Source organism: Nyctereutes procyonoides, unplaced genomic scaffold (genome assembly GCF_905146905.1).
Source record: "Nyctereutes procyonoides isolate TBG_1078 unplaced genomic scaffold, NYPRO_anot_genome, whole genome shotgun sequence".
Taxonomy (NCBI): domain Eukaryota; kingdom Metazoa; phylum Chordata; class Mammalia; order Carnivora; family Canidae; genus Nyctereutes; species Nyctereutes procyonoides.
Window position 1 is genome coordinate 44199690 of NW_026575030.1, and position 71631 is coordinate 44271320.

General features: G+C 40.5%; 4 protein-coding genes across 10 annotated transcripts in view; 1 reads left to right on the forward strand and 3 right to left on the reverse strand.

The window, feature by feature from the left end:
- Positions 1-18460: 18460 nt before the first annotated feature.
- Positions 18461-28085, reverse strand: GPR15 (G protein-coupled receptor 15). 2 transcript variants are annotated; one of them, XM_055316261.1, is made up of 3 exons: positions 27092-28085; positions 26425-26530; positions 18461-20089 (listed from the first exon to the last, which is right to left on the reverse strand). In XM_055316261.1, the coding sequence occupies exon 3, from the start codon at positions 20048-20050 to the stop codon at positions 18968-18970; it is 1083 nt and encodes a 360-aa protein (XP_055172236.1). In that variant the 5' UTR covers positions 20051-20089; positions 26425-26530; positions 27092-28085; the 3' UTR covers positions 18461-18967. The 2 variants fall into 2 exon arrangements, with proteins under 2 accessions (XP_055172236.1, XP_055172237.1); XM_055316262.1 differs by lacking the exons at positions 26425-26530; positions 27092-28085 and adding an exon at positions 22627-22648.
- A 472-nt stretch (positions 28086-28557) lies between these two features.
- Positions 28558-35109, forward strand: CLDND1 (claudin domain containing 1). Of its 6 annotated transcripts, none has more exons than XM_055316515.1 (6): positions 28600-28649; positions 29472-29522; positions 29746-30055; positions 32257-32364; positions 34306-34443; positions 34584-35109. In XM_055316515.1, the coding sequence occupies exons 3-6, from the start codon at positions 29764-29766 to the stop codon at positions 34802-34804; spliced, it is 759 nt and encodes a 252-aa protein (XP_055172490.1). In that variant the 5' UTR covers positions 28600-28649; positions 29472-29522; positions 29746-29763; the 3' UTR covers positions 34805-35109. The 6 variants fall into 6 exon arrangements, with proteins under 6 accessions (XP_055172487.1, XP_055172488.1, XP_055172490.1 ...); XM_055316511.1 differs by having other exon boundaries at positions 28606-28649; positions 29479-29522; XM_055316514.1 differs by having other exon boundaries at positions 28612-28649; positions 29457-29522.
- Positions 35110-56647: 21538 nt separating this feature from the next.
- Positions 56648-57450, reverse strand: LOC129503888 (glutathione S-transferase A4-like). Its single transcript, XM_055316355.1, has one exon. The coding sequence runs from the start codon at positions 57399-57401 to the stop codon at positions 56733-56735; it is 669 nt and encodes a 222-aa protein (XP_055172330.1). The 5' UTR covers positions 57402-57450; the 3' UTR covers positions 56648-56732.
- A 13904-nt stretch (positions 57451-71354) lies between these two features.
- LOC129503733 (olfactory receptor 5K1) overlaps positions 71355-71631 on the reverse strand; it is a 969-nt gene continuing 692 nt past the window's right edge. Inside the window, exon 1 of the mRNA XM_055316041.1 lies at positions 71355-71631. This exon is cut by the window's right edge and continues 692 nt beyond it. Coding sequence (XP_055172016.1) covers positions 71355-71631 — 277 coding nt within the window.

The window sequence follows — 71631 nt, forward strand, 5'->3', positions numbered from 1 at the left end:
GAGGCCAACAGGTGGGACTCCAACACCTTTTTTGGGGGAGGGAGCTCATCCCACACAATGCAGTGTGCCACAAGTGTGAATGTGCAAGCCACTGAGGCTCCTGTGCCCCTCAGAACCGGACGTCCTGACACCCTGCTGGGTGTGCTCCTCACCGCCACTTCGGTGCAGCCACGCGTCTACAGCTGGGCTTGGGGTGTGGGCGTGCTGGGCTGGCTCTTTGGGGTTTTTGCTCTGCCCTTTCTGCGGTTCACCTGCGAGGAAGACTTGGCTGAGATGCGATGCCAGCGGCGTGCTTGGCTGCTGGGGGCGCTCCGGGCAGAGCTGCGGGGGATGAAAAAGTCTCAGGGCAGCAATGCTTGCAGACTGTTAGGGATCCGGTTATGAAGGAGGCCACTCTGTGTTCTTATTCTTACCCAAAGTTGCTGGGGATGTTCCTTTTCTTTCAGATCAAGCTCTTTCCTTGCTCTAAAAAACTACCTGATGATAACACGGGAGGCAATTCCTGATTATATAATCTTCTAACTCCGGGAGAATGATGTTCAACATTTGCAAAAAAATATTGCATCTCTAGACAAGAGGGGATTCAAAAATGATAGCGTTATTTAAAGGACGCCTGGGGCATTCTGATTCGCTTGGCCCTACTCAACGGCACGGAAACGTTTGCTTTTCAGATGTGCAAAAGTAGAAACACGTGGATTTGCAAAATGACACAGTGTCTCGATGTGTTTGAAAAGCTGCCATTTGGTAATGATCACCCAGGCAGCCCCACGACCACTACTTTTACTGCCACCAATGCCGTTGTTACTGATAGCAGCTGATGTTTATTGAGCACATGTTCTGTGCCAGACACTGTTCCCAGTGCTTTGCCGTGGTTTTTGACTAATTTCTCTTCCACCACAACTCAGTGAGGTAGATCCCATTCTCTGTAATGAAGGAAAGAAACTGAGGCACGGAGTCCAAAGTTACACACTGAGCGTCAGAACTGGAATTCAAATCTGGACTCAGACTTCTTAATCTTGCTCTCAAACATCAAAAAAAAAAATTCTAGGGCAATACATTCCAAATTCTGTGCCACAGAACACCAATTTTATTCAAATCTCCTGAAAAAAAAAAGTTTATGTAATTAAATACATTTGGGAACTACTGCAAACTACCACCCCTTCGTGTAGACTCATAATGTATGCTATATTAAAAGTTGTGAGAATTTTCCCAGAAAAGAAACCTATATAACAGCATGTAAAATTGAAATTTCAACTAGGCATCAAGATAAAATAAAGGCTAAGTTCCTAAGTGAGTTGCTAAGTCACCATGTGCAGATGCTATCAGCATAATATCTGGGGACCTATTCCACAATTCTTGGATCCTTTCGGAGAATAGAGGTTTTGTGAGATTTTCTTAGGAAAGACTAGTAGCTGTGCAATGAGGCCCCCATCTTTCACCCTTGGGAGATTGGCTGCCTCCTACACCAAGCCCAGTGGCTCCAGTGGGACGGTTACAGAGATTAATGTGTGTTCCCATATGTCAGGGACACTGCAGACTGAGGCTGAGTCTCTCCTTGGAAATGTAGGTGCAGAAGTTGGCTCCTTAGCCTTCTGGTGGCCACTCTAGGAGCTTGCTGCTGTGGGGGGTGGGTGGGTGCAAAGATGTCTCACTCCTTCCCATAAGACGATGCAGAGGGTGGTACCCATGGGGGGGGCGCCTGAGGCTGGTGGACTAGGGCCTAAACGGGGGTGGACATCCTGAGGGAATGAGGAGTGCCCCTCAAGACTTGACAGTTGATGCTCGAGGGGTCTCCCAGGATGGAATGTCCGAAGAACTCCAAATTGGCACGTACGAGTCACCTTCACCATCTGCTGTGCCCAAGGAACGTGAAGTCACTCAGGAAAGTAAGAACTCCGAACCCCCTCCCCGATTTTCCCAGTGCTCACCTAGGGCTGCCGGATGAAATACAGCATGATCCACAAATTGTGAATTTCTGATGAGTGATGAACAATTTTTATTATAGGTATATCCTATGCAACATTTGGGACATACTTATATTAAAGATTATTTGTTATTCATCTGAAATTCAAATTAACTAGGCGCCCTGTATTTTTATCTACAAAATCTGGCAAACTTACCCCTACCCCACCTTTCCCCTAGCAGCTGGTGAGTAGGTGAATGGTGAAGGGAAGGAAAGAACAGAAGTTGCTCTGTTTTCTGAATTAATGCTATTTAAAGAGATTTAAAGATCTTCCCAAAGAATAAGTAGAAAAGTCGATAGACTTGCCAAGGTCCTCAGGCATGGGCAGGGAATCATTGCCCTACTGAATAGATTTGAAAAGAATTGAATGAGGATAAATAAAAATAAATTATATTTCGAATATAGCACAAATCCTCTTTGTAGATGATCCAGGTTTATCTACTTGACTTTGTCTATTGAGCTGTTCCTCTCTAGGACCATAACTACCAACTTCTCTTGAAAGTTGTGCTCTTCAGAACACAATTTTTTTATCATCGTATTTTACTTTAGTTTATTTCATCGTGATAATGTACTCTTTAACCTCCATCCCTTTTTTCTCCCATTCCCCCCACCACCCAGCTCCCCTCTGATAACCAGCAGTTTGTTCTCTGTAGTTAAAAATCTGTTTCGTGGTTTGTCCCTCTTTTTTTTCTTTGCTTGTTTGTTTCTTAAATTCCACATATGAGTAATATCATATGGTATTTGTCTTTCTTTGACTGACTTATTTTGCTCAGTATAATACTCTCTAGTTCCATCTATGTCAATACAAATGGCAAGATGTCATCCTTTTTAATGGCTGAGTACTATTCTATTATATGTACACACACATCTGCCACATCTCCTTTATCTAATTCATCTGTTTTTTTAATTTAAATTTTATTTTTCTTTTCATTTTTTAAAAAGATCTCATTTATTTATTCATGAGAGACACAGAGAGAGGCAGAGACACAGGCAGAAGGAGAAGCAGGCTCCCTGCAGGCAGTCGGATGCGGGACTCGATCCCAGGACCCCGGGATCATCCCCTAAGTCAAAGGCAGACGCTCAACCACTGAGCCACCCAGGTGTCCCTCTATTCATCTGTTGATCAACACTTGTGCTGCTTCCATGGTTTGCTATAAAAAATAATGTTGCTACCAACATAGGGGTGCATGTATCCCTTTGGTTTTTTTTTAATAAATTAATTTTTATTGGTGTTCAGTTTACCAATATACAGAATAACACCCAGTGCTCATCTCGTCAAGTGTCCCCCTCGGTGCCCGTCACCCATTCACCCCCACCCCCCGCCCTCCTCCCCCGCATGTATCCCTTTGAATTTGTGTTTCTGCATTTTGGGGCTGAATACCTACAACGTAATTGCTAAATCATTGAGTAGTTCTATTTTTTAATTTTTTGAGGAACCTCTGTACAGTTTTCCATGGTGGCTGCACCAATTTGCATTCCCACCAACAGAGCAAGAGGGTTCTTTTTCTCCACATCCTCGCCAACACTTGTTTCTTGTCTTTTTTTTTTTTTTAATTTTAGCCATTCTTTAGAACACATTTTGAGAAATTCTGCTTTGTTTTATAACTTTGTGGTATAATTCACTGAGGATTTCGTACTGGAGGATTTTGGCTAGTTTTGGCTGAGAGACCTCTGTATTAATATAGGTGGTCCCATAAACTTTCAAGTAAAAGAAAACCCGACTCAGGAGGGCTTAAATAACAAAAGAAATGCTTAGGTTCAGGTGACTGAAAAGTCCAAATTAGGGAGGACTTCAGGATTGGTTGATCCAGTGACTCAGCTCTACAAGTAAGGACCCAGGTTATTTTGTTCTAATTTGTGTTGTTTTGTTTTTCTTCTTCTTCTTATTTTTTTTTTTACTGTCAACAATGTTAATTTTATTCCAAGACTGGGTCCCTTGCTCTTACTAAGGTGGGTGCAAATTTCAGCAGGACACCTGGGTGGGGGGAGAGAGCAATGTTGTCCTGGCATTCTGGATAGCGGTGGCTTGCTCACCCTGCAGGGCCTGTGGCCAGAGGCTGGAGGGTATCCTGAGGATCTGAAGTATATGAGGCTTCTCCATGGGGCTGAGAGTGGGTTCAAGTTTGATCAAGATACAGGAGCTGTGTGGGAAAGAGCAGATAGATGATTGCCGGGGGGTGGGGGCAGAGTGTGAGAATGGATGCTGGGAAATATCAAGGAGGGAGACAGAACATGAGAGACTCCTAACTCTGGGAAACGAACTAGGGGTGGTGGAAGGGGAGGTGGGCGGGGGTGCGGTGGGGGTGACTGGGTGAGGGGCACTGAGGGGGGCACTTGATGGGATGAGCACTGGGTGTTATTCTATATGTTGGCAAATTGAACACCAATAAAAAATAAATTTATTAAAAAAAAAAAGAATGGATGCTGGGTCCCCCACCTGATGGCCAGTACAGCTGGGAATTTATGTTGCCCACAGGGACCGCAAGCAGGGGTGGGAGTACTCAAGACTGTCAGCAGCTGCATCCTTTAGGGCTGCAGTCACTCTCCTGGGCAGGAGCCTGGCTCCCCCAAAGGCCTCTTGCTGGCAAAGCGTTAACCCTTTAGTTGCCTGATGTTGAAGGTGACAGAGGCTATGACAGGTGGGCACTCGGGGCAGGAGCAATTTACCCGCTGAAAGACAAATACATCATTGTCTTAATTTAACAGCACTTGTAATTGTAGCCATGTGGACTAGCTCGATGATTTGTTTGAAAATATGAAATTTTTTTCTGCTTCTGAATAAGACTCTTCACTTAATTCCTCATTTGAAAACTGGGTTACATTAGATGATTTTACAACTCTTCTGACAGCAATGTTTGTGCTGTCTTCTATAAAAATTGATATAAATAAGCCTTTAATTTTATCTATCACGCACATTGTGATACGCCTGCATTAAATAGAATATAGTAAACAGTTATGCGTCTGAAATGCAGAGAACCAAATTTTCATTTAAAACTTGGCACATAAACTTAACTGAATTAAGTCTGAATTTAACTCGAACTTTATGTTGAAATTTTCAAATGCAGTGTTTCTAGAGACCACGAGGGTTTTTTTTTGTTGTTGTTGTTTCTCACTTTCTGTGTTTTACAGTAAAACAAGATTGGGGGGCGGGAGGAGAACAGCCATTTCGCATGCTAACAACCATTAATGCTGTTTTGACCTTAATAAAAAACAGAGAAGCGCAAAAACAGAAATGGCTAAAGAAACATTAGAGTTAGAATGGAAGCCAGTGCATTCAGCTGAAGATGGTTGGGGGGCTGAAGTAATTCATTCGTGGCTGCCGTTGGTAGGGTCACCCAAGGGTGGAGGAGCCGAGGGGGGAGCAGCCGTGGGTCATTTCCTCTCCCACTGGGTCAGGGCCCTCAGGGGCAGAGCTGATGTGTGGTTTGAGAGCAAGAGTCTTCTTGAGAGCTTGGCCTGCCTGCTGTGTCCCTTCCTGAGAAGCTTTCCTGGCCTCCCAGGTCCTCATCTGGCCAGTCTTCTCAGATTAAAACGAAACAAAACAAAACAAAAAAACCGACAAGGAAATAATTTTTTTTCCTAAAATAAAGGGAAAAAGTAACAGCCCTTCTTCCCATTTCTCATCCTCTTCCTTGTCCCTTCTGCTTCCCCACCCAGGCCCTTGCCCCCAAACAGACTTAATTATTCCAGAGGGCAGTGTTGTTTGTAGGCACCAGTTACAGGTGGGAAGAAATTACATCTGTTTCCTATTTCTTTTTCCTATAAAGAGACAGGCGTAAAATGTTTGTGATATCTTGAAGTTTTAGTCTGTCTGAGGAGCATCTAAAATATTTGCAGATCTATTTTTGTAGATTTTTTTTTTTTACTTTGAGTCATCATCAAAATGTCAAAGCCAAGAAAGGTTTTGACTCAAAGAGAGAACTTTTTGACCATAGCCAATATTTTCTCCTATTTTCAGAGCCAAAAGCTATTCTGATTTGGTAGATCCTTAGGTCCCTCTCTCCTTCTTTATACATAATTTCTGATAGAGTTATAGGTATACACACATCTGCATTAGTTAATCCAGCTGAAAAATCTTACAGAGACCTCTAAGAAAATGCACAGAGTCACAGGGATAAGGACTAATCATCTTACCCCTTTAAAGGTGCTTTCTGTTACTGCACTAATGAGCTAAATAATAAATGTACTATAATGCTTTGAATAAACTAGCTCTCAAATATAATTTATAAGATTCGCCACCCAAAGGCCACAATAAATGTATTGATCATGAATGAGGATCCTGTTTTTGGGGCCTGCATGTTTGGTATGCATACAGCCTGCCTAATATTTAATATTATATATAGTTGACATATACTCCAACAGCAACTTGATAAATCTTAAGTCTCCACAATTAAATTATTTTAAATTAACATTTTTTAAGGCATATATGCAACTGTGCTTGTGCATCCAGGATTCATACAGAATTTAAAAACAGAACCAACGTTACTCTTACCACCCACATAAATCTACTCTTTTACTTCTCAGCAACTCAAAGAAACACGTTACTCACATTTCACAGGTGAGAAAACAGAGACAGAGAATGTCAATAACTTGTCCAAGATCACACAGACTTCATTAGTGGTTTGTTGTTGTGGTTTCCAACTCATAGCTTGCTGATTCTAAAGCCTTTATGTTTTTCACTACATCTCACTATGTTTTTTTTACTCCATCATTTGAAGGCGTTGTTCATTTTACTTTTCTAGGGATGTGGGTGAAAGGTTGGAAAGAGTAGAAAGGTGCAAATTGGTGAACTCTAATGATAACTACAATAGTAGCCATCGCTATAGTGCTGGGAATTATTACCTATCACCTGAGGTGTCATCAAGGACTTCCCTTAAGGCAGCAGCTAATCAAGATACTTGTCAGAGGCACACTTCAATCCTCTGCTTACCATATGACTTCAGCAGTATGAAAATGCACAAAGTGCTTGTTATTCCCATGGATAGCCTGCTCCATCTCTGACACATCCGAAAGAAAATGTTTTCCAAAAGCGTTCTTTAACCCAGGAAAATTTACATTCTCTCAGAATTTTTCCTTTCCTTTATGTGTTAGTTCAAGTTTGTGGACAAGCAGACCACAGCAGAGGAGTAGGAAAGACATTTATTGAGAGAAGAAGCTAGAGATGCTGGGGAGAAAGTTTCAGGATGAAAAGAAGGTCTGACCACTGTGGAAAAAGAGACAAAAGGAAGGTGGGCTGGACAGGTTTCCTCACAGGTTGGTTTATGGATTAAATCAAGTGTGATAACATATGTGAACCATTTAACAGTTCCTTGGTACTAAATGAATACTCCATAAACATAGATCTCATTCTTAATCTTCATTTTTAAAAATCATTGCAATGAGAACTGTGGATACCTGGTACAAGCCATCTGCCCCGTGCATTTTTCTTGGTAACAGAGCTCTACCGTTACAATGGAAAATTGGTGTCAGGCCAGTGGTTCTCCTTCCTTCAGTCCTTAGTGAACAATGTTTAGACATCCTGAAAGCTAAAAAGGTTTCTAGGTAAATCCAAGTGACAGAGAAAAACGTTAAAAGTCAACCGTCTTCCTTGTCTGATTGCTCAAATAAAAAAAAAATTGTTAGTTTTATTTTAGAAATCTTTCCCTTGGAAATATTTGCACTTTTTGAGAAATGTGTTGTTTGCAAATATTTTAAAACAGAGCATTTGGAATAAATGGTAAAACTCAGAGCTAACTCTTAACGAACCAGTCCTAATTTGCACCTAATTGAAAAGCTGAAATATTTTAAAATAAGATGAAAAAACTGCATCTATACACACAGACTAGCCTGACCTTTGACTTAATGGACAAGCCAATTTAGTAAAAGTAAATTGGAAGCTTTGAATGAAACGATGACTTGCTGCATTTGATATGAGAGCAAATATGATTTGGTTGAGTTTTATTAAGGCTTTGTCCAAAGTTAAATAATCCCAAAGTTTTGGAAATTAAATTTAAACATGAACATGACATTTAAAAAAATCTTATTTTGAATTTAGAGGAAGAGGCAAAATTGTGCTGAAATATTAATGCATGCTTTATGCCACATGTGACATTTATCTCAGCATCCTTTATTTTAAAGTTTAAGAAAGAAATACATATTCATTAGGAAAAATGTAAAAAATCCAGAAAGATATTTAAAATTAAAAATTGATTTACCCTTGGTTCTACTACCTAAAACAACTCTTGTTAACATTTTAATAAAATTCCAAAATAAAGCAAGCAGAGGTAATTATTTTTAAAAAATATATGCATTTATAAAATAAATATCAGGTTTAGTACTTGAATACTATGCTCTCTTCTTCTTTTTTTCAAGATTTTACTTATTTACTCATGAGAGACACAGAGAGAGAGAGGCAGAGACACAGGCAGGGGGAGAAGCAGGCTCCCTGCAGGGAGCCCGATGCGGGACTCGATCCTAGGACCCCGGGATCACAACCTGAGCCCAAAGCAGATGCTCAGCCGCTAACCACCTGGGTGCCCCTGTGCTCTCTTATTCCTAAAAATTATGTTTCCTTTTCTCCTTAATTGTAGTCATTCGATTATTGACCTTATTGTCATCTTACTTCAGAACATTCTTAACTGCTGCTCCTGAAAATGCTGTATAGAAAATATGATTTCTCATTTAAAGTAAATTTAAATCAAGCTTTTATGTGTTTCAGGCAGTTTATAATGTTCCTCATTTGAAAAACCCCTATTTTTTAAATCTCCATTTGGAAATCCTTATTAATATTAGGGAGTCATTTATACAAAATCATACATACACTTTCTGAAAAGCATAAAGGAGGTTCCTGGAGGACAAGAGTGCTGTCTATTGAAATTCTTCTGCAGGTAGACCAGTGGGTGCAGCTTCTGGTCATAATAAAATGCATTTAATAAGAAAGATGATGAAACTTTAAGTATTTGATACCAGTTTTGGTGGCACAGCCCATAGGCACACAGTCTATAGGGGGAGCTTTGGCACTGGATTTATCTTTTCTTCTTGCCATAGGAATGTCGTGAGCAATCCAGGATTAGAAAAAAATTGAGACATAAAGAAAATGAGGCTATAATTCTTAACTAGTATGTATGTGCTCTGTAAAAAAAAAAATGTTTTCCTGTGAGGTCACTGTCATAGATGCTACTGTCTTTTAATGTGGGGTTGGTGTGAGAGGGAATGAAAGAGAGAGCCGTCCATTTCCTACATGCAGCATACATCTGATTGTCTATATAAGATTTTTAGTGACCACTGGAAAGGATACAAAGTGTCATTTCTGGAGGGTCACAATTAGGGGATCACATCACAGGGAAACTTGTGTTAGAAGAAAATACTATTCTTTTGAGATTGTATTTTCAATAAAGTGGACTTCCTCTTCCCTTGAGCAACATCTTCATTGTGTTAGCCACAAACAGACGAAGGGTTTGGTGATATGAGATATTTGTATCAGAAAAATTAAGAAATAGAGTTTGACCTTGGAAAGTAATTAGAGATAGAAAGGATAAACTAAAGCACAGGAAGGTTATGGTGTTAACAGAATCTGTTAAAGAATCTGGGGGGAACGCCTGGGTGGCTCAGTGGCTGGGCGTCTGCCTTTGGCTCAGGGTGTGATCCCGGGGTCCCGGGATTGAGTCTTGCATCAGGCTCTCCACAGGGAGCCTGCTTCTCCCTCTGCCTGTGTGTGTCTCTGCCTCTCTCTTTGTGTCTCTCATGAATAAATACATAGAATCTTAAAACAAAAAAAATAATCTGGAGATCAGAGGGAAAAAATGTGAAGTGGACAGAGCATGAGCTTTGGGATCCCATAGGCAAGCATGAGTTTCACTGAAATCAAAGTTTCATTTTTTGGTCCAGTTCATTAAGAATTATGTGAAATCTGATTTCTTTGAATCCTGTTTCCTTTATCTATAAAATAGAATTGTCATTCATCAAGCTCTTAATGTGAACCAGATACTGTGCCAAATTCTTTACATTCTCTCTTTAATTAATTGGAGCTGATGTGATCTAAGGCAAGTATAACTGTCCCCATTTTTGGAGAGAAATAGACTCAGGAATATTAGGAAACTTGCTCGCTGGGGACGCCTGGGTGGCTCAGTGGTTGGGCGTCTGCCTTCGGCTCAGGGTGTGATCCCGGGGTCCTGGGATCAAGTCCCACATCGGGCTCCCTGTATGGAGCCTGCTTCTCCCTCTGCCTGTGTCTCTGCCTCTCTCGGTGTCTCTCATGAATAAATAAATAAAATCTAAAAAAATAAATAAATAAACAGGCTCACCTTTCACAGATAACAGATGGCAATTTGGATCTGTGTTCTTTAGCCACAATGCTATACTACCCTCCCTATGGTAGTAGCTATATCAAAATGAATATTATAAGCTAATGATTTAAAGGCCTATATCATGGTATTTGAGTTAGCTCTGCTCTTTCCAGGTAGTGCTGGAAACAGACTATTAACTGCTATGGCATTTTTCCTTAGTGTTTAAGGAGTTTATCTCCCAATTTCTTGACCCATAATACTGTTCTCATTTCCTCTCAGAAGTGCAGAGTCATATGCATTATTTACTGTCTAATATGGAATATGGGCTTGGAGTTTGTGAAAAGGCTTACAGTGTCCTGGCAATAGCTGGAGGAACTCTGGAGTATCACATGATTATAACTGTGAATTGCTCTTTTTAAAATTACAAACTGTATTGGGTTTGCACTAAGAAAAGTCTTCCGTTTCGATAGGAAATAAATGTCAACAGAGAGAAAGCACTGACTAGGAAACCAGTAAAAGTTGCTATACCACTTATTTCTCTAATCATGATACAACTAGAATGACCTAAAAATGTTAGCTGAGAGGGGCAAGATGCATGTTCCTAAATGAAGTGTGACTGGTAGGGGCTTCGAGTTACAGTTACAACATATTAGAAGCAAAAGAAGCAAAACTTAAAAATTGGAATATTCAGCATTTGTAAAAATTCTTCATTTTAATTTTAGCTGAAGGTGTGATGTTTCTAGAATGTTCAGTTTAGTTCCACAGTCATGAGTACCTGATTTGGAACAAGGATGTAGATACAGAGAAATGAAGATACGGCTCTCCCCCTCTCCCTGGGTGGGGGGAACTGTCTCCCCAGTGTGGGGACACACTGCCAATGACTCCATAAGCAGATGGTAATGCTGCTGTGCTATGGGGGGGCAGGGTCCTGGAAAATGGGGAATGAATGCTGGAGTGGTCAACACTTCGTCACCATTTAAAATTTTTAAATGGGTAGCAGCTCTGAAATTGTTGCTCTTAAGGAATAAGGTGCTTGTACAGGTAACAGAAAGGCCCCCCTGAAAAGAATCATCAGAATATTAGGGAAGGTGTCAAGGCCAATGTAGGGGTTATACTCACTCAGAAACCAGAAATCTAGTGAATGAAGAACTGGAGAGCCTGTGATGCCGAATTGATGTTTTTAAGTTCAGCTTTTTTTTTCCCTTACCACAAAATTAATGCGTATTCTTTTTGGAAAATATAAGGAGTAACAAAAATAAAAATCACCTGTTACCTCACCGCATAATGAGGAATAAAGTTAACATTTTGTGTATAGTGATCTGGAATTCCTATATTCTGATATAAATGAAATAGTCACAGATAGGATCATTCTATAGATACTGTTTTGTAGCTTGCTTTTTGTTGTTGTTACTTAATTTCACTTAATTTATTATGAAGGTTTTTTAAGTCAGTACATCGTACAGTACTTCTAAAGGCTATATAGTCCTCCACTGTAAGGATGGATAGGAACCTTAATTTATTCAGTCAGTTCTCTGTCAGTGGACATTTAGGTTATTTTCATTTTTTTTACTTTTGCAAACAATAAAAATGCATGCACATATATCTTTGCACAGGGCCGCAATTACATCCACAATTACATTCCACGATTACGTTAAGATCCTAGAGGCAGAATTGCTTTTCATTAGATGTTTCTGAATTTTTTCTAGCTTAATCAACTGGGACTCAGTCGACAGTCCAGGAAGTCTTGCCCACACCTTACACCTCCAGTTCTGGTCAATCTCAGTATTTAACGTTTTAATCTTTGCCAATTTAATAAGTAAAAATCATATTTTGTGATTTTCATGTAGCTGTCTTTAATTGTCATGCTAAATATTTTCGTAAGTTTATTGGTTGTAATTTTTCTGTTTGAATTACAAGATTGAAGTTACTGTTACTTAAAATCCTAAGTACCATATACGTTATGCGGTTCTGCATTTACTTTTTTCTCTTTACTCATTTTCTGATTTTAAACTATTTTTATTAATGCACATGAGTCAAGTCTGCACCACATGACATCTTTTTCATTAAAATAGAGTAGCCATCTCCATCAATCTGTAACTGGTCTGAGTTTTTTTCTCTTTTTTTCTGTTTTCTTTTACTTTATTTTATTTTATTTTTTTTCTTTTACTTTAAACATGAAACCATGGGCCAGGTTTCATTTCTCAGTTGCCACTTCTCCACCTGAGTTGTCAGTTTTGCTTTTGGTCTACAGGAAGGTTAAGTGAGAGGGCATCTTATTAAATCACTGTCTTTGGGCAAGATGTGTATAGAGCTATCTATTTTTCATATCTTATTTTAGTTTATTTGAAAATAAATTTAAACCTAATACTATTTGATATGCATTCTCGTGTTTAAAACAATCAACACCCGGGCAGCTCCTGTGGCTCAGCGGTTTAGCGCCGCCTTCAGCCGGGGGCGTGATCCTGGAGACCAGGGATCGAGTCCTGCATCGGGCTCCCCCGCACGGGGCCTGCTTCTCCCTCTGCCTGTGTCTCTAATAAATAAATAAAATCTTTTAAAAAATAAAACAATCACACCTGAGAATCTTTATAAACAATGAAGTTATTTTTTCTTTGGGGATGCCAAAATGAACATTTCTTTAAGGAAATATGACAATATTTAGGAAACGACCCTATCAAGATGGCAGTTACATGAAGTGACTTGTATGAGGACTGCTGAGGGGCCTTTTCCTAAATATTGGAAAAGATCAAAGAAAGCGATTTGTCTTGCAATTTTAAAAATTAAATCTAACAAGCTCTTCTGGGGCATTAGTTCTTCATTCTTTGGTTCAAAATAGAAGTAACTACAGGGGATTATAGATTCCATGAAGAAACAAGTCCTCCTTCTACCTCTTTAAATCCTGCAGAGTCTATTAGTGCTGTATATACACAGTGGATGCCTGGGAGCAGGCTATTTGTTCAGTCTTTTAATAGGGAATTATAATCCATTTATATTTTTGTTGTGATCGTTGTATATTTACATATGGCTTTTTATTTTGTATTTCCTCTTTACTATGTGTTTTCTCTGCCTAATTTTCTTCTTTCTTGCACTCTGTCAAGTACTTTAGACTGAATGTCAGCAACAAGATTCATTTTGTGTGTGTGTGTGTGTGTGTGTGTGTGTGTGTGTGTATAAAAGAGAGGGAGAAGTCTTTTAGTGACCGCAATGTGCCTGTTTTGGAATCTCTCAGTTATGAAACAAATTTTCGCCTATCATCGTGCATTGTGTACAATAGACACTTTGCATCAAAAGTTTGATTTTTGAATTATTGACTATTTTCAAAGAATTCCACAAGTCTATGGCATAAAAGGCATAGATTTAAACCACTGACCTACGATGTGATGATCCATAAATGACCTGTTGGGTGAGGTCAAACATGCAGAATTGACCTTTCAATTCTGCTTTTTTTTTTTCTACACAGCACGCAGTAGCTCTGAACAGGTTATGCTGTATGAAGTTTATATGAAGTAAATGATATACTGTTCTAGAATTTGAAAATTTAGAGATTTGTTAAAGATTTGCAATACAAAGTTCTTAAATATTTGCTGTACGCTACAAAGACCAAAGTTGTTTGTTGAAGACTCTGCCTCAGAAAATTTTTTGGAAATTGAAAAGTCTTTAATCACATATATTTTTGGATGCATACTATTTTATTTGATCTAAGAACATCACAAGAATATTTATATCTTCTGCCTTGTATATAATTAAGAGCAAATAGAAGAGTGGATTTGTACAGTATAGATCATGAAGTGTTCTAGCAGGGAGAGTCGTTTATGTCTCATTGAACTTAAGAGTAATATGGAAATGAAATCTTTCTAATCAGAATTGGTAGGAGCTAGCAGATAAAAATGTTTTGTTCCATCAGAGTTGACATCATGGAGTACTCACAGATGAACCCTAACACTTATAAACACAACGGCAATAGGAAACTAGCTAATATCTTCCTAGGTAGCAAATAAGAAAGCACCAAATGATGTCAGGTTGATGATTACTTTTACTGGGTCTGCAGAGCATTATAAAAATATTACAAACTTTGTATCATAAATTCTCTAAATGGGCGACTTGCTTAAGTTAACTCTAACTTAATCACATGTGGTCAACTTTAAAAAGCTCCACCATAATTTCAAACTACCTTTGGATTTTAGAAATTTGTTACTCACATACTTAAATCAATAACTTTTTAGTTTAATAAAAATGTCTGTCAACTAACAGAATACTTCCCTCCTCCACTTTTAGACTAGTAAATGGACAGCTCGTGTGAGTATATATTTTACTATGACTTGACTTACCATAAGAGCCTTCACTTCATTACTAATTTGACACATTGGATATTTATTTATTTATTTATTATTTATTATTTATTTATTTGTTTATTTATTTATTCGACACATTGGATATTTAAAGTGGGTTTTTTTTTCTTTTTAATGTTGCAGGATGCAGTCTTAAGATGCATTTTTAAAATACATTTAAGAAGTGTTAACTCTATTGAGGAGATGGTAAAGACAACAAGAAGTGACAAGAGTAATTGATTCTAAAATGGATTTTTGTATCTGCAGTATAAAATCAGGTCATTGTTTTTCCCTGTACACACATGTAAAGTCTAGTCATAATTGTTAACTCAATTAGACTTGATTAATTGTTCACTCAATAGACTTGATAAAAACAAAAAGTATTAACTGGGAGAAAATCACTTAAAGCAAGAACTGGCATTTGCAAAGGACAGTCCAATCCATACCAGTCTCTGGGGAGAGCAAAATCCAATAACCATTTGCAAAAATTCTGATGGCTGGAATTATTCACCTGCTTTTTCTCCCTCTCACGGTGCTGGAGGCCATCATCTTGCTAGCTGGCTATACCAGTGGCTCTTTTACAGGTAAATTTGTCACTCTTTTCACATTGCTTAACTTCTTTGAATGAGCTCTGCAGGAAAACAGGCTTACTGCTGTTTGTGGCACCCACACCTGACAAGTCATTTCTCACTTTTGAGATTGCCAGGGGGTATAAAGGATGATTGGAAGAGTCAAGATGAATCATAGGAGAAGACTTTTTTCACTCAGCTCACCATCATACTTGCATTTCTGCATCTATTTAAACATTAACTTGTGACGCCTAGTAACATTCTACCCTCAGTCACGCACATAGATTTCCTTTAGGACAGCTATTCTCACTAGCATTAGTCTTACTCAGAGGTGACCTGGACTCATTAGAATGGACAATTTACAGGACTCCCAGAACCATCGGGTTAGTTTTAGCCTTTCAGCATAGCCCCAGTGGAGTGAATGTGTGTTTGCGACTATGTGCACCTCAAGAACATTGACTTGAAAATTAATTCTAAGTTATTTGATGACATCTTACGCAGACTTTCTTGGAGAGCCTTTCTGTGGTAAGTTCAAGAAAAATTGCTTGAGAAATGTTTGGAGAGATGATAATCCTTTTATGTTTGTCATTAAAAACCTGGCAACAGCTTTGGACCATGTAGACAAATGACCACAAATAAATTTAATCAGCAGTGATTTCCTCATTTATTTAAGTTTTATTTTGTTTTTCTAGCTTTAGATATAACTGGTAAGGCATGATTGTTAGGATGTCGGATTAATTTTCTAGAAATTCAGGGCAATGTGTGTTGACTTGTTTTAATAATAACATGAAATTACCACCAAGTAGCCCTTAGAGTAGTCTGAGGTAATTAAATCTCGATAAGCTATGTTTCTGCATGTATTTGTATGTATATATGTATATAAATACATTTGTTTATATTAAAATGTGAAAATATTATAGTTTAAAAATATGTAAAATGAGACCTAACCATATAATTTATTAAACCTTTTGATGCTATTATAATGTAAATTACATTTTTATACCAGAGGAATCCATATATGACATACCAACCTGAATCAAGTTTCGAACGTTTTACTGTCAGAGTTATTCTATCTGTAAAATTATGTCTATTTATCCTTCCATCAATAGAGCATTAAGAATATACAATATGCTAAGATTTTCTAACGCACAAAATTAGCATATCTACTTAAGGTATTAAAAAGTACAACAATATACTTTTCTTCGATGTTATTTTACATATTCTCAGCAAAAACGAAAGGGATGAAACAGAAGTAAGACAGATTCTCAATATTTGTTAAATGAGAGTGATTGTCACTTGATATTCCAGTTTGGATATTTTATTTTAAAGATTTTATTTATTTATTTGAGAGTGAGAAAGAGAGAGAATGCACACAGGAGAAGGTAGAGGGAAGGGCAGGCTCCCCACTGAGCAGGGAGCCCCAATGCAGGGCTTCATCCCAGGACCCCTAGACCAGGATCTGAGCCGAAGGCAGACACTCAACCAACTGAGCCACCCAGGTGCCCTTCTAGTTTGGAAATTTTAAAACAACACACAATAATTAATAATAGAAACCCAATAGCGTTTAACTAAAAATTTAAAAAAAACTTTATGAGTCCTATAATATCCTTGAGAATTCTATAGACATAGATATTGCCAAATACTCTTAGGTATGAAAGATTAAAATGATTTGGGCAATGGCCGTATATAAAGATGAAGCTGAACCTAATAACCCAATTTTTTTTTTCATTTCCGAACAAATGCTTTACTTGATTGATTGAGCTATTTTTTTTTAAAGTAGCATTTCTCAAGGACACTTATTTTCCTGATTAGTAATAGTGCTTTTGCAGATTTGTTTTTAAAAGGAGGTGTCTTCTACTTTCTATATTTTGTTTAACCTTTGGAGACCTATTTAATTGTTTTGAATTCAGTTTTGAAGTTTTCCAAGAAAACCTTTTTCATATGATTTATAGTCCTTTTTTCTATATCTATGACAAAGTATTAAAAGGCTGTTAATATCAATATCAATATCGATGTGTCGATAGCAATACAACATAAAATACCTAAATAATAAAATATTATTTAATAGAAGTTTAAGAGATTAACTGACTAAATTAACTGATTAACTGGTTAAATTAACTGACTTATAAAACCAAAAACTGGGATGCCTGGGTGGCTCAGCGGTTGAGCATCTGCCTTTGGCCCAGAGCATGATCCTGGAGTTCTGAAATCGAGTCCCACATTGGGCTTCTGCATGGAGCCTGCTTCTCTCTCTGCCTGTGTCTCTGCCTCTCTCTCTCTCTCTCTCATGAATAAATAAAATATTTTTAAAAAACCCAAAAACTATATTTTTAACTTCTAAATAGATTATAAGAATATACCCAATATTTGAGATTTCTCTTAATCTGATAGATACATGGGATGACCTTGAATTACTTAGCCTTTGAAAATATTCTAAGCCTTCTCTGATTTCCAGACCTAATATTTAGAAGTAAAGTAGTAATTCATTTGAGTCAACACTGACGGTCAAAACATAACCCACTTTCTCTTGAATCAAAAGATGTTTACAATAGTATGTTTTCTGCAGCAAAGCCTTTTGTGGTTGCTGCTAACTACATGTATTTCACTTCAAAGTCTTTAACGGGAATATAGGTATAAGTAGACTCAGTAAATATTTATTAGGTGAAAGAATTCAGGAAAGTCTCTGGGGTTGGAAAATGTGCATAAAACACCAATGACACCTTCATTATGGATTTTTAACTTCAGCTGAACACAGAGCATCCTGTCTTTCTATACTACTGAATCAGGTCTTGAAATTATATATAGCAAGCAAATAATGCTACAGGGAATGTGTAGCACTAACATTTTAATTAAAATACAAAATGATAACCCACATGATGGTGTAGCTAAGCATTTGATGCCCTCCAATTATGTTAGTACTAACATTTTCATTTGATAACTGAATAACTGGGTAATTAAAACCATGTAATTAAAGCAAAGTCATATCCTAATTTATTAAGTCAATGAAAACAAAAGAACGTAGTAAAACCCTATTGAAAAATAGTTACTGTACTATTATAATGAGATACATGTTTACCAATGTATCTTACAAGGAAACTTTGTCCTATGCCCTCTGGTGAAAATACTCTAGAAGACCAGACCATAAAGTAAGTCCTGAATCATAAACAGAATACAAAGTGATTTTATTCCCATGAGGTTTTTTTTTTTTTTTTTTTTTTTTTTTTTTTTTTTTTTTTTTTGCCAGTCCAGAGTTATTGTGAATGACACAGGGTGAAAGATGACACTAGGAGACAGTAAGGAATCAATAAACACACTTTTAAAGATTAAGGCCAGACTCTTACTTTGTTACTCAGTAACAATTCACTACAGGCCACAGGTACAGTTTTTGCTACCTGCGTTGTCACCACAATTCTCATCAGATGAAAATCGGGAGAATCTTTCAGATGTAGTCCAATAGGAGCCTGATGTGAAGGGTGGAGTGGATCAAGGTACCATGGTTCTTGGGAGAGGAAAAGGCCTGAATGTGCACAGGCAATTGTGAAGAAAGGAGTTTTCGGCCAGAACTCAAGGACCCTAGGAGTCGTATTTTACGTGTATTTTACGATTGACGAGAGTCAAAGAAGGCCGCTCTAAAAAAAACCCCAAACAAACAAAAACCCCAAACCAGCATATGATCCAATTATATCCATGAACGCAGGGCTTTTCAGTCATTGCTTTAAAAATGAACCCTTCCCTGTGTTTACCAGGCAACATGAGTAGCATCAGCAATACTTCCCCCTTTCTTTGTTGCCGATACGAATTAACTGTCCAATCCACCAACAGAGCTTAAATTGTCACAGTCAGCTAGAGTGACACAGACCTCTTCCTCCTTCTGGTAAAATCCTCTACGTGAATGAAGTTGGAGAGAGCCTTAGTGAGGTGACTGTCTAATGTCTCACTGCTGCTCCCAAAGTCATAGTTCTTGACGCAAGGGCACAGGCAGCGCACGATGGCCCGACGGATGTAGCTGTCAAAGACATAGTAAATGACAGGGTTGACACAGCTGTTGGCAAACGCCAAAGGCCCACTCACCTCCATGCCCAGCTGGAGAAAAGCTGAGGAAAAGTAGACTTCCTGCTGCAAGCCAGACACGATGGCCAGGAGCTTGAAAGTATTGAAGGGCAGCCAGGAGAGCACAAAGGCCGCCACGACAATGAAGATGATCTTTATGGATTTCCTCAGCTTTTTGTTGTGCTTTCCCGACTGCTGGTAATGGGCACACAGCTTCCTCACGATGCAACAGTAGCAGGTGACAATGCTCACCAGGGGGACAAAGAAGGTCAAAACTAGGGCCACCAGGGCCCAGGTCAGTTTCGTGGAAGTGGCCCTCTTCTCTGCACAGTATGGCTTTTCTTCGATCAGGGTGAGTTCCCTGGACAGGACGGTGGGCAAGGCCAGCAGGCAGGAGGCCAGCCACACAAGGGCGCAGGCGGCGTGCGCGCAGTCTCTCCGCCGGAGCTTCCTGGACGTGGCGGGCCGCACGATGGCCAGGTAGCGGTCGAGGCTCATGCAGGTGAGCAGGAAGACGCTGCAGTGCATGTTCACGGAGATGGTGTAGGAGCTGCCTTTGCACAGGAAGGCGCCTGTCCTCCACAGCCCGAAGGATGCTTCCTTATCCACCCACAGGGGCAACGTGACAAGGAAGACGAAGTCCGACACCGCCAGGTTGGTGATGAAGATGTCAATCAGTCTTCGGCTGCCCCGCTTGAAGTGCAGGGCAGCGATGAGCACGAGGTTCCCCAGCACTCCGGCCACGAACACGGCCGTGTAGAAGATGGGAAGGAAGACAGACGTGTAAGGACTGTGCGAGTGGGCGGCCTCGACATCAGGATTGTCGCTTGTAGCCTCGAAATAATCCAAATAGACTGGCGTCGCTTCTGGGTCCATCACCAGATAGCAGCAGCCCCAGATCTGCTATTTTCTTATCTAGGGAGTTTTTGTACAATTTTAGAAGAAATCTCAAGGCGGCTTCTTTTTTATACAGTGGCTGCCTCTTCCCCATCACCCTGGCCACCCCACCCCTTAAGAGATCTTGGGACAAGCGTGAAAACAGACATGAAAAAAATGCAGTTTCTACCAATCCTCAGAAGGCGCCTACAAGGAACACCACCCTGATTGGTGTTTGGTGGTTGTGGTGTGGTTTTCCTTATTTGCATTTGCCCTGGAGACTGGGGTGCTTTTTGACTTCTGTCTTGAAGGTATTGTTTGTTTCTTTAAATCCAGAAATCAAAAAACAAATTAAATTTTTTTCCCCCTGTACCTACTTTGAAGACATCCTTCCTTCTTTTTTCTTTTTGACACTGAAGATCCTTTTGATCTAACTTTCTGTTACACATACAAGACACCACTTTCTTTCAGAATTTTAAGGTAACGATGACATCAAAGTGAGGAAAATAGTCTTCGCTGCCGAAAGAGTGAACTAATAATTTCCCAAATCACACCAGTCAATGTCTGGAGCATACATAATGATTTCAATTAGGGTATGAGATTCTTGCCACTTCTTTGGCTTTTTTTTTTTCAGTTCACAAACAATTCTGTTTCATTCAATGAGTTTTAAAAAAATCCTCCAGAGACTGGGAACGAACGTGTCTCGTGCTGTTGTTGTCTGTAACAATTTCCCACTGTCATTAGCACAGTAACCTGCACATGGTAGGTGCTTTGGAAATGCTAGTTTATTTGAATTAATTAGGAAAACTCTTGGTTTTGTGATCCTGTGTAATTAGCAAGTGTGTATTCGTTGAGGTTCAGCTGTAGGCATTTTTGTTATTTGTGTAGCTTATAGGCACAGGTTTAAAATTACTATTTTTACACTCTGACCTGCTATTGTAATTCAATCAGTGAGGTTCCCTTTGGTGAGGCAACATCCTTGATTAGGAGATTTTCTCCCTACTAATCCTCCAGTAACTATCCTTCAGCCGACTCTAGGTCCCCTCTGATCTCTTCAGCACACCTCGCCACTGCAGCAGTGATTTTTTAGCTTTTGAGCTACTAGGTTTTTTTTTTAAGTACCTCCACACATCAGTGAACTTCACTTTGGGGATTACTGACCTAGCAAGAGACAGACCTCTAGGAAGTGACATTATAATGCAGTTGCTGGTACAGGCGAGATAGAAGAAATATCTTGGGTACCTTCAAAACACTTAAGACCCAGGCCAACATCAGAAGGACCCTATCCTATTTTTCTCTCACCTATTCTTTTTCCTATTAGGAAAATGACAATGAAAATCTGAAACTGACTCCATCTCCTTCCATCTTTCTTTCTATAAGGCATGCCAGTGGATTAAAAACACGATTGTTAAACATGTAAAACTGTTACATATAAACACGTAAACTGAATTTTTATTTCTCCCACGATTCATATGTTGAAAACAGTGATCCCGCTCTTTTTTTTTTCCTGATGTGTTCTAAGGTTATCACAGGCTCAGGTGCGTGTGGTCTAGGGCAGGGAATAATGAGGGTTCCCCAGCTCTGGGGCAGCCCAAGCAAGTCACTTGGAATTTGATTCATGACTTGGCTCTGCCTCCTTTTGTGTCCCTGGCAGCTCTGTGTTGTTCGTGAGGGGGCGTATCCTTCCCTAAGTATAGGCTGCAGATGAGAGAAACTAATTAATGCTTTGACATTTCTGGGATAGGAATCTTTCCCACTGAGTAAGCCTTAAATATTTAATAGAATAATTCATTTTGTCAAATACTTTGAAGTAGGACAATATTTACATGACAAGGATTGATAGGGTCAACATAGAATATTTAAATACCATATCTACATATGTCTCTAAATATCTGTATCTATTTTTCTCGTGTCTCAAGAATTCCCCACACCAGTGTTTAAAATGGAAAAAAGTTCATGTTCATACTGTAGAGGAAAACATCTGATCTACATTTATTCTGCAGGCCTTCAATTTTCTTTCAGCATTCAAACGTTGTTGACTTATTGATGTAAACTATCACAAATGAATCTGACTTCCTCACTAAACTTTGAAGCAGCTGTAGACCAAATGTTTTGCTTTACCATAATACAGTCACTCTGGATTATTATGCTATGTTGCAATACGAGAATATCTACCATGTATCACAACTATCCTGGGACCCAAGTCAGAAAACAAATGAAGTGTGTTGAGGCAAAAAAGGGAACAAATAGCCTACTCCTGGGCTTTTAATAACTCAGAGTGCAAAGCTATTATAGGACAGAACCCACAATAAAAACCAACAAGATAAAGTAGGGGAAGTCATCATTCTAAATAAGCTTGGTGCAACGGTCATTTTTGGAACTTTGAATGCTCTCTGACATAAACATGAGGATACTAACAACAAATAATCAGCTACACATAGACCAAAACTCAGAAACCACAACCAGATATCATAAGCCTGTGAAAAGGCAGCAAGAACAAGGTGATGACCAAAAAAAAAAAAAAAAAAAAAAAGAGTAAGGTGTAAATATTTATAACTGAATGACAACACACACACCCACTTTTAAGAATTGTTTTTACAGAAAAAAAATGCTCAACTATCCTTTATTTTATATACAAGAATATAAATAGACTTTATATTCTATTTTATATGTTATGCTTTCCATCCCTGGCAGGGATAATTGCTTCCACCTTTGTGTTCTCTAAGTACTTTTTACAATACTGCTTATTAAGTCCTTATTAGCTTATTTTACATGGTTAGTTGTTTTGGTGTCTGACCTCTCGAGCTGATCATGAGCAACTTGAAGGGAGAGACCATCTATTACCTCTTCACTGTCTCTAGCACATGGGAGTTACCCAACTGAAGTCTTTTTTGGACTCCCAGAGCCATTGTTTTGAACCAGTAGTGCCAGGCCACATTTCCCCATTAGAGTCATCAGGGATGACTCCTAAATTGTAGTTTTCTGAACCTTGTCCCAGCTCTACTGAGTCAGAATAATTTGGAGTGGACTCCAGCATATTATATTTAACAAGCCTTCAAGGTGATACTTACACACACCAAAGTTTAGAATCACTGTTCTAATTTATGTATGTCAACCAACTTCATATGTCATGCTTTGTTATTATTTTGGCTAACTTTTTTTTTTTTTCTCAAATCACCTCTACACTTGAACTTCTTTGCAATTTTCTAGCCTGGAGGTTGCAAAACTTTCAGAATTAACTTAGATGTCTGGGCCCTCCTTATTCTGCATCTCAATTCCTGACATATGTTCAGAATCGGGTCAAATGTCAAAGATGGGGAGAGTGTAAGGTGAGATACCTGCTGAAGTGAATGTATTACCGCACGTCGCAGGTCGGCTAAGGTTTTGTGTAAGTACAGCCACCCTAACAGGCATTATTGCATGTTACTTCTGTTTTTCCCATCAATCACTCTGATCCCTCCTATTAAGTAGGGATCAATCAGATGATGCAGCAAATAGCACAGCAGAAAGAAAGGATTCATATGCTCTACTAATGTGTTCCTGAATAAGTGACAAAGATTATGAAGCAAAGTGTTTTGTTCTTCATTAATCTTCTCGGTCAGAGTGATTCATTTGTTCATTTGTTTGAAATACTCTCTTGTCCATTTCTTTCTTAAAGGTTTTATTTATTTATTCATAAGAGACACACATAGTGAGGCAGAGACACAGGCAGAGGGAGAAGCAGGCTCCACGCAGTGAGTCCAATGTGGGACTCGATTCCAGGACTCCAGGATCATGCCCTGGGCCGAAGGCAGGATCTTAACCGCTGAGCCACCCAGGCGTCCCTCTCTCGTCCATTTCTTGCTTAAGTATCATAAAGTGTATGGCCATTTAAAACAGGCCAGTTTAAGAGATCTGTTTATGTTCTAAGAGTCAGTGATTTTTTTTTCTTTGGACAATTACTTGGAGAGTGTAGTATAATGTAATGTAACATATCATGCCAAGTTAAGCGGCACATATTTGCTGTTAACCAGGGTCCTCCCCTCGTTCCCTCACTAGATTATTTCCTTTGGTCCCCCATATTGACATAAACAAAAGTGAAGTTCCTATGTTAGGCACATATACTTCAGGCTTCTTCATAATAGTTGGTTTAATCTGGATTTAGCGGGATGTCTGGGTGGCTCAGAGGTTGAGCGTCTGCCTTTGGCCCAGGGCGTGATCTTAGAGTCCTGGGATTAAGTCCCATATCAGGCTCCCTGCATGGAGCCTGCTTCTCCCTCTGCCTGTGTCTCTGCCTCTCTCTGTGTGTCTCTCATGAGTAAATAAATAAAGTCTTAAAAAAAAAATCTGGATTTAGGTTGTGCATAACAAAAATGGCATTTATTTATATTGGTGTCCTTGGTACCCAGCACAGTGTCTGGCATACGACAGAGAGTCAATATTTGTAGCTCTGGAATGAATCATGCTTGAATTTTGAATTATTCCCAATGAATACGGACTTTTCACAAACTTTTTAGACAACTTTTGTTTTCCATGATTATTGTTGATCATTGAAACAGCAAAGGCCTGTGTGGCTGTATCTTTTCTAATCAGAAGCATAGGCCCTTCCTCTTTTCCTTTATCCATCTGCATTTCCCACAATCTCTGTCTTCTTGTACATCGCTGGAGGTGTAGATACACGAATCTCCCAATGAAACTTTAACATGTAGCTCCATGACAATGATATTTTGGAGTTATGTTATTCTTCTACCAGCAGAATTATGAATCATAAAATTTTAGGGCTTCAAGTAATTATTACTGATCATCCAGTATATCTATTTTATGAATGAGAACCCTAGGACTCAGAAAGGATCACTTACCAGGACGCCTGGGTGGCTCAGCAGTTGAGCATCTGCCTTTGGCTCAGGGTGTGATCCTGGGGTCTGGGATCGAGTCCTGCATCAGGCTCCCTGCGAGGAGCCTGCTTCTCCCTCTGCCTGTGTCTCTGTCTCTCTCTGTGTGTCTCTCATGAATAAATAAATAAAATCTTTTTTTCTTAAAAGAAAGGATGACATACTAAAGACTCACATTGATTATATTAAAATAGAGAATAATTTAAATTTAAACTTCTCACCTGCATTTGATCCATTCACTGTCCTTCGGAAGCATGGAGATCTAAACAACTATTGTTGTCTGTGTAGTATTTGACAGAAATTGCTAAAATGAAGGGAATTTTTTTTTTTTAATGAAGGGAATTTTTGATGCATTTTTCTTTCTGCTTTGTCCTTGGTTAATTTTGCCATTGTCCTATAATGAATTGGTCCAAGGAAATGCAAAGATTGATACATTTTTCTGAGGAAGGCTGTTGACTAGAACCCCACCACTTGCATATATTTCTATTTTTCTGCTTTTCTGCATTCCAAAGTTTATAAGGAAAACAACCAGGACAAAATCATATGCAAAAAAACATAATGTAGGAGTATCTTTCTTAAGATAATTTTTAGTTTCAAAAATGTGTGATTAAAAATAATATTTAAGTGTATTAGAGAATTTGGTATTGAAGGGAATTCTCACATAAGGAGTCATGACATAAACCAATAATGTAAATAAGTTATAATATCTGCATATCTAGATTTTCAGTTATTGGATTTATTTAAAATATAGTGTAACCAGAACACCTTCCTGCTGAAACTAGAACCATCATTAACAAATTAAGCCAGAGGTCTAGTTCAACTTTATTCTTAGTTACTTATTTATTTTTTAAGAGATTTTATTTATTTATTTGAGAGACAGAGTAAGCAGGGCAAGGGGAAGAGAGAGAGGGAGAGGGAGGGAGAAGAAAAGAATCTCAGGCAGACTCCATGCTGAGCACTAAGCCTTCCTCAGGGCTTGATCCCACAACGGTGAGATCATGACCTGAGTGGAAACCAAGAGTCTGACGCTCAACCAACGGAGCCACTCAGGTGCCCCTCAACTTTATTTTTAAACCTAAATATCATAATCTGTACCTGGTTACACTAAATCATCCTTAACATTTGTGTAAATATGTCAGGCCAGCCACTGTTTCCCAAAGAGCAGAGTAAGGAATGGAAGCAGAAATTTAATGAACTCCATTAATTTTTAGGGATTTATTTTGCCTAGCCACATAACAAGCAAGCACCTGAAACAGAAAACAGAAAACACCCAAGAGGCAGAGAGAAATGAGAAATATGGTTATGGGCTTGGTGGTAATAGTGTCACGAGGCAGTTCAAGTCCTCTGTGCCGAGTGGGCAGGATGGTTGCAACTTCAAACTCACAGACACTTGCAGGTCCATATTAAGTTGTGAGTGAAATATGTCCTTGTTCTCTACACATTCTGCAAACTTGATGGATGAAAGCGGCATCTTCCTTTACAGGTTTCCCCAGAAACACCTACCTCCTGAATCATGAAGAGTTATGTGTGCTATGAGCCCAGCCCGGGAATCTGGTCGTGGCAAGTCTTTCCTAGTCAACTGCAGTTAGTCCAGAGGTTCAAAAACCTGCTGAAGTGAGCAGAACATGTACCTCTATTAATGGCTTATTTCCAGCTTCTAGAGAGAATCAGAGGCTTTTAGATGCTGTTTATAATGACTCTAACCAAACATTATAAATAGTCAACAAATATTTGCAAACACCAAGAATTTAATGATTGTTAACTATGCCCCAGGCCCTGGGTTTGGATATTTTATATGCATTTTTTCATTTAATCCTCACCATGGTCACTTGGGAAAGGGGGTATCATCAGCACTCATATTTTGGAGAAAAGAAAACTGAGATTTAAGAGGTTATCTAAGTTGTCTAATGTCACAAACCTAGTCAGTGCACCTCATCATTCAAGTCGGTTATTCACCCTGGGCTCAGCTTCCCTGACTATGAATCGAGGTGTTGTCTTCCTCTTCCTCTTTCAGACTTCCCTTTTACCTGGGTTTATTTACCATGTGATTTCACCAGAGAGATAGTTCTGAAGGTAGGGGATTTCTAATGGAGGCCAATGGACGAAGATATTTCCTGGTATTTAAACAAATTTGGGAATCAAATTGCACATAAACACTTTGCCTACGTACCTCCACCACTTTCTCTAGTTGGTGCGTCTGACAAAGTTCTCCTTTGATCAGGCATTCTACGTGAAAATCCAGTTATATTTTAATATTGTATTGGCTATTACCTTATTTTATTTATGACCTGGATACGAGTATCAGTTGGCCAACTCAGGCAAAAGAAATATAACTCCAGAGGAACAGATACCATCTGTCAGGATGGTAGGAATTTAATATCAACTTTGAGATGAATTGCAAGGCATTTGGGGATGGCTCGGGTCTGAGAGCTTTTCTGGTCCTTGCGTTAGCGGTCTCTGTAGGTATCTGTTGAGAAATGCATCATTTACATGCCCTCGGTCATGTTCAGGGGTCCACACACACTATGGCGAAGAAGTCTCTGCTTTCTGTCAACGAATTTCTGTGCAATACTTGGAGGCTTAGAGTCATTCTGTTACTGCCGCGAACGCATGGCCATCTGCAAATTCTGAGGCTGTCCGTGACCTTTTTTGCTTAAGGCCACATTCCCCCAAATTCAGTCTTTTTCACACTACCTAAACAATTTCTCAACTTCAGGTATTTTTTGACATATCTGGCATCGTCAGTATTATAACTTAACACTTGAATTTCACTGGAATTGGTTTTAAAATGAAACTTTACTACCTTGAATAGAAAAACCAGTATCACTCGCCATGAAGAGAAGGCAGCCACTGACGTAAGCCAGGCGAAACCCAAACAGTGTCGTTCCATTCTAGACGGGCCCGTCAAGTCACATCCCTCCCAGTCTACACTTCAGCAGTAAAACCAGAAAGACTATCTGCCTCAACGGGGAGAGAACATAAATAGGCTAATATTTCAAGAGTGCAATCTTCTTGCTGTTGACACGGTTAGAGGTAGGGTGTGTGACAAGGGAGAGCACAGGACTGGGAAACCTGTTTTGTCAGTGGCACGCAGTGACTGGCGGTGGTCAGGGACAGGTCGTCTCGGTCGGCGCAGCTGTGTTCCTTCCTTCCTAGAAAATACGGTGCCAGGGACGCCCGGGGGGGCGGGGGGGGGGCGGGGACGCCCGGGGAGGGGGGACTCGGCGGTGGAGCGCAGCGCCAGCCTTCGGCCCGGGGCGTGACCCTGCAGACCCGGGATCGAGTCCCACGTCGGGCTCCCCGCATGGAGCCTGCTTGCTTCTCCCTCCGCCTGTGTCTCTGCCTCTCTCTCTCTCTCTCTCTCTTTCTCTCTCCATTAATAATAAAAATAAACAAATAAAAAGAAAACATACGATTCCACCCGCGCTGCGGCGCGCTCCGGGGCACCCGCCTTCCCTCCGCAGGGGACTACAACCCCCACAGTGCACCGCGCGGCGCCAGCCATGCGGGCCGCCGCCTCCCACAGCTCTGCGTCCGTCCCTCCTACAACTCCCACAAGCCCCCTGGGCCGCGGGGCCAGGCCCGGCGTCGGGTGGAGGCGGAGGCGGAGGCGCGGGAGTTATGGAGGGGGCGGGATCTGCAGGGAAGTGCGTCAGAGAAGGCGCGGGGAGAGTAGGGCGCTGTGGTCGGAGCCGGAGGGGGAAGCTGGCGGGGCCCGAGGATGGGCGGTGAGTGAGCGGGGTCGGCGGCCGGCGGGCGTTGGCGGCGCTCTGAGGAGGGGCGGGTCCCGCGCCGCGGCGGGCTTTCCCCCGAGGGGCCTGGCGCCCCGGGCCCTGGCCGCGACCTGGCCGCGACCTGCCGTGACCCGGCCGCGACCCGGCCGCGACCTGCGCGGAGACGGCGCCGGGTGTCCGGCCCGGGCCCGGGCAGCCGGCCGCCCTGGGCGCCGGCACCTCCGGGGGGTCACCGAGGGCCCCGGGATGGACGGGGCCGGGCCGGGGGCGGGAGAACCCGGAGCAACTTCGGGAGCGGAGGCCCCGCCGCCTGCGAGCCCCGCGAGCGCTGCGGCCGCAGGGGCGAGGCGGCCCGTGCGCCCCGAGCGCGCTCCTTTTGCCGGATTCAGTTTTCTTTCCGGCTGAGGAGGGATCTTTCAGTTTGCGGGTGCGGAGATGCGAGAGTGTGTGTGGGGTGGGGGGGGGGTGGGGGGGCGAGGGGCGGAGACCCGGAGACCCGGAGACCCGGCGGCGCCCCGGGAGCTGCAGGCGGCCCAGCCTTGCCCGCAGCCCCGCAGCCCTCAGCTCCCCGCCGGACCGCTCCAGACTCGCCACCTCCACCTCGTCGGAGGTTTTCCTCCTCGGAGGCATCTGGGAGGAGCCAGTGTCTCTGCTTCCCCGCACTCCACGGCCCGAGAACCCCCCTCAGTGCTCTGCAGCTTGAATGAAAATTGAGACTGTCGCGAAGACTTGGTGTCCGGCGCCCCGCTGACCCCGAGCATGTGTGTCGTTCGTACCTGTGATGTGTATGTCCGTTTTCAGTGTTGTCTGTTTCAGTGTGCAGGTGATAGACTAGAGAGCAAGACCTCGGTCTCCGTAGCATCCTGGGTATGTGAGCATCGAATAAGTACCTTCGTGATCATGAGTTTTTATTTTGAACTTAAGAACACGCTTGCCCTTATTTGTTTTTATCGCTTAACGACTGCGCGCTTTGCTTTAAGGGCCGAGGGGTGGGGAACAGGATAAAGGGCGATTTTGAGAGAGTTCCTTCCAGAATAATCTGTATTCGTCCTCGAAGTCTAACTCTCTGCTTTCTCCGACTTTCAAACAGAGCAGTCTGAATGCCAGAATGGATAACCGTTTTGCTACAGCATTTGTAATTGCTTGTGTGCTTAGCCTCATTTCCACCATCTACATGGCAGCCTCCATTGGCACAGACTTCTGGTATGAATATCGGAGTCCGGTTCAAGAAAACTCCAGTGATTTGAACAAAAGCATCTGGACCGACTTTGCCAGTGACGAGGCAGATGAAAAGACTTACAATGATGCGCTTTTCCGATTTAATGGCACCATGGGATTGTGGAGACGGTGTATCACTATACCTCAAAACACATACTGGTATAGCCCACCAGAAAGGACAGGTATTTCTCTTATTTTAACTTCTGTCTATTTCACCTACTCAAAAATAAACAGTGTTGTGATGATGACCCACTTATGTATAAGCAGGTTTGTGGGTTGTTTTTTTTTTTTTTTTTTCTCTCCAAAGAAATAGACCTACGTTGTCTCCTCTCTCTCTCTACCACATACATTCGCTGCCCAACTTCTGTGATTTAGCGTGATACTCGTTAATAGTGGTTGGATAAGTGACTGTCCTTATCTTGAGAAAGCCATTTTAAATCTCTGTACTTAGGAAAGTTCTTTTTATTTATCTCACACATGTCATGAGGAAATGATTTGAAAAATACATCGGGAGACTTAAAATATTTGGTAATTGGTAAAAGGATTAGTATCCAGATCAAATCAACAAATACGAATTGATAATCTCTTTCTGTGTTAGCTGTGTTTTGATCGTTATTGCCATTTGCCCTGTGAGTCTTAGAGGATAGAATTCGACTGACATTCTTAACATTAAAAAAAATTTTAATTCTCAGTTATTAAAATGGAAACTCTAGAGCTCTTTCTAAGGAACAACTTCTAGTTTTCACTTATGATTACTTTTGTTGACCACTTATTGGGAAGCACTGTATTCAGTTCGCAGCACAACAGTTACCATACATCAAAAGGACAATCGTTGTGATTATATAATGGAAAAAAGAAAGTAGTTTGGGGGAGGGTGAAAGTTGGGGGATTGGTTGAAATTAATTGTAAAATGTTCTGGTTCTAATTACGAGAGTATAAGAGCATTTGATGTTTGAATCTTACCAATCATTTTTCATTCATTCAACAAATATTACATGCCTCCGTATCCCATGTAGTACGTCAGGGAAAAAAAAGTAAATACCTTTAGTCCTGGGGAGCTAACATTCTAATAAGGGGTGCAGGCAGTAAACTGAATAAGCATAATAGTATAAACAGTAGTTAATTTATAGTATAGTAGAAGATGATGCATGCTATGAAAAATGCAGCAAAATAAAGGGATTTGGAATATGTAGAGAAGGGGATGTGATGGGCGTAAGTTCCGATGTTCAGTAGTATAGGAAAGAAGATGTCACCTGAGTAAAGACTTGATGTAGATGAAGGAGTTGGCTATATGGAAAACTGCAGAGGGAATCGTTTAGGTTGGAAGGAACAACCGCAAGGGCCTCATGGTGGGAGCATGCCTGAAATACTCAAGGACCAGCAGCGTAGCCACTGGGCTGGAACAGAGGGAGAGGTGGGGAGGATTGGGAATGCTGTCAGAAATTACTCTGGGAGTAGGGCAAACTTTGCAGGATTCCCTGGGCATGATGAGGGCTTCGGTTTTTGCTTTTTTTTTTTTTTTTAAAAAGGTTTTATTTATTTATTCATGAGAGAGACAGAGAGAGAGAGATTGAGAGAGAGAGAGGCAGAGACACAGGCAGAGGGAGAAGCAGGCTCCACGCAGGGAGCCCGATGTGAGACTCGATCCCAGGACCCTGGGATCACGCCCTGAGCCAAAGGCAGATGCTCAACCACCGAGCCACTCAGGCATCCCATCGGTTTTTGCTTTGAATGTGGTGGAACTCTGAGCCGAGAAAAGATGACCTGGTCACCTGGACAGATGTGTTGAAACAGGTAGGCAGTAGGCAAAGATGGAAGCCAGAAGGCTATTGCACAAACCCAGGTGAGGGATGCCTGTGACGTAGGCCATGGTGGTGGCACTGAGCAGTGGTTGGATTCTAGACAGGTTCTGAAGATAGGCTCACTGAGGATTTCCTGGTGGGATAGATATATGTGGGTAACAATGACTAAAGTTTCTGGTGTGAGGAACTAGAACGATGGAACTGTCATCACCTGAGATGGGAAGATGGCTGGGGGGAATAGGTTTGGGATAGAAAAATTAAAGATCTTATTTATTTCTTTGTCTTCTCCTCTTTTCTAGTCTTCTTGCCTATATCTATTCTCATTCATTTTGCTGCTCCTACTTTTCCTTTTTTTTTTTTCCTTTCTTGTGCCCATGTCTTAACCCCACTCCTGACAACTATTGGCATCCACTGGGCATCTGTAATCCCATGTGTCACTCAAGGCCAAAGAGGTTGCTGTCCTCTGGGAACATCTTTCTATATCACTTTTTATTTTTATTTCAAAGAATAATTACTGAAAGGGATTTCTGTTAAATGTTTATGATTAAAACAACAAGCAATCATTGTTATTCGTGTTCCAGAGTCGTTTGATGTCACAAAATGCATGAGTTTCACGCTAAATGAGCAGTTCATGGAGAAATTTGTTGATCCTGGAAACCACAATAGTGGGATTGATCTACTTCGGACCTGTGAGTACATGTACATTGATCTCAGTGATACAATTGGTGGAGGGGGGGGGGAGGAAGGAAATACATTTTCTGTTCATTGATCTCTGATACTGGAACAGGATGAGTCAGTACATCGCATCAAATTGAAATAAGATCTCTAATGGTATCCCAGTGAACTCTGTTCTGTTGATAACATTTTAAAGTTAAGATACACACTTAACCAACTTGCAAATGTGAAGTTGAGAGAAGCAGCTAACACGTTGGATGATAGAATCCAGATCTCCCCAAATATGTTATTAGTGGGCCCTTTTAAAAAGTGAATTTAATAGGGATGAATAATAAATTCCTGCATTAGAGATAAACAGTTCAGTTACCCGAGTTTAGATAGGGGTATGTGAAGAAAGTTGACTGCAAGCTGTATGGGAGTCAAGAGTCAAGGCTGCCAAAAATGTTAATCCAGGTTTAGGTGGTAGCAACAAAAGTGTAGATATCAAAAACAAATGAAAATATTTATTAGGAATTATTCTATTCCTTGATGGTCAGACTAGGAAATACTGTCTTCAGATTTGGACCTGGCATTTAGGCTGTAGAGACTTACTGGAGCTTGCTCACAAGACTGACCATGCCATGAAGAGAAGCATTGAGTTGACCCTTGAACAACATAGGGGTTAGGAGCACCGACCCCTGGATGCAATTGAAAAATCCATGTATAACTTTGACTCCCCCAAAACACAACCACTAACAGCCTAGGGTTGATCAGAACCCCTACCAATAACCTAAAACACTCCATTGACACCTATGTTGTATGTTGTAGTATATGGTATATTCTTACATTAAGTTAGAGAAAAGAAAATGTTATTAAGAAAATCCTAAGAAGGAGAAAATACATTTACGATACTGTTCTCTTAAAAATCTGCATAGGTAACCTGCCGTTAAACCCGTGCTCTTCAAGGTATTCAATTTTGTATTGCGAATATATGGAAAGAAGTCTATTACTAACAGACTTTGAAGGGAAGTTGGAGAAAAAACTTCTGTGTAGTTCAAGAAAGTAAAACTAGCACTAGAGAGTAGACTTTGGTTTAGAATTGAGACTAATATAGTACTAAAAATTAAAACAATGTAAAAATGGAAGGGGATGCTTTGTAAAGGCATCGGCTTTCTTCACCTGATGTTGAGGGAATTTATGATAATTACAGCTGCCATTTGTGGAGTGCAGCGATCCTCTGCTTTGTGCTTTATGTATAGTCTTTCAACAGATCTTTTATAATCACTGTTCATTTCCTTATTCCTGCCTTGAGATCCTATAAGGATATAGATTCATTTGTATGTAGAGCCAGAAAGTTTTGCTTCAAGTGCTGGCACTCCCACTTACTGTGTGTTACCTTGTACAAGTTATTTATACCTCTTGCTTCAGTTCACTCATTTATAAAATGGAGAATAATAGTGCTTCCTAAAAAAAAAATAATAATAGTAGTACTTCCTTCCTAGGGATTTTGGGAGGATGACTATATCAAGCATAGGTAGAGCAGTGCTTGACACACAGTGAGCCCTCAGTAAGTGTTAACTGTTAGTGTCCTTTTACTTTCACCAGGTAGGATCCTTTGGGGCAATTGCTTTAGAAAAGAAACCTCAATATTACTTGAAAGAAAGTATTCCTTTCCCACTTTTTAAAAAAGATCTTAAAACTTATTTTAAAGAAAGAGCATGAGTGGGGGAGCGGCACGGGGAGAGAAAGAGAATCTTAAGCGGACTGCCCACTGAGCAAGGAGCCCAGCTCAGTGCTGAGGTCACCACCTGCCTCAGAAAGCAAGAGTGGGGTGCTTGACAGACAGCGCCATCCAAGGGGCCCCTCCTTTTACACTTTTTGAGAAAAGATCTAATTAGTATATAAAAGAAATTGTCATTGTGAAAAAACTGTCTGAAATTGAGGTAACATTTCTTTTTTGTCTTTTTCAAAATTAGATCTTTGGCGTTGCCAGTTCCTTTTACCGTTCGTTAGTCTCGGTTTGATGTGCTTCGGGGCTGTGATTGGATTTTGTGCTTGCATCTGCCGAAGTTTGTATCCCACCATTGCCACGGGCATTCTCCATCTCCTTGCAGGTGAGGCTTGTCAGTATACTTAGCTCTTCCTCCTCCATAGAGACAGAGGGATCATAATCCTTAAACACACGCAGTGTTGCCGTGCTGCCTGAAAAGCTCTCACGATGCTCTTACCTTGTTATGTTTTGTTCTCCCCCAAGGTCTGTGTACCCTGGGCTCCGTGAGTTGTTATGTTGCTGGAATTGAGCTACTACACCAGAAGCTAGAGCTGCCTGAGAATGTGTCTGGTGAATTTGGATGGTCCTTCTGCCTGGCGTGTGTTTCAGCTCCCTTACAGTTCATGGCTTCTGCTCTCTTCATCTGGGCTGCCCATACCAACCGGAAAGAGTACACCTTAATGAAGGCATATCGTGTGGCATGAGGGGGAAGCTGCCTGAATTGCAATTGCCATTTTTATTATTTTTCAATATTGATATTTTTCCTTATCTCCCTTTTCCCATTGTTTTTAATTAAAAAGAATTTTTTTTGTGGATATACCATTTTATCCTGAAAATCCATTCTATTTATTCACAGAGACAGTTGTTTCTTAATACCACTAAAACTTATAAGCATTATTCTGAATGATTCCATCTTTTGCACAAACTAATCTAGGTTCAGAGTCGAGACAGCCAGAAATGGGTAGACACCTGGGACAAATTTGTGAAAGAAAATTGATAGGGGAAAATTGGCCCCAAGACTTCTGCTGATGTCAGTTAGACTTTTCAGTAAATAACTGTTCAACTAGAAACTCTTTAGTGTCTCTGAGAAACTCATTTTGTCAAGACTTAGGGTCACTTTGCTGTTGTAGATAGCCAGTCAGCCAGAACATTAGTGCTATATTCAAAGACTTAAGCTATATAAAATAAGGAGACTATCTGAGATCCTTTCCCCCCAAATACTGGCATAAAGTTTATTCAAGGTGAAATATGGCAGCTGTTTATCTATACTGTGTCTGTCTACAAGAAAGGAAGTGAAAAATACAGTGTTTACTTGAAATTTTAACTTTGTAACTGCAAGAATTCCAATTCAGCCAGACAAGAGGATTAACCTTATTTTACCTTTTTTTAATTTTTTTTTTTAAACTCTCCTTAATATGTCAGTAGGATTTTCAGTACAACCAAACCATTTTGGAATTTTGCTCCTTGCCTCCTCACACATCAGGCTCATTAAGAGTGCTTTCTTGTAACACTACTTTGGGGTCACAGAGTAAAATTTTCCAACCGCTGTCTATTTATTCCAGCTCAGTACCATGAAGAAGGTTCAACCATAATGACCCTCCGGAGCTAGGAAAACTACCACAAGACCTAAAGCTTTGGCTGGTCGTTAACTTCCAACTATGGTCTTTATTTCTTGTGGTGAAATGATGTGCCTTTCCTTGCCTAAATCCCTTCCTGGTGTGTATCAACATTATTTAACATCTTCTAATTCAGTCATTTTTTTTTTATAAATATGTCTATAAACATTGAACTTTAAAAAATCTTATTCCATTACTGTAGCACTTGACAGATTTTAAAAAAAAATGTAACTTAGTAATTTCTTACAAATATCCTAAATCTGTCTTTTTTATAAAAATAAAATAATAAATGAGAAGAAACTCAATTGTGTATACTGTCTGAGTTGATTTAAATCTCAATGTTTTAGGATAAAGAAGTACAGGATTCTGAACGATATCTCTGGTTCTCTGGAAGATGCTTTGTTGCTGAGGTCTCTGTTTTATCTTCCAAAAAATAAGGGAAGCTCTTGCCCCCCTTAGAAAACGAGGCTCTTTATCCCTTTAAGATTTCAGAGTTTAAAAGCATGTTTTCACAGTAGTTTGTGATCTCTAGGTATCGTATTTAACGTGGCTAGATTTTTTTTTTTTATAAGGTCCTGTAATGGCTGTGGATGTTTGTGTTGTACAGAGATAATCAGGTCCGCTTCTGACTTAACAACAAAGCCAGTACAGCCGATTATTGCCTCTGCAGTTGCTGGTTACTCCCTTTTCTCTCTCTTCCTCCCTCCTGAGGTTTGCATTGTCTTTCAGCACCTTTGGTGGAAGGTAGAAAAGCTAAGTAAACATACAAAATGCTTGGGCGTGGGGTTTTAAAATTCTTGACCAAGGTGGCACTTTTGTGTTGGGAAGATACTTATTTTGGACAATGCCCCCGTCTCTTCTTGTCACCCCAAAGTTGTCTGTGACCATCAGTCCGACATCAGTCTTTAATATGCACTGTGGAAACAGTATCGGACTTTGGGGTTAGAGCCTCACTGGCAGCATCCTGAATTCTGGAAAGCCAGCACCATAAGCCCTGGTGTTGAATATGTGTCGTCGATAGTTCCAGCACATTTCAAAATAGCCGAGGTCATCCTTTCTTGCAAAGGCTTTTTTTCTTTGGAAGACACGGGTCTGTGTTGTTTCATTTGCCGTGAAAATTAGGTTTTCAGCTGTCTTTTGTTTCTCTTCAGGTAGAACCATATGAAATTGCTGACATTTGACATTTTTTATTAAAACTGATCATAGAAAAATCAGTGGCAAGTAAAGTGTTCATTTCTTTTTCACCTAATCTTTGAAAGCGACCCCCAATGTTAACTCTTAAGTTTTTCAGGGCATGAGTTTTATGGCAATTTAAGAAACATGTTTTAAAATCTTAGGATTCCTAATCTCATTAGATGATGTGAATAAATATCTTTTATATCTTTGTTGGTAAAAGATTAATTTCAAAAATTTTTAGAGATAGCCATAAAAACAGTAAAAGTTGACAGTAAAAAGGGCAGAATAATCCTAGAATTTATTCAGTTAATGCTGTGCACCCACTATCATGATACTCTGGGGTCTCAATAAGTTAATGATGTAAGTTAAGAGTCATGCATTAACATTTACCTGCTCAGAGCATTCCTGTGTGTGTGTTGGGAGGGGACAGAGTTGCTAAGTCACTTAAAGGAGGACTGATGTCACACCAGTGAGAAAAATGAGATGACCGTCAAACAGATCAAATTTAGTTTGTTTTTCTATTCCAGAGATGTCACCAAATTGCAGACCAGCCCTGTTAAAACTTACAGTGTAGGCTCAGTCATGTTCAGCTGACTCTAAGAAGATGGTGTGAGGACATTTTAAAAAGTAACCTTCACGTGAACTCTCACCAGAAATGAAAACGACCTATTGGACTAACCAGATTTTGCCTGTTAACAAAACTTCCTGAGATTTCCTAGCAAGTAAATGGCTTAGCTTTGAAGACACAAATTAAGATTTCACAAGCTTGACGCAACTCTGCGCTGGCCAATATAGGTGGAGTCTTGTCCTCCTTCAGCCTTCTATTCATAAGGGAATAATGATTCATATTTTGAAAAGAGAGGAATAAAACAAGGAAACATCTGTGTATAGGAATTCTTTTCCTATTGCTCACTAGGTGTTCCAACAGACTATCCTACTGAGATGCATCTTCCCTTGGATCAAATTGTGATGCATGCCAGTGTCTTGCCACTTTTAAGTTGCAAAAAGAATGAATTAGATTATTTGCTCTATGGAAGAAATTGCCGTAAGAGTCATTTAAATCTTCTTCAGGTGCTAAAAGTTTTGTTAGCAAAGTTAATATGTTTGACATATTAACATTTACCCCCTTCCTGCAAACTTACATTAAGGTGAGATCCAGTTCATATTAGTTTCTACCTTTGCTGTGTTTTCAAACTATGAAATTAGGAGAAAAAAGTAATTCTGGTTTGTCTTCACCTCTGAGAAGACTTGACTTGTTGGGTGACACCTCACCTTTCATCTCTCACTCAGTGTTTCAGGGTGTGAACATGACCTCAACTCTCCTTCAGCCCTCCCACCCCTCTCAGCCTCCTAGGTGTCTGCTCCTGGTTCTCTCTATGCAGCTCGTGTTGTCAGTGGGCAACCTGGACTCCCACGTTCCCATAACCTCCTACAGCCCGTACGTACTTCACCATCCTTAGGCCTGAGGCTTCTCTGTGCTATCCAGTCTTCTTAGTCTCAGTCTCAAGATACCGAGGACGGCTGTTCAAAACCAGTGAGCTGATTCTGTTTAAAAAGTTATGCTCTTTGACTTTGCTCAACAATTTAAAACCATCTCCGACTGTTGATTGATTGATTGTAGTGGATTATATATTTTTAAAATTTAAATTCAGTTTGCCAACATGCATTGTAACACCCAGCGACTTTCTATTTATTATTATTCCTTACCACACATTATCGAAATCTCTACAAAAGTTAGGTGTTGGAAACCCTTATTCTGCTTCTTCAGCTTCCACAGCAGGAATTTTATGTTCTTTTTAGTGAGGGAATACTGGAGTGAACTCTTTTAGTTTCTCCAGTCGTTTTTGCTCCTTCCTAAAAAAGAAAGAATACAGTATGATCGGAGATACTGCTAGGATCATGCACAAAAGGCAGCACCGTGCGCAATGGTTAAGTTTCTAGCTCAGGAGACGTTCTGGAACACTAAATTTGTAATCCCAGGTCTGTCACTTAGCCTTTCCAAGCCCCACTTTGCCCATCTGTGAAATGCTATGATTATCACACCTGCCTCATACAGTTGCAGTGCAGATTTTGTAAATCGCTGAACATAAAGTAGCCAAAGAACGCTCTTTCTGACGGGCTGCATGAAGAAATGGAAGAGTTTACCAGGCGGACCAAGCGGTGGTTCTCAGCCTAGGCCACACAGTGGAATTGCCAGGAGAACTTTAAAAAATACTTGTGCCACAGAGATTTTCTGATTTATTTGGTCTGGGGGGTGGCCAGGTCACTACTATTCTTTAAACCTTTCAAAGTGATTCCGGTGAGTAACTTGTGTTTGAGAACTATATTTGAAACTACATTTAAAGGCAAGTTATAGGATTCCCTCTCTCCTCGGCAGATTGTTAGAGAGGGACACTGGGCTCTGTGCAGTCAACAGACCCAGCATGGTGCCTGCTTTCTAGAAGCTATTTCTTTGCTGTGCTTTGCCGCACTCTCTTCTGCTGCAAACTGGCCCTTCGAGGCAAGCTCCCATTGTCACACCACTGCGGGATGGAGATGTGCGTGAGGAGTGTGCCTGCAGACCCCACACCCTCCCAGGGCTCGCCCCGAGGTTTGGATTTGGCAAGAGGTATTAGGAAGCCTCGTTTGTTTTGGCTTCAATCCCAAATGACTTTCTTTATTCCAGGACTTTTGGGGATCCTGTACTTTGGAGTGGTTAGGCCTTGATAAATACAGTGTGTGCTTTGACCCCTGTCTGCTTATTGGCTCATCACATTGCTACTCTTTTGGTTTCAAATCACAGGGGACAGAGGCATGTGTGGTTGACCTTCACCTCTACGCTAGCTTGAGAAGGGACACCGAAAATGAGGATAAAATAGCATCTGCCTGGATAGGGAACTGTGACAGCTAAGTAGATCCTGAATCGTAGGAGCTTCAGAAATGTTAGGTATTCGTTTTTGAAGGCTGACACAGCACACGGGGAGGGGCCGCCTTTGCCTGGCCTGTGCCATGGGGAGCTGGAGCTGGTGCGCACTTGCAGTCCTGCAGGGTGAGGGCTGGGCCTGGCCCTACCTTCACGGGGAGACTCGGTTTCCAGTGTAAGGGCCACTCCCAAACAGACAGTGCTTCACCCATTGCAGGGGCTTTTTAGCCATCCTGGCATCTCAAAGTGGGAGAATTTTTAAAGCTTCTGCTTTTATCTTTTGTCTCAGACAAGACTGTGCTAATGTGGGCTCTTTGGTTTTTCAACGATTTTACTAAGTATCAGTCGATAATTTCAGATTAGCTGCCTCAGAAAAAAAAAAAACCTGTCTCTCTCTTGTTTAAATCCACCTCCGTTGAGGGAACAAGGAAAAGCTTGGATTTCTGTGGCTTGTTCTCAGGCTCCTGAAGTCAACTGCTACCACCTGCAATGCAGTTTGATTCGGACGGTTCATTTTCAGAGCTAGGCATGGCGACAGGTTCCAGGAACACACACTGCAGGCCTAACCTCTGGGCATTATTGGCGAGCACTCATAGTAAGCTGCAGAGTGGCACTTGTTGCCCTGCACTTAAAGGAGCATTCAAGGCCATGTAAGGCAAGAAAGTAACCAAAAAATTTCTAGAAAGACTTCAGACACTTGGACTATTACACAGAGGTAGCAGAACCAATTTTATTATCCTAACTCTGCAACCATCATCCCAGGCGATGCTCCCCCTTCCTCCACACTTGAACTAAAAAGGTGATGGGAGGGAGAAAAGGGAAGAAGAGGCCTGCTCTCTGAATTAAGAATATTGGGGCCCTCTGTCCTCCACAGAAGGGAAGCATGGACTTCCTCCATGTGCTAGACACCGTCCTAGGTGAACAGCAGTGCAACCCTGTAGATAATTCAAGACTTTCACACCCACAGATCTACTTAAAATCCTAGCTCTTCCATTTTCTGCTTGAGAAATTTTACCAATTTAAATAGATTTTTTATGTCACAGTGGAATATAAACGTCCATCTTCACCTTTGGTGTGAGGCCTAAATAATACATGCAAAACACTTAGTGTCTGGCATGTCTTAGGATTTCAAGAAATGGTAACCATAACTAATCTGCAGATGATTTCAAATCCCCAGCCTTGCCTTCTCTCCAAAGCTCTAGGTCTAAGCTTTCTGACTTCCGGACAGCTCCATTTGAATATTTTTATGACACCTAAAACTTAGTATGTCCGGGTTTAAACTCCTCTTTCTTCTCATGATTTCTCCAGTTTCCATTTTCTTTGTGTTTCTCCTGTCACCTAGACTTTCAATGGTGACATCATCTTTGACTTCTCTTGTTTCTGTGCCTTATGTATCCAGTTGGTTTCCAAGGCTTTTTTATTCTACTCCTATAATGTCTATCTCACTAAAAGCCCCCTGTCCTACCCTGGTCTGGGCTACTGGATGACAGTAGCCTCTCTGCTGGTCTCCTTGCTGACAGCTTTCTCCTGTAATCCATTTTATATACCTTGCCAGTCCAATTTGCAAAAGCATAGATTTAATCACTTCAACCTTTTACTCAATAACTTTCAAAGATCTCCCATTGCTTATAGAAACAATCTAGAATAGTCTAGATTTAGTCTCCCATCCAAGTGCTAGCAGAGCTAGCCAGTTCTAGCTTTGCAATATTTTCTGTCCTCTCCTTTAGCTTTGGTTAAACTCACTATTGTTTGTTCCACTTTGCACTTTCTTAGGACCATGCTTCTTGCTACATTGCCTTTATTTCTGGAATACTATTCTCAACCTATTCAAATCCTATCCATGTCACTTCGCTGAAATTACAATTTCAAGAATCATAACCATTTCTTTATCAAATAGAATGATAATTTAAAGCTCATCTAAAATGTCCTATTTTTTTTTTTAACTCCTTATAGCACACCAAGTAACCTCTTTCCTGTGTCTTTGGTCACTTTCTACCTTGCGTAACACTGATTAATATGCATTCATCATCTCTGCTAGGACTTGCTATTTATTTAGTCCTTTTTTTTTTTAATCTCCCAGTGTCTTCTACATTGCCTTGCAAAGAGTAGTTGCTCAAGAAGTAAGAGGTTTCTGAGTGAAGTTGAAATTATTAGAAAGCCCCATTGTAAAATATATGCTTAAAATTACATTATCTAGGAAAGAATTAAAATTGATAGGCAAGAGTTCAAGTTTAACACTTTGGAGGGAAAGCTCTACAACAGGTCCTACAAGGTAACTTAGAGATTTATAGATAGAGCTTTCTTTCCCTTACCTAGAAGAGGATGTGGGTACAGTCCTTTGCCAGTTGTGATGGCAAATGGACAGTTGAAGTTAATCACTTTGGCTTTTGTGATGTTTTTGCACATTTCATATGAGGAATTTGTATTAGAAAATGTTTAAAGTTTTTTTTTGTTTGTTTAAAGTTTCTTATCAACTTGGTTAGAAGATAAAAATTCAGAACTATAGAAAACATTGATGAAAGAAATTGAAGATGACACAAACAAATGGAAAGATATTCCACGCTCATGGATTGGAGGAACAAATGTTAAAATATCCATACCACCCAATCTATAGAATTAATGCAATCCCTGTCAAAATACCAATAGCATTTTTTATTAAACTAGAACGAATAATCCTAAAATTTGTATGGAACCACAAAAGACCTCAAACAACCAAAGCCATCTTGAAAAAGAACAAGACTGGGGATATCACAATCCCAGATTTCAAGATATACTGAAAAGGTAGTAGTAATCAAGACAGTATGGTCCTGGCACAAAAATAGACACATAGATCTATGGAATAGAATAGAGGGCCCAGAAATAAACCCACATTATATGGTCAATTAGTCTTTGACAAAGGAAGCAACAATATGCAATGGGGGAAGAAAACTAGTCTCTTGAAGAAATGGTGCTGGATAGCTGCATGCAAAAGAATAAAACTGAGGCACTTTCTTACATCACATACAAAAATAAATTCAAAATGGATTAAAGACCTAAATGTGAGACTTGAAACCATAAAAAACCTAGAAGAGAGCACAGGCAGTAATTTCTCTGACACTGGCTGTGGCACTGTTTTTTTCTAGAAATGTCTCCTAAGGCAAGGGAAACAAAACCAAATTAAACTATTGGGATTATATCCAAATAAAAAGCTTCTGCACAGCAAAAGAAACAATTAACAAAACAAAAAGCCTATTGAATGGAAGAAGATATGTGCAAATGACATATCTGATAAGAGATTAGTATCTAAAATATATAAAGAACTTATACAACTGAACACCCCCCCAAAAAAATCTGATTAAAAATGGGCAGAAGGCATTAACAGACATTTCTCCAAAGAAGACATATAGATGGCCAACAGACACATGGAAGGATGCTCAGTATCACTCATCCTCAGGAAAATGCAAATGAAAACCACAATGAGACATCACCTCACATCTGTTAGAATGGCTAAAATTAAAACCGCAGGAAACGACAAGTGTTGGCAAGGATGCGGAGAAAAAGGAACCTTCGTGCACTGTTGGGGAGAAAGCAAACTGATGCAGCCACTGTAGAAAACAGTATGGAGGTTCCTCAAAAAATTAAAAATAAAATTGCCATAGGATCCAGTAATTCCACTACTGGGTATTTACCCAAAGAATATGAAAACATTAATTCAAAAAGATATATGTACCCCTATGATTATTGCAGCATTATTTACAATAGCCAAATTTTGGAAGTAACCCAGCACCCATCCATTAAATGAATGGATAAAGAAGATGTAATATATACATACAATGGAATATTACTCAGCCATAAGAAGAATGAAATCTTGCCATTTGCAACAACATGGATGGATCTAGAGGGTGTAATGCTAAGTGAAATAAGTCAGAGACAAATGCCATATGATTTCACTTATATGTGGAATTTAGAAACAAAACAAAATGAGCAAAGAAAAAAGACACCCAAACAAAAGCACAGACTTAAACACAAAGAACAAACTGGTGGTTACCAGAGCGAAAGTGGGTGGAGGGATGGGTGAGATAGGTGAAGGAGACTAAGAATATACTTGTTGTAATGAGCACTGAATAATGTACAGAATTGTTGAATCATTATATTGTACACCTGAAACTAATATAACACTGTATGTTGATTATACTGGAATTAAAATTTTTAAAAGTGATAGAGACTGATGCCACCTAATGTTAAAGAAATGACATCACCAGTAATATACACACTGGCCCTGAGAGCCACCTGTTGAAAAAGCTGATGAATAATGACAACTATTCAGTCAACAAATTTCAGGAGAGACTCAATTGCCCCCAAAGTCCTATTAGATTTCCTACTATTATCCATAAACAAATTGCCACATATGTGGCAATGTTTACTGTAAGAGTTATAATATTTTCCTTTTGTGAGATCCTATCAAAACACATACTCAGTAATAACATTTAAATAAAAACAAAAAATTCAGAACACTGTTGGAGAAGTTTGATGGAGTCACCGTATCCTTATCTATTTAAACTATGAAGTAAAGTTCTACAACCGAAATCAGGGCACTGTTAGATAAAGTTAGGGGTTTAATAGGTAAATTTAGGGGAGTATGAGTACTTTCATGGAAATGAAGATGCATCATTTCAAAGGCATATTCATCAAGAGGTAACTTTTCATCAAAAGGACATTTTACCATAGATTTCCAATCAGGACCTGTTCTCAAAGAACTCTGCCCAATATTATGCCATTCTCTCTCAATTACTAAAATAGTGCTCATCTTGATTAATATATATTTAATAAACAATAATTTATTTCTTTCAGAGGAAGTTAGTCAGATATTTGGTTCAATAAATATATATTTTTTTTGATTTCCCAAATTTCCCTTGATAATTTTTTTTTTCGACAATCTTCTCATTTTGTCCCGTTATTCTTAGGATACCTTCTGAGCTCCTAAAATGGCCTTTCACTCTCGCCAGCAAATTTTATTCTTCAAACAAGCTGAACATTGAATTTTTACAATGGGCCATGCCTGCAGTAGTTTAAAAACATGACCCTATAATTCTTTGATCACCCTCCCATTGAGAGGTGTGTTTTCTGTTCCCTTTCCATGAATCCGGGCTGGCTTGTATTGCTTTGACCAAAAGTTTGACTTAAGTACTTAGTTGCATAAGTTGCATAAGTACTATTATGCAACGCAGTCATAATAGGTTATGTGGCTTTGGATGGGTTCCCTTAAAACACTTAGTTGTAGAATCCTCACTTGTGGAACATTCCATCTCAGAACCCACCTGCCATGCTGTGAAGCCCAGACCACATGGAGAGACCTTGTGTAGACAGTCAAGATCATCTTCCCATCATGTGCTCAGCTGACTAGGATGTGTAGTCCTGCTAAGCCTTCAGATGCCTCTGGCCCCACCACTATCTCACTGTAACCCTACGAGACTCCAATCAAGAACCCCTCAGCTAAGCCCCAACCAACCTACGAAACTGTAAGAGATAGTAATGATTTGTTGTTTTTGCTGCTACATTGTGGGATCATTTGTTATGCAGTCACAGTATCTAGAACCATCTCCTTTCCCACCACAGGCTTTCTAAAGGCCTTTTTCTCTTCCTGAATGGCTTTTTCTGACCCCCCCCCACCCACACCCCACACCCTCCCCACTTTTTTTACATGGATTACTCCTATTTATTTTTCTAATTAAGCTCAATATTTCCTTATTCAGCACATTTCCCCCGACCGCTTACCTCAGGCTCATTCTCCCTCTAATTATTTCACACACCCTGAAGTTCTTGAATGTGGTAGGCAGTAAAGTCCAGGTTGGGGAGTGATTCTACTTGTCATCACTGCTTTTAAACAACATGACCCAATGGTCCCATACCTTAATATAATCTAAGGGAGGTTCTGGGGTCACTAAATAATAGTGAAGGCCTTTTTGCGAGAGACATGAGAAAAGTTCAGTCCATTCCGATAATCCAGGTCAGTTAGTGAAGTATCAAAACTAAAATGCCATTCAAAGTTGAAACTGTCTCTTCTCTTAGCTCAACCTTGTCTCTGGCTGGGGGGCCTACCATAGGGAGGGGACTGAGTGTTTCTCAGCCCTCAGTCACTTTCTCCTACGTGGGCAGAGACTTTCTGGTCCTTCAGGGTCAAACTGTGGCAAAAGTAGATTAGGGAGAGGGACAGTTTACTGTGGCTGGTACAGTTGTCATCTGACCTGGGGGCATGTAGCCCATGCACAATTGCTGGTTCTTTTTCTTTTAAAAGCCACTTTGGGGAGTTTCTCAGAGATCCTCCCTCTGCAGACCTTCAGACTGTATTTCTTTTAACAGGTGAAATCAATGTCTCTACTTTAGCTCTGTGCTTACCACGCCCCCCTCAGTCCCTGGGTTCCTGGGAGGCTGATTTCTCTCTGTTGGGATCATATTGGTCTCAGGTGTTCAAGAGTTTCTCTCTCTCTCTCTCCCTCTCTCTCTCTCTCTCTCTCTCAGGACTCCCAGTCAGCTCCTATTGTGATGAAGACATTTAGCCCCCAAGAAACAAGAACAGGTAAGTCTCAACTCAGTTTGGGGTTTCACTGCTTCATGCTTCAGGCTCATCTGACTGACCCCTTTTATTGCCAGACTTTTCAAGAGTGAGTCAAATATTCATTCACAGATTTGTCAAAAGTCAGGGGATGCATGGCAAGCTCCCTCAAATAGCCCTTCTCAACTGGCTATTTCCCTCCTCACCACAGTGACTGGGACTTGGGGAAAGCCTGTAAGCCTGCAGCATCTCTCCCCAGAGATGTCTCTCTCCTAGTTTTCCAAACTCTGATTAACCCCAAAGCATTTATATATTTTTGTGGGGAGTGAGACCCTGAAAGTCCCAAGATAGGTTTGTTTGTTTGTTTATTTATTTATTTTCAAGTTTTTATTTAAATCCCAGTTACCATATTGTGTAATACTAGTTTCAGGAATAGGATTTATTTATTTTTCTCTTTTCTTTGTTTAAATTCAATTTTGCCAACATATAGTACGCCATTAGTTTCAGATGTCATTTGCAATAACTCATCAGTTGCATATAATACCCAGTGCGTATCACATCACAGCCCTCCTGAATGCTCGTCACCCAGTTACCCCATCCCCCCATCCATCTCCCCTTCAGCAACCCTCAGTTTGTGTCCCAGAGTTAAGGGTCTCTCATGGTTTGTCTTCTTGGATTTTTTTCCCCACTCAGTTTCCCCACCTTCCCTTATGGTCCCTTACACCATTTCTTATATTCTGCATATGAATGAAACCATATAATTGTCTTTCTCTGATTGACTTATTTCACTCAGCATAATACCCTCCAGTTCCATCTGCATCGATGTAAATGGTAGGTAGTCATCCTTTCTGATGTTTGAATAATATCCCTTTGTATATATAGACCACATCTTCTTATTCATTCTTCTTTTGAAGGACATCGAGGCTCCTTCCACAGTTTGGCTATTGGGGACATTGCTGCTCTGAACTTTGGGGTGCAGGTGCCCTTCATTTCATTACATCTGTATCTTGGGGATAAATACCCAGCAGTGCAATTGCTGGGTCATAGGATAGCTCTATTTTTAACTTCCTGAAGAACCTCCAAGATAGGTTTTTAGACACGCCTCCTGCAAATCCTTCACATCTAAGCCTCACATCTCAATTTGGAATATGGAACTTTTGATAGAACTAAACTGAGATGACAAAGTCAGTTACATTTAAAGCCTACTCAACATAGAACTGTAATAATTTCTGCTTATCGTCTTCTTCCTCTCCTGGGTTAGTTAAAACCCACAAGAACAGGAGTCTTGTCTGACTCCCCTCACAGTACACCAGTGCTTAGTGCAGTACAGACTCTAGGGTAAAGTGCTCAATGAGAACGTATTGAGTAAATAAACAAATGAGCTGACTTTTCACCCTGTATGAACTAATCTTTTAAGTCTGGTTATCCACAACCCTCAGTTTTCAGATGTAAGCATGTAGATATACAATAATTATTAAGTTGTTGTGCTTCATTGTTTCCTCTCATCAGTCCTCCAATGAATGAAAGTCATTTTCTTGGTGCACATTGCCTTGGGGGGAGAGTAATAAATCTTATGTCTCAAAAATGAGTATTTCCCTTTAAGTAGGGGCTACATGTTTAATTACGAAGTTAGTTAAATAGAAGGAAAACATGAGAGGGGTGAAGTATTGAGGAGGATGGAGTTCTGTTAGTCTACTGTTGGTCAATTGTATTGAATACACTATAAATATCCGATACCATTTTCTTTCCTTTCTAACTAGCCTGCATTAGATAAATTTCTAAGGAGCAGAGATTGTGCTGATATAATTCCTTTTACTGTGTGTAGCCCTGTATCCTTTCCTACACTAACAGGAGCTCAGTACACACTTTCCTGGGGAGGGCAGGAAGGAAGATGACACGTGGTCCGGGGGCGGGGGGGGGTTGAGAAGGACATTGCAGGGCCATAAAAGGGAGGGCAACCCTCAGGCTCCTGTGGGAATTATGCCATAGATTTCATCTCCGTGGTGGTCATAGCTTGCTTCTGCAAGAGTTCTTGTCATAATAGATCTCAGTAGTACATTTGCTTCCTGGGATAAAATAAGTCAGAGAGCTCTCAGGTGATGTGTCCTTTTGAGAGCCACACAGACAGGGCAGCCAACATAAAACTGAGAAGATAATTTGTTTCAGGGACTCTGTTCCTCTCATTTTGGGTTCTGCTTCTTTCTGTTAAGCCTGGTGTCTTCAGGCCACCGCCTGGCCTTCTGGGAGTCACATGTTTGGGGCAGTTATCTGACTTTTGGTGTATGCGAACGATGGCTTCCTAGGTTTGTGCCTCGTTCCTCTGGGCTGTTTCCTTCTGAATCATTGTCAAAATACCCACTGAACTGATTTGTGCTGTTAGGATGATGAGTCAGAGCTTCCAGGTAACTTATTCCCATTTGAACACCTGGACTTCCAAGATCGTATTCTTAACTTTTGGTTTCTTGTTTTTTCTCCCTTCTTGCCTGCCTTTCTTTCTTCCTGAATATAGTCTTTGAGCCCCTCAGCTGGTGCCAGGTTTTGCGCTAGGCCCTGGGAATCACGCCGCACCCCTGCCCTTTGGGAAATCATGTGGAGCAGGGACCACCACTAAAAACACAATGCAGATCATTTTCTCTCATGCGGAAGCATATTTCATTTTTGAGTCCACAGACAATACCCCTCATTGATTAATTGTGCTATTGTTTACTAATTTGGCAGGACAGATAAAATCTATTCACCATATTTGTCTCAATATTCTACTGGTGGAACATCTACTTGCTATAAGGATCGAGAGATATTTTGATTAGAATAGCTTGGAGCCCCTCAAATTACATTCCTTTGACACTCACAGAGCTAGTCTATGAGCTGTCTTCCAGGGTGAATGAATCCACTTTCCCTTCCTCGTTGTCCCCAGTTGTGGTGACCTCAAGTCACTTTTTTAGTCTATGTTCAGATTTATGGCAAATGGTAAACATATGTCCTGCAGCCCCCTTCAAAAGGACATACCAGTCAGCCTAGGTGCCTGCCTAACCTGCCCATCAGTGTTCACAGCACAAAGGTAATTCTTTTCTCACCTTCCCTTTTTGCTTTTATGAAGAATTAGTTCCACACAGATGCATATTTCTGCATTAAAGAAAATTCCAGTGGGGGATGGGGTGACTGGGTGATGGGCACTGAGGAGGGCACTTGATGGGATGAGCACTGGGTATTATACTATATGTTGGCAAATCGAATTTAAATAAAAAATTAAAAAAAAATTCCCAGTGATTTTTTTTCTCTTCACAGAAAGGTCTAGACTTTTATCTCAGCCGATTTTCTTTTATTTCACATGTGATTTTATCCTTACCTTCTCAAGTATTAAAGAAAATCCATCTGTGACTAGTATCAGCATCTAATGATTCATTTCTCTGGCATTAGCACCTAATTTGATAACGCAGTGTCTCTCACATTAGCATTTGGCTTTCATTCTTTTATGAAAGAAAATTGCCTTGTGTACACGTTAAACGAGACCAACTAGTCTTGTGTCTGTCTCCTGGGATTGGTGCTGAGTCACCAACAAAAAGCATAATGCAAAGAGTTGAAGGTAATTTAAGTAAAATAATAAGTTCATAGTTAATAAAAGGAAAACATATATTTGCTTAAAATGAATATGTTGGCTTTGTTTCACCATATTTCTGTCAAAGTCAGACCTGTACCTCCTGCCCAATAAAACTGAAACAATTTTCTTTTGATTTGTAAATTCTTTATTTTGGCTAATATTGACTGCCTTCATTACACCACAGATTTATTATAGCTGAGAGGAATTATTCACTAGATATTCTGGGTTGTTACAAAACACCAAAAATTAGGAAGATACTGCTTTTAGACAGGGATGAGAAGCGGGGGAGAAAAAGCTCAAGGGAGAAGAGAAGGTCCTGCCCATTCTGGTTATCAGGAAATGAGTAACTACATCAGATCTAACTTAAATGCAAGCCTCTCCGAAAAGGCTTTCAGAAAACAGTTGCATAACAATTATCCACCGGACAAAACAAAAGGTCAATGTTTCTAGAAAAGATCTTGACATCAGGGGAGGGGCAAGACGGCGGAAGAGGAGGGTCTCCGAATCACCTGTGCCCACCAAATTACCTAGATGACCTTCAAACCATCCTGAAAGCCTACGAATTCGGCCTGAGATTTACAGAGAGACCAGCTGGGACGCTACAGTGAGGAGAGTTCGCGCTTCTATCCAGGTAGGAGACGGGGAAAAAGAAATAAAGGAACAAAAGGCCTCCGAGGGGGAGGGGCCCGCGAGGAGCCGGGCTGAGGCCGGGGCGAGTGTCCCCAGGACAGGAGAGCCCCGTCCCGGAGGAGCAGGAGCTGCACCAACCTTCCCGGCGGCGGAAAGGGGCTCGCAGGGAGTTGGAGCAGGACCCAGGAGGGCGGGGATGCCCTCGGGCTCCCGGGGACACTAACAGACACCTGCGCCCCGGGAGAGTGCGCCGAGCTCCCTAAGGGCTGCAGCGCGCACGGCGGGGCCGGAGCAGCTCGGAGGGGCTCGGGCGGCGGCTCCGCGGAGGGGGCTGCGGGGCGGGAGCAGCTCGGGGGGGCTTGGGCGGGGGAAGAGGCTCCGCGGAGGGGGCTGCGGGGCCGGAGCGCGAATCCAACAGCGCAGGCCCCGAGCACAGGGCGCCGGGACACAGCCCAGGATCCGGCCTCCCCCGGGACAGGCAGAGGCCGGGAGGGCCCAGGACCGCGAGGACGCTCCTGCCCCGAGCTGAGCAGATCAGCGGCCCCGCCCCGGAGCCTCCAGGCCCTGCGGACCGAGAGCCCCGTAGTTACTGCGGGGGCTGACTCCAGGGCTGCAGAGCTGGCCCCGCCACTGTGGCTGTTCCTCCTGGGGCCTCACGGGGTAAACAACCCCCGCTGAGCCCTGCAGCAGGCAGGGGCAGAGCAGCTCCCCCAAGTGCTAACACCTGAGAATCAGCACAGCAGGGCCCTCCCCCAGAAGACCAGCTGGACGGACCATTTCCAGGGGAAGTCAAGGGACTTAAAGTCTACAGATTCAGAAGATACTCCCCCGTGGTTTTTGTTTTTTGTCTTTTTTTTTCTTTTGATTTCTGATTGCTTCCCCCACCCATTTTTTCCCCTTTCTTTCTTTTTCTTCTCTTTTTTCCTCCTTTTTTCTTTTTTCTTTTTCTCTTTCTTTCCTTCTTTCTCTCCTCTCTTTTTCTCCTTTTCCCAATACAACTTGTTTTTGGCCACTCTGCACTGAGCAAAATGACTAGAAGGAAAACCTCACCTCAAAAGAAAGAATCAGAAACAGTCCTCTCTCCCACAGAGTTACAAAATCTGGATTACAATTCAATGTCAGAAAGCCAATTCAGAAGCACTATTATACAGCTACTGGTGGCTCTAGAAAAAAGCATTAAGGACTCAAGAGACTTCATGACTGCAGAATTTAGATCCAATCAGGCAGAAATTAAAAATCAATTGAATGAGATGCAATCCAAACTAGAAGTCCTAACGACGAGGGTTAACGAGGTGGAAGAACGAGTGAGTGACATAGAAGACAAGTTGATGGCAAAGAGGGAAACTGAGGAAAAAAGAGACAAAAGACCATGAAGATATATTAAGGGAAATAAATGACAGCCTGAGGAAGAAAAACCTACGTTTAATTGGGGTTCCCGAGGGCGCCCAAAGGGACAGAGGGCCAGAATATGTATTTGAACAAATCCTAGCTGAAAACTTTCCCAATCTGGGAAGGGAAACAGGCATTCAGATCCAGGACATAGAGAGATCCCCCCCTAAAATCAATAACTGTCCAACACCTCGACATTTAATAGTGAAGCTTGCAAATTCCAAAGATAAAGAGAAGATCCTTAAAGCAGCAAGAGACAAGAAATCGCTGACTTTAATGGGGAGGAGTATTAGAGTAACAGCAGACCTCTCCACAGAGACCTGACAGGCCAGAAAGGGCTGGTAGGATATATTCAGGGTCCTAAATGAGAAGAACATGCAACCAAGAATACTTTATCCAGCAAGGCTCTCATTCAAAATGGAAGGAGAGATAAAGAGCTTCCAAGACAGGCAGGAACTGAAAGAATATGTGACCTCCAAACCAGCTCTGCAAGAAATTTTAAGGGGGACTCTTAAAATTCCCCTTTAAGAAGAAGTTCAGTGGAACAATCCACAAAAACAAGGACTGAATAGATATCATGATGACACTAAACTCATATCTTTCGATAGTAACTCTGAACGTGAATGGGCTTAATGACCCCATCAAAAGGCGCAGGGTTTCAGACTGGATAAAAAAGCAGGACCCATCTATTTGCTGTCTATAAGAGACTCATTTTAGACAGAAGGACACCTACAGCCTGAAAATAAAAGGTTGGAGAACCATTTACCATTTGAATGGTCCTCAAAAGAAAGCAGGGGTAGCCAACCTTATATCAGATAAACTAAAATTTACCCCAAAGACTGTAGTGAGAGATGAAGAGGGACACTATATCATACTTAAAGGATCTATCCAACAAGAGGACTTAACAATCCTCAATATATATGCCCCGAATATGGGAGCTGCCAAATATTTAAACCAATTAATAACCAAAGTGAAGAAATACTTAGATAATAATACACTTATACTTGGTGACTTCAATCTAGCTCTTTGTACCCTCAATAGGTCTTCTAAGCACAACATCTCCAAAGAAATGAGAACTTTAAATGATACACTGGACCAGATGGATTTCACAGATATCTACAGAACTTTACATCCAAAGTCAACTGAATACACATTCTTCTCAAGTGCACATGGAACTTTCTCCAGAATAGACCACATACTGGGTCACAAATCGGGTCTGAACCGATACCAAAAGATTGGGATTGTCCCCTGCATATTTTCAGACCATAATGCCTTGAAATTAGAACTAAATCACAAGAAGTTTGGAGGGATTTCAAACACGTGGAGGTTAAGGACCATCCTGCTAAAAGATGAAAGGGTCAACCAGGAAATTAAGGAAGAATTAAAAATATTCATGGAAACTAATGAGAATGAAGATACAATTGTTCAAAATCTTTGGGATGCAGCAAAAGCAGTCCTAAGGGGGAACTACATCGCAATACAAGCATCCATTCAAAAACTGGAAAGAACTCAAATACAAAAGCTAACCTTACACATAAAGGAGCTAGAGAAAAAACAGCAGGTGGACCCTACACCCAGCAGAAGAGAGTTAATTAAGATTAGAGCAGAACTCAACGAAATCGAGACCAGAAGAACTGTGGAACAGATCAACAGAACCAGGAGTTGGTTCTTTGAAAGAATTAATAACATAGATAAACCATTAGCCAGCCTTATTAAAAAGAAGAGAGAGAAGACTCAAATTAATAAATCATGAATGAGAAAGGAGAGATCACTACCAACACCAAGGAAATACAAACGATTTTAAAAACATATTATGAACAGCTATATGCCAATAAATTAGGCAATCTAGAAAAAATGGACGCATTCCTGGAAAGCCACAAACTACCAAAACTGGAACAGGAAGCAATAGAAAACCTGAACAGGCCAATAACCAGGGAGGAAATTGAAGCAGTCATCAAAAACCTCCCAAGACACAAGAGTCCAGGGCCAGATGGCTTCCCAGGGGAATTCTATCAAACGTTTAAAGAAGAAACCATACCTATTCTACTAAAGCTGTTTGGAAAGATAGAAAGAGATGGAGTACTTCCAAATTCATTCTATGAGGCCAGCATCACCTTAATTCCAAAACCAGACAAAGACCCCACCAGAAAGGAGAATTACAGACCAATATCCCTGATGAACATGGATGCAAAAATTCTCAACAAGATAGTAGCCAATAGGATCCAACAGTGCATTCAGAAAATTATTCACCATGACCAAGTAGGATTTATCCCTGGGACACAAGGCTGGTTCAACACTCGTAAAACAATCAATGTGATTCATCATATCAGCAAGAGAAAAACCAAGAACCATATGATCCTCTCATTAGATGCAGAGAAAGCATTTGACAAAATACAGCATCCGTTTCTGATCAAAAGTCTTCAGAGTGTAGGGATAGAGGGATTATTCCTCGACATCCTAAAAGCCATCTACGAAAAGCCCACAGCAAATATCATTCTCAATGGGGAAGCACTGGGAGCCTTTCCCCTAAGATCAGGAACAAGACAGGGATGTCCACTCTCACCACTGCTATTCAACATAGTATTGGAAGTCCTAGCCTCAGCAATCAGACAACAAAAAGACATTAAAGGCATTCAAATTGGCAAAGAAGTAGTCAAACTCTCCCTCTTTGCCGATGACATGATACTCTACATAGAAAACCCAAAAGCCTCCACCCCAAGATTGCTAGAACTCATACAGCAGTTTGGTAGCGTGGCAGGATACAAAATCAATGCCCAGAAATCAATGGCATTTCTATACACTAATAATGAGACTGAAGAAAGAGAAATTAAGGAGTCAATCCCATTTACAATTGCCCCCAAAAGCATAAGATACCTAGGAATAAACCTAACCAAGGAGGTAAAGGATCTATACCCTAAAAACTATACAACACTTCTGAAAGAAATTGAGGAAGACACAAAGAGATGGAAAAATATTCCATGCTCATGGATTGGCAGAATTAATATTGTGAAAATGTCAATGTTACCCAGGGCAATTTACACGTTTAATGCAATCCCTATCAAAATACCATGGACTTTCTTCAAAGAGTTGAACAAGTTATTTTAAGAATTGTGTGGAATCAGAAAAGACCCCAAATAGCCAGGGGAATTTTAAAAAAGAAAACCAGAGCTGGGGGCATCACAATGCCAGATTTCAGGTTGTACTACAAAGCTGTGGTCATCAAGACAGTGTGGTACTGGCACAAAAACAGACACATAGATCAATGGAACAGAATAGAGAACCCAGAAGTGGCCCCTGAACTTTATGGTCAACTAATATTCGATAAAGGAGGAAAGATGATCCACTGGAAGAAAGACAGTCTCTTCAATAAATGGTGCTGGGAAAATTGGACATCCACATGCAGAAGAATGAAACTAGACCACTCTCTTTCACTATACACAAAGATAAACTCAAAATGCATGAAAGATCTAAATGTGAGACAAGATTCCATCAAAATCCTAGAGGAGAACACAGGCAACACCCTTTTTGAACTCGGCCACAGTAACTTCTTGCAAGATACATCCACGAAGGCAAAAGAAACAAAAGCAAAAATGAACTATTGGGACTTCATCAAGATAAGAAGCTTTTGCACAGCAAAGGATACAGTCAACAGAACTAAAAGGCAACCTACAGAATGGAGAAAGTATTTGCAAATAACACATCAGATAAAGGGCTAGTTTCCAAGATCTATAAAGAACTTCTTAAACTCAACAGCAAAGAAACAAACAATCCAATCATGAAATGGGCAAAAGACATGAAGAGAAATCTCACAGAGGAAGACATAGACATGGCCAACATGCACATGAGAAAATGCTCTGCATCACTTGCCATCAGGGAAATACAAATCAAAACCACAATGAGATCCCACCTCACACCAGTGGGAATGGGGAAAATTAACAAGGCAGGAAACAACAAATGTTGGAGAGGATGCAGAGAAAAGGGAACCAATCCTCTTACCCTGTTGGTGGGAATGTGAACTGGTGCAGCCACTCTGGAAAACTGTGTGGAGGTTCCTCAAAGAGTTAAAAACAGACCTGCCCTACGACCCAGCAGTTGCACTGTTGGGGATTTACCCCAAAGATACAGATGAATGAAACGCAGGGACACCTGCACCCCAATGTTTCTCAGCAGCCATGTCCACAATAGCCAAACTGTGGAAGGAGCCTCGGTGCCCATCGAAAGATGAATGGATAAAGAAGATGTGGTTTATGTATACAATGGAATATTCCTCAGCCATTAGAAACGACAAATACCCACCATTTGCTTCAATGTGGATGGAACTGTGTATTAGGCTGAGTGAAGTAAGTCAATCAGAGAAGGACAAACAGTGTATGTTTTCATTCATTTGGGGAATATAAATATTAGTGAAAGGGAATATAAAGGAAGGGAGAAGAAATGTGTGGGAAATATCAGAAAAGGAGACAGAACATAAAGACTCCTAACTCTGGGAAACGAACTAGGGGTGGTGGAAGGGGAGGAGGGCGGGGGGTGGGTATTAATGGGTGACGGGCACTGAGGGGGGCACTTGACGGGATGAGTACTGAGTGTTATTCTGTATGTTGGTAAATTGAACACCAATAAAAAATTAATTTATTAAAAAAAAAGATCTTGAGATGAAAGACCAACTGAGGAACAGTTATACATAGCACCATGACAGAGCTGGGATCAGAGCAGCCTGGCATCAATTAAGATGCTACTGTGGAACAACAATCTCCAGGGGCTAGCTCTCACTCACAGATGTATGTGATGTTTATGGCATAAAGATATTGTAGACGGTTCTCACGTAGATGTCATCCAGAGGAGGCTTCTTCTTGCTACCAGGTTCAAGGAATTTCTTAATTGTAGGGATATTACTTATTTTCACTGTAAACTCCTGGAGGTGAGGAAATGCAGACAAGATATTGGGGATTTTCTCTTCTAGAGCCAAAATGGTTTGGAGTAGAATAATGTCCGCAAGGCTCAGCTGGTTACCAAGGAGAAACCTTTGCCCATGATCCCTTAAAACCTTTTCAAAGACAGGAAAGTATCTAATTATAGCCTTCTGGGCCATGTTAACCACTTCCTTTTGTTGATCTTCTGGTTTTAGAAAAGGATGCATGATAATCAGTTCCAGCAGATCTAGCGTCCCCTCCACGTACATGTCAGTCAGGGTTCTCTCCTTGAGGTCCCTGCCAAAGAGGTGGTGTTTATCCGCTACGTAGTGGAGGATGCTTCGGGTCTGCACCAACTTCATTCCATCAATTTCAACCATGGGCACTTGTTGGAACAGCAGGTGGTTGCCATCCTGCAACTTCTGCAACTGTTCTTTAGTTTCTAAGAATTCTTCATCAAACTCGACTCCAGCGGCAGCTAAAACCCATCTTACGGATCCCATCCGGCCTCTTCCATTAGGATAGTGGAGCTTGGGCTTCGCTGCCATGATGGCCTTTCAGGCTTTCTGGAGTCAGCTCGCAGCACCCGGAGCCCTACAAAGCACCCAGCAAGCGGTCAAAAACTGAAAAAAAAATTTAAAAATGTATAGTTCAGCAGTCAATTGTCTACTGTATAAGATTTTCCTTTTTTTAAAAGATTTTATTTATTCATGAGAGACACACAGAGAAATTTTCCTTTTGAAAAAGAAACTTACTTTGCTTATTTATTTACTGTTATTTTTGCTTTTTAAATCACCCACTACATATCTGACTGTATATTAAATAATCAGTGAATTGACAAATGCTCCTTTCTGGGACTTTTTGGTTACTTCTCTCCTTTTTAATTTTTTTTCCTTTTTAATTTTTTTGCTGTAAAAAGTGAGCTGAGACAGTGAGAAATTATTCAAATAGCGTATTTTATAGTTTATAATAGCAAGTTGGCAAATGTTTTCACTGTAATAACCATTGAAATAATGAAGTCTGATGAGAGGCAGTATTTTGTAACACAAAATTACACATTCAAATGTTCAAAGGGGACAGGCAGGTGGCATCTAAAGAACTAATTGTGGCCATATCTCCCAGCTTTTCAAGAGAAGTTGAAATTTGCTTTTATAAATATTCTCCTGGTCTTTAAATCTTGGAAATTACTTTTTTAAAAGTACTATGCTTTTCTCCACTGCCTGAGCCAAACTAAAACAGTTCAGTGCAACCCCTGGAGGATCTTTCATGACTTCCTGGGTGATGAGTGCGAATGTGGGTTTTGTCATTAGCCTGGGGTTCAGGTCACAAATACGACTGTGGGATACTGATCAGGGGACTAAATCATACGGGGCTTTATTTTCTTGCATGTCCCATGGGGATGACAATATAGCTCTCTTGTAGTATTTTGGCTTATTGGGGGGATAGAAGTGAGGGAGCCCAGAAACTGAAGAGCCAAACTCAGAGTCCACTGCTTTCCTTTTTGTTTCAAAACAGTGATCTTACATTTATCCAGGGGAAGACACATTTTACAAAGAGCAGGTGAGTCAAGCAGTCCTTAACATTCTGTCTCTGAACTCAGCCTTTGATGATTCCTCACTCCTGCCCTATTATATTTCTCAATCCTTCCTGGACTCTTATAATTTGTGTAAACAGGCTGGCCAACACACTATATATTTCATTACACATGCCCTTCGTACAATGTCATGCTCACGCTTTTCCCATCAAGGGGTCCCTGTCCCCTCTCCTTGAATGTGAGGAAACCGCTGTGACTGTGTCAGTGGTGAAGGATAGCACACATGCCCCACATGGGGCATCCGACACCAGACCCTCAAAGTGCCATGCCCCTCTGCCCTGTTCCCTTGGTACGCTCATCCTTGGAATCCTGTAGTCTTGCTGTGAGGATACACAGGTGTGTTTTTTTTTTCTGGGACAGTCGTGGCAAATGGTCACAAGGGGGGAGCTTAAAAACTACAGTAATTTATCATCATCTTACAGGCCTGGAGTCTAGAAGCTTGAAATCAAGGTGTTGGCAGGGCCACACTCCCTGTGAAACCTGTACCAAAAAATCATTCCTTGCCTCTTTCTAAGCTTCAGGTGGTTTGCTGGCATTTTTAGACCTTCTTTGGCTCAGAGCAGAATCACTCTAATCCTCCATCTTCACATGACATTTTCCCTGTGTCTCTCTGCATTATTTTCCTTCTGCATATCTGTCTCTGTGCCCAAATTTCTCTTTTGACATAAAACACTGGTCGTATTGGATTATAGTCCACCTAAATGACCTCATTTGTTTTGAAAAGATTTTTTGAAAAGATTTTATTTATTTATGAGAGATGCAGAGAGAGAGGCAGAGACATAGGCAGAGGGAGAAGCAGGCTTCCTCCAGGGAGCCTAATGCAGGACTCAATTCCTGGACCCCAGGATCATGACCTGAGCCGAAGGCAGATGCTCAACCACTGAGCCACCCAGGTGCCCCTAAAAAATATTTTATTTATTTATTTGAAAGTGCAAGAGAGGGGTGTGGAGGCAGAAGGAAGAAGGAGAAGCTGACTCCCCGCTGAGCAGGGATACTGCCGAGGGCCGAGGCCTCCATTCCATGACCTTGAGATCATGACCTGCATGGAAGGCAGACGCTTAACTGACTGAGCCACCCAGGCACCCCCCAAATGACTTCATTTTAACTGGATTACCTCTCTAAGATCTCATTTCCAAGTAAGGTCACAGTCTGAGGTACTTGGAGTTAGGACGTCCACAAATCTTTTTAGGGGGGCACAATCCAACCTGTAACACCAGGTCCCAAGGAGGCACCCCATGTTGACTGAGATTCCATCTGGGAGCCAGCACCATGGCAGGTCACACAAGTGGAAAAGCCTTTAAGGTGATTCCAGCCCCAGCCATCATCTGACTGCAACTGTGTGATAATACAGAGCGAGAACTTGCCTAGGTGAGCACAGTCAGCGCCCCATCTTCCTTCATCCCCACCCCCACCCCCGCAATCATGGGAGATACTATAGTGGTTATGTTGTGTTAAATTCCTGAGGTTAAGGGCCACATGGCAATAACCCAACGGAAGCCTAAGTCACAGTAAGATAGTAAAGAAGTTTTCCTCCCACAGGGGCCAATACATCCTGTGGTTGGAATATTTTATAGGGCCTCTGGCTGGATCAGGCCCTGTCTGTTTTCTACCTGGGCCAGCCCTGGCATTTTTCAGGAAGAACATCACAAACTCTTACCTTTCTTAGATACCTGAAGCCTCATCTTTCGCCTTTTACCAACAATACTTTCATTCCCTGTATGTAACAGTTAACACACACCTTCTCTTTGGGTCTTGCCTTGGCAAATACGGTGCGTATTCTCTTACCACTTCTTGTACTGGAAGCAACTTCTCAGGGAGTTTCTAATATTTTTGATGGACATAGAAGCCAAAAGAAGCTTGGGATTGCAAATGTTTTAAATGAACATATCCTTCCTCAAAAATACCAACTTAGTTTTATACCATGGACTCTGGCAGTGGAAGGGAACAAAATGTTCAAGCTGACTGTAATACATGGTTACTAATGTTTTAAAATTTATCTTTGATTTTTGTCAAAATGGTTTGTATGCAGAATTTGGAAACCATATTACTTTATGTGGCTTAAAATGAAAAATAGCATCTGTACCTTCACTGTAATTTCTGCCTTCTCCAACCATCAGCCATCTCAACCCTTTTAACTCTTTTTTTCTGGATTTGCTTTTATATTTCTAAACAAACATAGGAGAAAATCTAGATGCCTTCGGGCTGGCAATGACTTTTTAGATATAATCCCAATGGCATGATCCATAAAGAAAGAACTGATAAGCTGAACTTTAAAAATTAAATGTCTGCTTGCAAGATACAGATGATTTATCTTTTCCCCCAAGGTTTCATTTAAATTCAAGTTACATATAGTGTAGTATTGGTTTCAAGAGTGGAATTTAGTGATTCATCACTTACATATAACGCCCAGATCACAATCCATGCTCATCACGAGGGTCCTCCCTAATGCCCGTCCCTCACGTAGCCCATCCCCCACCCCCACCCTCCAGCAACCCTTAGTTTGTTCTCCATAGTTGAGAGTCATGGTTTGCCTCCTTCTCCGTTTTTGTCTTATTTTATTTTTCTTTCACCTCCCCTATGTTCGCCTGTTTTGTTTCTTAAGTTCCATATATGGAAGAAATCATATGGTGTTTGTCTTTGACTGACTTATTTCATTTAGCATAACACACTCTAGCTCCATCCAAATCATTGCAAATGGCAAGATTTCATTCTTTTTGATGGCTGAGTGAGATTCCATTGTATATGTATACCACTTCTTTAGCCGTTCATCAGTTGATGGAGATTTGGGTTCTTTTTATAACTTGGCTGTTGCTCATCGCGCTACTATGAACATCGGGGTGCATGTGCCCCTTTGAATCAGTATTTTTGTATCCTTTGGGTAAATACCTTATAGTGTGATTCCTGGGTTGTAGGGTAGCTCTATTTTTAACTCTTGAGGAACCTCCATATTGCTTTCCACAGCGGCTACACCAGCTTGCATTCCCACCAAAGGTGTAAGAGGATTTTCCTTTCTCCACATCCTTGCCAACATCTTTTGCCTAGTGAGTTGTCAATTTTAGCCATTCTGACTGATGTGAGGTGGTATCTTATTGTGGTTTTGATTTGTAATTTCCTGATGATGAGTGATGTTGAGGATATTTTCATGTGTTTGTTAGCTATCTGGATGTTTTCTTTGGAGAAATGTCCATGTCTTCTGCCCATTTCTTAACTAGATTATTTTTGGAATGTTGAGTTTGATAAATTTTTTATAGATTTTGGATACTAGCCCTTTTTTCCAATATATCATTTGCAAATATATTCTATTTCATAGGTTGCTTTTTACTTTTGTTGATTGTTTCCTTTGCTGTGCAGAAACTTTTTGTCTTGATAAAGTCCTAATAGTTAATTTTTGCTTTTGTTTCCCTTGTCCCCAGCAAAGTGTCTAGTAAGAAGTTGGAATGGCTGATGTCAAAGAGGTTGCTGTCCATTTTCTACTCTAGGATTTTGATGGTTTCCCATCTCACATTTAGGTCTTTCATCCATTTTGAATATTTTTTGTGTGTATGATGTAGGAAAAGGGTCCAATTTGACTTTTCTACATGTTGCCATCCAGTTTTCCCAACACTATTTTTTAAAAGATTTTATTTGCTTATTCATGAGAGACACAGAATGAGAGAGAGCAAGGCAGAGACACAGGCAGAGGGAGAAGCAGGCTCCATGCAGGGAGCCCAACGTGGGACTTGATCCTGGGATTCCAGGATCAGGCCCTGGGCTGAAGGCTGCGCTAAACCACTGAGCCACCCGGGCTGCCCTCCCAACACTATTTTTTGAAGAGACTGTCTTTTTCCATTGGATATTCTTTCCTGCTTTGTCAAAGATTAGTTGATCATATAGTTGTAGGTCCATTTCTGGATTTTCTAGTCTGTTCCATTGATCTGTTTTTGTGCTTGTACCATACTGTCTTCATGATTACAGCTTTGTAATATAGTTTGAAGTCCAGAATTATGATTCCTCCAGCTTTGGCTTTCTTTTTCAATATGACTTTGGCTACTCTGGGTCTTTTCTGATTCTGTATAAATTTTAGAATTGTTTTTTTTCTAGCTCTGTGAAAAATGCTGGTGGTATTTTGATAGGGATTGCACTGAATGTGTAGATTGGTTTGGGTAGTGGAGACATTTTAACAATATTTGTTCTTCCAATCCATGAGCATAGAATGATTTTCCATTTATTTGTGTCTTCAATTTCTTTCATAAGTGTTCTACAGTTTTCAGAGTATAGATCTTTTACCTCTTTGGTTGGTTTATTCCTAGGTATCATATGGTTTCTGGTCAGTTGTAAATGGGATGGAACTTTTGATTTCTCTTTCTGTTGTTTCATTATTAGTATATAGAAATGCAACAGATTTCTGTAAGTTGATTTTATATCCTGTGACTTTGCTGAATTCACGTGTCAGTTCTAGCAATTTTTTGGTGGAGTCTTTTCTCCATTTTCTACACAGAGTGTCATGTTGTCTACAAAGAATGAAAGTTTGACTTCTTCCTTACTGATTTGGATGCCTTTTATTTCTTGTTGTTGTCTGATTGCTGAGGCTAGGACTTCTAGTGCTATGTTGAACAACAGTGGTGAGAGTGAACATGCCTATCGTGTTCCTTACCTTAGGGGAAAAGCTCTAAGTTTTTCCCCATTGAGGATGATATTGAGGTCTTATATATATGGCTTTTATAATGTCAAGGTATGTTCCTTCTATCCCTACTTTCTTGAGGGTTTTTATCAAGAATGGATGTTGTACTTTGTTAAATGTTTTTTCTGCATCGATTCAATTTGCTATTATCTTGTTGAGAACTTTTTTTTTTAAAGATTTTATTTATTTATTCATGAGAGAGAGAGAGAGGCAGAGACAGAGGCAGAGGGAGAAGCAGACTCCCTGTGGGGAGCCTGATGTGGGACTCGATCCTAGGACTCAGGATCACCACCTAAGCCAAAGGCAGATGCTCGACCACTGAGCCACCCAGGTGCCCCTTGTTGAGAACTATTGCATCCATGTTCATCAGGATTATTGGTCTGTTTTATTCATGTTTTTAGTGGGGTCTTTGTTTGGTTTTGGAATCAAGGTAATGCTGGCCTCATAGAATGAGTTTGGAAGGTTTCCTTCTACCCCTATTTTTTGGAAGAGTTTCAGAAAGATTAGGCATTAATTATTCTTTAAATGTTTAGTAGAATTCCCCTAAGAAGTCATCTGGTCCTGGACTCTAGTTTATTTGGAGATATTTGATTACTGATTCAAATCAGTAATCAGCAAATTCAATTTCTTTGCTGGTTATGGGTCTGTTCAAATTTTCTATTTCTTTCTGTTTCAGTTTTGGTAGTTTATATGTTTCTAGGGATTTATCCATTTCTTCCAGATTGTCTTTTTTTGACATTTAATTATTCATACTACCCTATTATAATTGTTCATATTTCTGAGATGTTGGTTGTGGTCTTTCCTCTTTCATTTGCGATTTTGCCTTTCTCTTTTTGATAAGTCTGGCTAGGGGTTTTATCAATTTTGTTAATTCTCTCAAAGAACCGCTCCTAGTTTCGTTGATCTGTTCTATCTTTTTAAAATTTCTACCTCATTTATTTCTTCTCTAATCTTTATATTTCCATCATTCTGTTGGATTTAGGCTTTATTTGCTATTCTTTTTCCAGGTCTGTTAGATGTAAGGTTAGTTGCGTATTTGAGATTTTTCTTACTTCTCGAGGAAGGCTTGTATTACTATATACTTCCCTCTTAATGACTGCCTTTGCTGCATCCCAAAGGTTTTGAACAGTAGTGTTTTCATTTTCATTTGCTTCCATATATTTTTTTATTTTTTCTTTAATTTCCTGGTTGACCCATTCATTCTTTAATTGGACATTCTTTAACCTCCATATATTTGTGGTCTTTCCAATTTTTTTCTTGTGGTTGACTTCAAGTCTTTCTGTACTGATCGAGGTCACATACTTGTGACCGAGTATGTGATCTATCCTGGAGAATGTTCCATGTGCATGTGAAAAGAATGTGTTATCCTGCTATTTAGGATGAAATGTTTTAAATATATCTGTTAAGACCATCTGGTCCAGTGTGTCATTCCAAATCATTGTTTCCTTATTGATTTTCTACTTAGATGATCTGTCCATTGCTGTAAAATTCCCTTAATATTATTGTAGTATTATCAATGAGGTTTTTAAAGTTATTAATTAATTTATATATTTGGCCAATCCCAAGATAGGGGCATATTTACAATTGTTAGATTACTTGTTGGATAGACCCCTTTATTATGATATAGTGCCCTTCTTCATCTCTTCTTATAGTCTTTGTTTTATTTTATTTATTTTTATTTTTATTTTTTTAGTCTTTGTTTTAAAATTTAGTTTGTCTGATATAATTATGGCTACTTCAACTTTCCTTTGATGTCTGTTAGCATGATAAATTGTTCTTCGCCCCCTGACTTTCAATCTGGAGATGTCTTGGGTCTAAGATGAGTCTCTTGTAAACATATTAATGAGTTTTGTGTTTTTAATCCATTCTGATACCCTATGTCTTTTGTTTTTAAGACTTTATTTATTTATTTATTTTAGGGCACAAGTTGAGGGGAGGCAGAGGGAGAAGGAAAGAGAATCTCAAGCAGACTGTGCTGAGTGTGGAGCCTGATGCAGGGCTCGATCTCATGATGCTGTGATCATTCAGAGTGCTATTTACATTCAGAGTAATTATTGATATATATGAATTTAGTGCCATCACATTACCTGTGAAGTCAATGTTCCTGTAGATCATCTCTGTTTCTTCCTGGTCTTTGTTGCTTTTGGTCTCTACCGCTCAAAATGTCCCCTTTAATATTTCTTGCAGAGTTGGTTTAGTGTTCACAAACTCCTTTAGTTTTTTTCTTGTCTTTGAAACTCTTTATCTCTCCTTCTATCCTGAATGACAGCTTGCTGCCAAGTATACTTGGACACATAGTTTTCCCATTTAACCTGTTGAATACATCATGCCACTCTCTTCTGGTCTGCTATGCTTCTGTGGACAGGTCTGCTGCTAACCTTATGTGTCTACACTTGTAGGTTAAGGACCTTTTGTTCCTAGCTGCTTTCAGAATTCTCTGTATTTTGCAAGTTTCACTATGATATATCTTGGTGTTGATCTGTTCTTGTTGATTTTGAGGGGAGTTCTCTGTGCCTTTTGGATTTGGATGCCTGTTTCCTTCCTCGGGTTAAAGAAGTTCTCAGCTATAATTAGTTCAAATAATCCTTCTGCCCTCTTTCTTCTGGGACTTCTATGATATGGATTTTATTGCGCTTGATGGAATTGCTGAAGTCTCTGAGTCTGTATTCATGATCTAATAGTTTTCTTTCTCTGTCCAGTTCAGCTTCGTTATTTTCCATAATTTTATCTTCTGTATCATTTATTTATTCCTCTGTGCTTTCCATCTTCATTTCCATCTTCACAACCATTCGGCTTTGCATCTTAGTTATAATATGTTTTATTTTGGCCTCACTAGTTTTTACATCTTTTATTTCCACAGCAAGTGTTTCTCTGGTGTCCTCCATGCTTTTTTCAAGTGCAGCTAGTACTCTTATGACTGTTTCTAAATTCTTGTTCGAATATATTGCTTATATCTGTTGAGCAAATCCTTGGCTGTGATTTCTTCCTGGTCTTTCTTTTGGGGAGAATTCCTCTGTCTTGTCATTTTGTCTAGTTTTCTGTCGTTTGTGAGTTATGAAAGCTTGTTATGTTTCCTGCTCCTAAGTGTAATGCTATATTAAGAAGGTGTCCTGCTCTGTCCAAGACCTGGTGCTTCAGGGAGTGTTCTGGTGTATGCTGTGTGCTCTCTGCTGGCATGTTTTGGCTGCTCTTTTACACAGATCTGTCCTCTGCAGAGTTCCTCCTTGCTTGCAGTGTGGAGTTTTTGGACCTTTAACTAGATGTGCTTTGATTTGTCTGTTAAAATAAACCTGGAAAAAGGAGGGCCTGATTCAAAAAGGAGAAAAGGAAAAGGAACTAAAAAACCCTCAAACAAATAGACAAACAGAAAACCATAAGCCTGATTCCAAAGGGAAAAAAAAGAAAGAAGAAATCTAATCCCAAAATGAGAAAAGTAAATGAAACAAACAAACAAATGAACAAATAAAGCCTGATTCAAAAGAAGAGAAAAGAAAAAAAAGAAAGCCTGGTCCTATTTCCACCAGAATGGAAGCTGTTGCTTTGGAGCATTCCATGAACAACAGGCTTGGTACATGTAGGGGGCGTGTGCTGGTTTTTTGAGGGCCAGGTCTGCTGCACTGGCTCATAGTCAGACCTGCTCTGGGAAAGATGCCCCTGCAGGGCTCGGTGTGTGTGGGGGTGTGAGTGTAACCAGCTCCAGTCTCCCCTGGGGGCACTGTTTTGATCACTGAAGTCCAACAGTCTTGGTTGTTGTCGGGGGGAGGGCATCATCCAGCTCTCTCATGCCCCACCCCACCCCGGGAGAGGAGCTTGCTCCCTGGCTGTTCAGGAACTCTCACAGAAAAGTGAACAATCTCCCCTCCCATGTCCCAGGCTTTCATCAGATCCCTGCCCCCAACCTGCCTGTGCCCAGTCTGTTGGCATGCCGAGTGCTTCAGTTCTGTGTTTTATATCTGGTGTGGCTAGGATTCAAAACTCCACATCTTAAAGGACCTGCCTGACAAGGCACAGACCTGCTCCCTTCCTCCAGAGGAGAGCCTTGAAGCACTGCTGTACTGTCCCAGAAAAGCAGTCACACAGCCACACAGGTGCCTGGAGTTAATGGTGTAACACAGCAAAAAGCTTTGGCCAGATTATCTTGCCCTCTGTATACACTTCTGTCTCCTGCTGTTGAGCCGCTCAATGGTGCCCAGAGAGCCTTATGTCCTTGGAGAGGCAATCAATATACCTTCTTGCAAATGTACTCCAGGAAGGGGAACATTCTCCCTTGGTGCAACCCAGGGCATCTCCATACAACGCTATCCACTGTCAACTCCCAAGTCTCCACCTTCCTTCACCCCAGGAGCACCACTGCCCACCCAGCTTGACTCCAGTGAATGGCACAGATTTCTGAAACCTCAGAATTTGAGCTCCACTATTTGCAAAAATGTGTGACAGTCCATTTCTCTTGATTCCTCAGTCAATGCTTTTATGAGAGTGTTTTTCTTGCAGGAATCTGATGTGTCGCTCCATTTCCCTTCCCTTCTCTTTCTGTCTTCTCTCCACAAAAAGGGCTTCCTCTGTTCTGTGACACCTCAGCTTTTCTCTACCCCAGTTCACATCTCTGCACCCCATGCCGGCCACATTCTCTCCCTCTAATTGTGCAGGTTGTTCTCTTAATCCTCAGATCAATTTCCTATCTGTTCAAAATGATTTGATGTCAACCTAGCTGTGTTCCAGGGACAAGACAAGAACAGGGTCTGGGCTGGAAATGGGTAGTAAATGAGGACTAATATAATCTTAAAAAGGAATGGTCTATAAAGGGGAGATAAATGACATGCATAATAGTGTATGTATAAAATAAATATTCTCCATGTCACCAAGCTCTGGAAACTCACATAATTAAGTTCAGCCTGGTAACAGGAAATGGCATATTCAGGTAGATCCCCAATAATCAAAATGTGAAAAGAAAGTATTGCCACCATTAAAAATACCTACAAATTAGCTCAAATGTTAATCTTTGTATACACAATGAGGTCACATTTCAATATTAACTGATGAACCAACACAGAATTTCTTGTTATCATAGTATCAATTTGTAAGTCTCTGAAGTGACAGTGCTTCCTCAGGGAAGTAAGACTTGTCTTATTCAATATTCCTGATTGAACTAACTTCCTATAGAATTAATTTCCCTTTAAACATTTATCCCTGCTTAACACTGCCGTCTTCTCATCCATTGTGCCAACATATTAGTTGCTGACACTCGATGCAATAAACATTATTCAAATTCAATGTGAAACCATCTTGAGAAAGATGTGATAGACCTCATAAAGTTGATGAATGAGTTGGAGAACTCCTTGAAGGAAATGTAAAGTCCCAATGACAAATAGGACCTGGTTAGAGTTAGGACAATTAAAAAGTGAATAATAAATGAGAAAAATAAAAACAAATTCAATGGATAAGAATTTGTGCAAATAAGAATTAGGACAGACCCTTGGGAGAATTGGTAGAGACTTTGGACATTTTACAAAATTGCTCCATTATGAGTACTTATTACTATTGTTCCTTGAATTCAAAAGTTAAGTAATGTTGTATCTAGTTATCATGCTTTATTCTTCTGGAAAGTAAAGCCAAGAAAAACATTTGACATTTGATTCATTGTTTGTAAATTAGTATACATTTGTGATCCTAATTAAATTTTAGTTAAGTGTAAGATAACATTTATTTCTATAAGTTTTATTATTCAAGATAAAGTCCTAAATAAATCTCTTTTCTCCACTTACTGTGGAATAGTGGTCAAGATTTTAAAAGGATTAATTTTTATGAGACTTTTCTTCCTATGTCCAACAGTACTTAGAAGAAAACAGTCTGTGATTCTGTTTCACCCAATGGTCATTTCTAACATTTCAGACAGTAGCTTGCGCAGTTCAGAGTTAAAGAAAGATCAGAGCACAACAATGTTAATATCATTTGCTTTATTCCCTAAACATAACTGAAAATCCAGACAGGAAGAACAGGTTGAGAAAGCCTCACTTTTAAGAACTGTTCCAAAGTCAAAATTTATTTCATAAAAGGAGATTTGGGAAGCATTTATAATAAGATAAGAGGTAGATATCACCCTAGGAATAATGATGTAGTGAGTTGGGGGATAAAAGGAAAATCAGAAGGAAATAATTGGAGTTTGCTGAGATAGGGCTCTGTGACTTCTATTCCAAGGGGCATGTTCTGGGAATGAGATGGGGAGACAGTAGAATGTTCATTGAAGTTTGGAGAAATATGGCAAAAGGAATCTTCCAGAGGGACTCATGAAAACATCCAAAAGGCCCTCAGCCTTTTTTGTGGAGCTTTTCTTCAGCTAGGTGCTGGGATATGTCAATTACCAAATACCAGTATTTCCCTCTTCTTGAATATCCTAGAGGAGATGGTCAAGAGAATTCACTTAGAAATTGGCATTGAGAAAGAGCGAGAGAGACCAAGATAGCAGACTTGACAGGAGTTAAATAGTATGTGTTTTAGCTGCAATTATGCTTCCATATCTAGCCTGGGAACTAGTTGTGAATGCAGAAATCAAAACTGATAATGGCACCAAGAGATAAACAGAAAGTCAGAGAGGATTGAATATCTCAGAAAAATATAGCAGGAACAGAGCTCTATCTGTAGCATGACTTCTATCATCAATGCCATGGTATCAGACAAGTACCTGTACATTTAAGTGCAGTTAAGGAAGGATGGGGGTAGGGTTAGGCAAATCCTAAATTTATGGCATTTATATTAGAAACAACCAGGGACACCTGGGTGGCTCAGTCTGTTGAGCCTTCAGCCCTTGGTTAGGGCTCATGTCATGATCTCAGGGTTGTGAAACTGAGCCCCAAACTGGGCTCCAAACTCAGTGCGGAGTCCACTTGAGATTCTTTCTCCCTCCCCCTCCACTTCTTCCTCCACTTGTGCTCTCTCTAAAATAAATAAATAAATTGGTAAATAAATAAATAAATAAATAAATACCAAGATATGTCTCCATTTCAAATCTTGGAATGTCTAATTACATGGTATTAGCTAGGTTAGATTTTTTGAAGGTCACAAATAGAAATGAAGTGATGATAAGTTTGTATTCATGAGTTAGGGGGTTGGAAATACTATGTTCCCACAACTTTTTCTAAATAAACTCAGCATGTTGACTTTCCATGTGAAGTCAGCTTAAGCGGCTGGCTAGCCTGGACCAGAGCTACATCTTGACAATTGCCTTTTGGGAATTTAGATGTGACCTCAGAGCATCAAGAGAAGATGTAGAAGAGGGCATTTTTCTTTTCAGTATTTGACCTTCTTCATCCAGGAGTTAGTCATTATTTTTTTTAAGTTTTTTTTAATTTTTATTTATTTATGATAGAGAGAGAGAGAGAGAGAGAGAGAGAGAGAGAGAGAGAGAGAGAGAGGCAGAAACACAGGCAGAGGGAGAAGCAGGCTCCATGCACAGGGAGCCCGATGTGGGATTCGATCCCGGGTCTCCAGGATCGCGCCCTGGGCCAAAGGCAGGCGCCAAACCGCTGCGCCACCCAGGGATCCCGGCTCTTTGAATCTTACGTGAAGTTTGATTACTTGCCTGGGGCTTTATGTTATAGCATCTTTATGAGTGTACATTTGGGAGTAAATAACTCTCTCTGAAGATAACTACTATTGAAGTTGACATTCTGGGTGTAATTATGCAAATCCATTGGAACCTTAACTTGGGAATATACTACTCACTTTTATTTGACACCTTCACTTTCTTACTACCTCTGTCTTAACAATAGTGTCTCCCACAATGCTATTAAAACTGCATCCTCAAAATTTACTTACTTCGACTTTGTGTCCCATGGTTGTGAGGGATTTCACTGGTTGAGTGTTCATATCCCCTTAAAATCTTCAGCCTAACTGGAGTGCTCATGCTCTAAGCTGTCAAAGCTGACTGGCTGTAAATGTTAAATAGAATTCTCCTTTATATGTGTAACTGATAGTTTTGTTGTTTTCCTTTTGGGAGCTGATAATCCCAATTCCCCTGATGCAGACACAGTCCATGAGCTTGGCAACATTCTAAGCTGTTTCTTGAAGGAATTACAAGTTTGGTTTTGATTTTTGTTATTTTGAATTAAGATTTAGTTAAGTTTTCTCTTTCCTGTATATTTTCTCCCATACGTATTGCTTCCTCAGTTGATTTTATTATGATATATTTTATATATAATTTGTGCATTTTCCCCCTATTTTCACTTGGAAGAATGTTCCCCTTTTAAATCACTAAGCTACAGTCGATATCATTTGTTTCCAACTTTCATGAGATTTTTTTTTCTTCAAAATTTTTCTCAGGACAGTTATTACTTCTTTATTTCTCAGGCTATAAATAAAAGGATTTAGTAAGGGAACTACTATTGTAAACAAAATAGCAGCTGGGATATCTTTATCCCCTTGTTCAAGCAAATTTGGTCTAATGTACATGAAAAAAAGAGATCCATAGAACAACGAAACAGACAAAAAGTGAGATGCACAGGTGGAAAATGCTTTGACCCTTCCTTCT

Bases quoted from the DNA above. Each gene is read 5' to 3' on its own strand.
- CLDND1 (XM_055316510.1), top strand. From the start codon at position 29,415: ATGTGTGTCGTTCGTACCTGTGATGTGTATGTCCGTTTTCAGTGTTGT. The intron at 29,523-29,745 runs GTATGTGAGCAT...ACTTTCAAACAG, and splicing joins CGGTCTCCGTAGCATCCTGG to AGCAGTCTGAATGCCAGAAT. The intron at 34,444-34,583 runs GTGAGGCTTGTC...TTCTCCCCCAAG, and splicing joins CATTCTCCATCTCCTTGCAG to GTCTGTGTACCCTGGGCTCC.
- LOC129503888 (XM_055316355.1), bottom strand. From the start codon at position 57,401: ATGGCAGCGAAGCCCAAGCTCCACTATCCTAATGGAAGAGGCCGGATG.
- GPR15 (XM_055316261.1), bottom strand. From the start codon at position 20,050: ATGGACCCAGAAGCGACGCCAGTCTATTTGGATTATTTCGAGGCTACA.